Source organism: Varanus komodoensis, unplaced genomic scaffold, assembly GCF_004798865.1.
Source record: "Varanus komodoensis strain SLA01 unplaced genomic scaffold, ASM479886v1 scaffold37, whole genome shotgun sequence".
NCBI lineage: Eukaryota > Metazoa > Chordata > Lepidosauria > Squamata > Varanidae > Varanus > Varanus komodoensis.
The window spans coordinates 3,810,020-3,882,108 of record NW_025335889.1 but is presented as its reverse complement, the minus strand read 5'-3'; the positions used below and the strand labels follow the sequence as shown (position 1 = coordinate 3,882,108).

The 72,089-nt window shown below is 42.0% G+C and overlaps 2 protein-coding genes across 4 annotated transcripts; one reads left to right on the top strand and one right to left on the bottom strand.

Moving 5' to 3' along the window:
* The first annotated feature begins 24,727 nt into the window (after positions 1-24,727).
* SERINC3 (serine incorporator 3) lies at positions 24,728-41,028 on the top strand. Its single transcript, XM_044440228.1, has 10 exons — positions 24,728-24,903; positions 30,030-30,191; positions 32,164-32,324; positions 33,613-33,692; positions 34,486-34,623; positions 35,254-35,423; positions 37,283-37,373; positions 37,752-37,935; positions 38,534-38,761; positions 40,205-41,028. The coding sequence occupies exons 1-10, from the start codon at positions 24,865-24,867 to the stop codon at positions 40,341-40,343; spliced, it is 1,392 nt and encodes a 463-aa protein (XP_044296163.1). The 5' UTR covers positions 24,728-24,864; the 3' UTR covers positions 40,344-41,028.
* A 415-nt stretch (positions 41,029-41,443) lies between these two features.
* Positions 41,444-55,236, bottom strand: TTPAL (alpha tocopherol transfer protein like). Of its 3 annotated transcripts, XR_006415685.1 has the most exons (6): positions 55,049-55,118; positions 52,198-52,652; positions 51,440-51,633; positions 47,698-47,808; positions 44,261-44,858; positions 41,444-44,177 (listed from the first exon to the last, which is right to left on the bottom strand). XR_006415685.1 is itself a non-coding variant. In XM_044440230.1 (5 exons), exons 2-5 carry the CDS (start codon positions 52,634-52,636, stop codon positions 44,583-44,585), a joined length of 1,020 nt encoding a protein of 339 aa, XP_044296165.1. In that variant the 5' UTR covers positions 52,637-52,652; positions 55,169-55,236; the 3' UTR covers positions 41,444-44,582. The 3 variants fall into 3 exon arrangements, 2 of the variants coding, with proteins under 2 accessions (XP_044296165.1, XP_044296164.1); XM_044440230.1 differs by lacking the exon at positions 55,049-55,118 and adding an exon at positions 55,169-55,236 and having other exon boundaries at positions 41,444-44,858; XM_044440229.1 differs by having other exon boundaries at positions 41,444-44,858.
* Between the last annotated feature and the right edge of the window lie 16,853 nt (positions 55,237-72,089).

The window sequence follows — 72,089 nt, the reverse complement described above, 5'->3', positions numbered from 1 at the left end:
TCTGCCACACACTTGTAGCCCCTTCTCCACAAAGGCATACTTGGTGCATCAGGCACGATGTGCAGGCACATATTTCCCCCCTTGTATCTTTTAAAGTACAGAGAAGCAGCAATGTCCACTTCTATTTCGACCTGGTCATGCATATATGTTAATAGGGCATGTCATGCCAGACGGGCACATGCTTCAATTCTGGTACTCAGAACTTCCATTGTGTGCTTGGATTTTACTTTGGAGTAGCAGAAGAAGCAGTGTGCCTATGTATACCAGTTGCTGGGGAACATGGGTGGGTGAGAGCTGTTGTACTCATAGCCTGCTTGTGGGATCCTGTGGACAGTTGGTTGGCCATTGTGTGATGAGAATGCTGGACTAGATGGACCAGTGGTCTGATCCAGCAGGGCTTCGCTTGTTGGTATGCTCTTAATATGGAGCCCGTCGCGATGGGTCGGACATGACTTTGCAACTAACAACAACAAACAACAACAATATGGAGCAGTCTCTCTGTAGCACCTGCTCTTACAAGTACCAAGGCAAAGGAAGACTCTGGTTTTATAGCTCTTCTTTACAGTTCCTCGGTTTTCTGCAGTCTGTGCTCTTATTTACAAATGAAATGCATTTATATTCAAGGGAGTGAGCTGGAGAGATTAAAAGGAGCTGAAAGAGAATCTACAGGATTAGGCCACATTCTTGGCTCAGAAGGAGCAGAGTTCATCCTTCCACAGTGAAATGTAAATGACCCAAGATAGTCTCCTGAGATCCGGGATCTCAGTTATTATCTCAAGAAACCAAACCTGGAGCCATAAGGCCAGTTAAGGTTTGACTCTTTAGGGTAAAGACAAGCCTACCATTGTGCTCATCCAACCACATCCTCCTTCAGTGGTTTCTGTAGGACTGCTCTCAAGTGATGGTGGTAATGATGATGATGATCATGGACACAGCCTAAAGCAGCTTTTTCCAGTCTGAAGTCTTCCAAATGTTTGTAAAGGAACTCCCAGCTGTACTGACTATTGGCCATGTTGGCTAGGGGTCATGGGAGCCTCAAACATCTGGAGGATACCAGGGGAAGGTTGGCATAAAGAGTTGGTAGGAGAAATCTTCATGTAATTTCCCCGCACACAATACTTCTGTAGCTTGCAACACATTGCCATGGCGAATCCAACCCACCTGCCTGAGTGTGATGCTCTGCTCTGGAGATACTCTATTTTCTTCAGCCCCAAACTGCAAGAAAAGTCCCACCCAGGAGAGCGACCGCTGCTCCTTTCGAAAATTGGGATTCAAATTAAATAATAAATAAAACCAGTATTGTGTGAGCACCAGGGCTTTTTTTGTCATAGAACGCACTGGAACAGAGTTCCGGCACCTTTTTTTCCAATGGATTTCATGAAGTGATTTAGCAGGTCAGCAGCAAACATCATTAACATAGTGCCTTTGGGCTGGGCTGCTTTTGTGTCTGTGCTGATTGTGAGATAGTGAGGGTGCTGCTTGGCTTGGGATTGGTGTGTGTGGTTGCATGTTGAGTGCTCACTGCCAGCGAGTTCCTGCACCTTTTTTTTTTTTTTTACAAAAAAAGCACTGGTGAGCACAATGAGGACGTCACTTTCACCTATTGGATAGTTCCTATGACATTAATGTCATTAGTTGCTATGACATTGCTGTCTAATTACACACCTCTCTCAGCACGACTTCACCATTTTGTTTTAGCAAGCTTATTTAGAAACTTTTATCATTTTCCAATGGTATTATTTTAGTGCAAGAGCACTCCATTAACCCCTCTTAAAAAGTGTAAAACATGAGGAAGGCAATTTTCTCCACAGGCCCCAGTGTAATTCCTTTTCTTTTTTTAAACAGTTATTCTTTGAGACTTTGAAATCTATGACTTCCACACATGCCAGTTCAGAATAAGCATATCCTGGAACATTATTTTAAATCCATGAACAATGGCTATTCTTCCATGGCAGGGATGGGGAACTTCTCATCCACAGAGGTTGCTCCTCCAGCCAGCTGAGTCACCTTGGATCCACCCAAGGGGAGAAGGGAAGCTTCAGGTCCACCTCTTGGAGCAGGGGTCTCAAACTCGAGGCCCACGGGCCAATTGCTGGGACAGGCGGGGCACGGGGAGGGTCCCTGCGGCCTTCAAAGCGCTGGCAGCGCCCAGGCCGACTGCGGGATGAGCGGCCCACCACCACTGCGGTGGTGGAATACTTGATGCGGCCCAGCCTCACCCAGACTCTACTTCCAGCGGCCCCCAGGTAAGTTGAGTTTGAGACCCCTGCCCTGGAGGAACCCTGGCTTCCCTTCCAATTAGTCCCGGTCTTGGTCGTCCCTCATCACAGAGTGGAAACAATAGCAGGGAAGTGCTATGCACCTCGTGTGTCTTATACACCTTGTGCATGTAGCGTTTAGAACAATTCTATTTTTATTAATACGGAAAGTTCTTCTATCTCATACGGTAAAAATAGTGGTGCAGGAAAGTTTTCTTACTAATGCCTCCTAGATTTCTATCTGGTTTGCATCAACTGGGTGCTTTATTCTCCAAGGCTGGGGCATGAAGCTTTTGTTGCAAAGCATGCAAATAAATATGTCTCCAGCTGAGTTTTCACTTCCAGTCCTGAAAATGCCTGACTAGATTATTGAGATCAGGAAATGCACACAGTAAATCCAAGATGGGTTTAATGATTTTGGACAGCATCCGGTACTTTCAGACTTCTCTCGTATCTCCATTTTTTTTTCTTTGCCATTGTTTGCTGCTGCATATTTGTATCTGCACTGAATGTTCAGTCGATATATTTCCTTTGGTTTCTATAAACAAATGTGAGTGCATGAAGTACTGCTGACACGAAGACCTTAACCAATAAATAAACACAAGCTCTTCCACCTCCCAGGCTAGCACAGTAAAGGACTTTAGGAAAATGATAAAAGTGTAATCTCAGAAACAAGCTGAAAACAACACCTGCTGCAGATATAATAACTGTTGCATGCTTATTTGCAGCTACCTAATCAATCTGCCTTGATCTTGCTATCATAGCTAACATCCCACTTCAGCTTTTTCTGTAGGACAGATCTCTTTCAGAATCAGTTCCCAGTTTGAAAAGAAAAGCTGCTGTTCTTAAGCAAGGCTGTAGATCCAGAGTCCTGGGGGCCAAACTGAACCCTCTGGGAGTTCCTGTCTCTGGGGTTCCCCAGGAAACCCTAGCCCCTTTCCCATAACCAGGTTACTTCCTGGCCTTTGTTCAATTTCTTCTGAAAGGTTAAAAAGCCTTTTCAGAGACTTAGCTACTGGCGGCAAGAGTTTTCAACCAAAATTGGCTGGTATATTTAATTCTTAACTTTTATTCTTCAATTTTTTTTTAGCCTGCGCCTTTGACCCACCCCCTTTTCCCTTATCTCTGCGCACTAGTAGATTGTGCTCCCTAAGAACTTCCCCAAATTGGAATGTGGCCCTCAGGCTCTCCAGCCTTATTCTTAAGACTTGCAACTCTAAGCACATTTGTTTGGAAATACATGTCCATTAAATATGTGGCCCAGTTTGTATGGCAGGCTAAGTTCAGCTGTGGGTTATTTAAGCCATGCAGAACCTTAGTATTTTCCAGGTGCTGTTGTGAGTCTATGACCCCCCAGTGGGGTTGTAGGGTATTTTCTGCACCTGGTCACTGGGAGGTTATATGAAGATAAAACAACTGTGCATAACCCCTGTTTTCTTATAGGGTTCTATGAGGGCTGCCAAGAATCATGCAGTCTCTGATTCTTGGGCTTGGGTAATATGCTACACAATGCTATTAGGGGCTGCATATACAAAATGGAACCTGGTAAGCACCACAGCTCATTTTGGATTAGATAACCCATGGGGAGCCTAGAATGTCAGATGAACCAGGCCTTACTATTTCAGAGTAAATTTGGCTAGTTTCAGTCCTGTTAAAATCATTGAGCTAATAATAGAAGAAAGCACTGCTGAGAGTCTGAAATTAAAGGTGCTACCTTGATCCAAATTTTGCTCACTCTATCATATCAAGGCAACATAGTAAAGCACTGATAATGTTCTCCATCAAGGAAATTACAGTACAAACCTATTTATGATTATTCTAAAACAAAATCCCCATTGAGTTTTATGGTGTTTATATGCTATTCTTTGACTTGAGTCTTCAAAGGGGCTTATGATATCTGCAAAAAATCAGGCAGAAAAACCAAGAACTGTGTGCTCAAAACACAAAACTGAGCAACACACCTGGTTTCACTTGAGCAGGAGCCATCTTCTCATATCCCTTTGCACAAGGTGGTGGGTATAGAGCTGGTAATCCAACTGGAAGAGGCCTTGATGTTCTCTTTGCCCACTCCAGTCTCCCTCACTTCCTCCCCTCCTCACAGGAAGGAACCTATTCCAGGGTAAGTCTGTATAGCAGCATTTCCCAATCTGGTATCCTTCAGGTGCTTGGCATTACAGCTCCCATCATTCCTGACTATACTGACTGGAACCAATTGGAATTATTATAGTTAAACCTCACCTTTCTTCCTTTTACAAAGAACCTGGGTGGCATAAGGTTCCCCTCCTCTCCATTTTATCCAAAACCCACCCTGAGGGTAGGCTAGCCTGAGAGTCAGTAACTGGCCTGAAGTCACCCAATAAGCTTCATGGCTGAGTAAGATCTAGAATCCAGATCTCCTGAATCCCAGTCCAACTCTTTATTCACAATGCTTCAACATGCCTTATTAGTCTTGAGTGACCAGGCCCTGAATCTCTTTGAAGTCAAGCTGCTGTTGTATTTCTAGTCCATTACCCTTATTTTGCAAAGTGAAACAAGTAATATTGGTTTAGGGTTCTGAAGTTTTCCTCATGCTGCCAAAAGAGGCAAAAGTTTCAAGCAAGCTTTGCTTAACACAGTGGCTGGGTTCACATGGCATGACAAGCTACAATAGGTTTTGTTTTGTTTTGCCATGGTTTGTCTGTTGCACCATGCAGACTTTGCCATAGTATCTCAGCACTGTGTATTTAGAAACATAGAAACAGAGTGAGTCAGAAGGGGTCTCCAAGGCCATCTAAACTGACCCCAGCTCCAGCCGGCTCCACTCATGACACACCTCCCATGTCCAGCCTATTCTTAAACACCCTCACCGATGGGGCTTCACCCATTTGATCTTTAGAGAGCTCCTACAGGCTGCTCTCTGTTCCCATCCCCCTCGGGCTTCTCTGCTTCCCTCCAGATGTCCACTTATCGTTTGCCAGCAGCGGAGAAGTGCACTGTGCAGCCGGGAACAGTGACCTTGGAGTCAGCCATGCTATGCATCTCCTAATCTGCCTGCTGCAGTTCTCACAGATGCCACTCTCTCAGCTGCCCTGCCTTTTGTTTCCAGGCAAAAGCATTTCTCCCGTCTTTAATTTCCCTTCCTCAAATGTGGAGAGCATGGACAACACGCTGAGCACTCAGGCAGGGAAGCATCCCCTGGAAGAATGCTGTTCTCCCCTCGGCCTTCATTACAACTCTCCACTTGTATCTTGTCTACAACTTGCTTGGGACTGACCCAGGCCCCACTGTCACCTTCCTCTCCCCACCAAATCTGTAGCACAAACACTATCCCAAAAGGGAGCCTATCAATATCCCCAGGGAGCTGCAGAGAGGGACTGTCTCTGGAAAGCTATTCCCAGCAGGATACCCTTTGCTCCATGCCTAACACGAATGCCTACATTCATAGGCAGAATGGACACTGACATTAAATCCCCAACACCCAGCTTCTTCTCCCAAAGCACAGCGGCCTCCCAGGGACCTTCTCAGCAGTTCTCCCTGCAGAAAACCCTGCCTGCTACTAGAGATGGGACATATTCATCCCTCCACGTATTCATGGGCTTCCTCTTCTGCTTGACCCAAAAGACAGCTGAGCTGAGAGGACGTCTGCAAACTCTTGGTGAGCCCAATTGTGCAAGGAGGAACCTTCTGCATCAGCAGCAGAAACCCCAAACCCAAAAGGTTGGTATGGAAGAGAGATGCTGCTTGTGTGTGTGTGGGGGGGGGGGGGGCTGCTTTCCTGGAGGGCACACAGGCCTAATCCTGAGAGCTTTTTTATGTAAAATATTATGATTCTTACAATCCAGAAAGCATATCTTGACATATTGATACATTTTTATTGACATACAACACCCCTTCCTAATACTAATCTTTCGGAACAAGTGTCAAGAACTTTTGATCTTCCAGATGTTGCTAGACTAAAATTCCATCCTGTCTGATGATTAGCCATGATGTCTGGGGCTAATGGGGTCCTTCCATCCCTGATTTAGAGTAACAACAAAGTTGTTCTCAAAGTGTGATAAGTAAGTTTTAGAAAAACAGGTCCTATTAGGCACAGGTTATAAACAGGTACCAAGCACCTATGCACAGAAATGAAGACTTAAAAAAAAAAACCAAAACCTGAATTTCTGCTATTACCCAATGACCTCAGTACAGATGTTTCCATAATGCAGCTGCTTAACAAATGCTGTGTAGACTGACTTGTTATTCCAGAGAGGAAATCCTTTGAAACCACAAGCCTGATGGTCATATTTCAAGGTCACCTTCACATCTTTTGCTTCATTGAATAAACCATGGAATAGACATAAGTTGCTGCAAAAGTGCAGACACAGCCATTTCATTCATTACCCCTTTCCCCATATAGTACGCAATGGAGGAAAAAAACATATTCACGCCATAAATTTGTTTAGTAGCCAAGCCCTGTCCCTCCAAACTTTGGGAGACAGTATTGAGACTCTGACAGAGAATCCTCAGCCCCCTCAAGAAACTACAACTTCCAGTATTCTTAGGAAGAAGACACAACTCTTCATGTGGAATGGAGCCAATATAAGTTTATCATCTGGTTATGCTAAAGAATACTAAAGCCATCCTGAAGAGAGTAGCTGTGGAATAGTCTGAAGGCCAAATCATGACCCCCCCCACAAAAAAATATCCATTATCTAATTGCAGTTGCCAATCTGCTTTTCAAACTCTCACTAAAGATGGAGAGACTCTGATATGATGTTCCAAGGTCACTTTCACAATCTTCAGCAGCCGATACATTCTCGAAGCAACAAAACAACCTAGGCTACCAGGTCACTGACCTATAGTCGATGGTGTCCTATCACAGAGGATGGGTTTAGTGCCTTTCTGATCAGGGTATTTATTGGACTACTTATTTTTCCTGCAAACTTTAAGTGCCACGCAGTGAAGCAAAGAGAAAACAGCTGAAAGCACAACCCCCTGAAGTCCTTGTAGTGACCACTGACACAATGCTCCGAACCAGGAAATGCATCACCAGAAAAGAATAGCAACAAGGATGCAGATTTGAATCAAATTTTCATATGCTAATTTATGTATAATTGTGTATGAAAAATGCACTTTTCTACCTAATTACTATAATCTATATAGATAGAAATTGAGTATTTCCCACCATCATGGAGAAGATTCTGACCAGGACAGAATCTACATGGGAGCCCCTTTCATTTCTGAGGTGGGGCTTTGCTTTTCACACAGACAATTGCAGCCCTGTGGTCAAGCATTACAAATGCCCCACAGTCTCTGCTGTGTTTATAAAGCCATCAAGCGCCACAACTTTCTACCTGCAAACCCTCTCAACTGGGGTCAAAGGAGAAGGTTGGGAAAATGTTGCAAACAACAGCTTTAAAGCCACTCCCATTGGTAAGAGTTATAGCATCGTTTGACGAGAACACACATAACTCAATAGTGCATGACATTTCTAATCACCTTTCAAGAAATGTCATTACAGTGCTCTGGAAAAAAATGGAATATTGTGTCCGGACAATCGTTAGGGGAAGCCATTGTGTTCAGCATGCGTGAGCCAAGCATTACAGTACTGAGATAAAATGACAGCGTAGTTTGGCTCCTGGTGGCCCGTGTGCGTACTCAGTCTGCTGTCCAGGTGCCAACAGTAGATGGGAAATTCCAAGTTCCCCATCTCCCTTCTTATTGTTCTTTAAACCGAATTTGGAGTCGACAGCCCTTCAAATACCGTGCTCTGCAAAGTGGGACACAAGGCCAATGTATTATATAGAAGCACCACCATTTGGAATAAGACCCCATATGTTTTACACAGATCATTCCAAGCTCGCTCCTTAGAAACTGAGTTAGAAGCATCCCAGGTAGCAGGGATGGAAAGGATCAGCCATCCCAGACCTTGCAGCACTGTTTTCCATCACAGCCGATGATAACTAAGCTAGAGAGATCAATGACCTAAAGATGAGGTTGCTGACATTCATACATATTTGCTAATGGGAAGCGTTGCCAACTGAGTATTTCAGCCTTGATCTCTGTTGTAACCACCACTGTCTATTTGATCTGCCACACTGCCCCACTCAGATGGTCAGCATGTTTCAAATAAAATATATTCCAAACTTTCATTTAGTGCTATACCGGCATCACGTCTAATCCAGGGTAAACATCAAGGTGGTTTGTTTATATACATGAATGGTTAATTATAGGGGGTGGGGGAGAGAGAAAGAAACAACATTTTAAAAGTTCACATTTAAAATGTTAAAAGTTTTAAAAAGTTAAGTAAGCAATCAACAGTTTTAATATTCTTGTACATGGTGCTAAATAGCTTCTTTTTCTCTATTGACTTCATTAACAAAAAATAATAAACTGTAGTGTGGTACATGCAATAATTCTAACAGTGGGTGAGATTAAATACTACAATATAGACAGAACATTAAAGTTGCTAAGAAAACTGAATGCCGGTTTTCTAAAAACTTCAATCTACTTTATTTGTCTCCAGCTGTGCGGCATATGAAGTGTCTAATTCTTTTATTTCAAAAATGGTCCTGGAATCTAATCTATGTTCAATAGTAAGAAGTTGCCATTCTTATAATCAATGGTTAAACAGTTCACAGTTAAAAAGATTCTTATATACACATAATTATTATTCAGGCAAAAGTCTTGAAAATATATTTAAAACACACTTATTCTCTGGACCCCATCCAGCCACTCCAGTCTGCTCCTGCCTGCATTAGGTTGGCCCCTCAGTGTAGCTGCGCGCTTTTGTGCCGCAAAAACCCCACTGTTTCTACAGTTGCTGCCCAGCCCTGTTCGGCATGCAAAACTATACTTACAAAAGATGGCTCCAACGGGCTCTCAGAGTAACAATAAGGGACCCCCGTCCATTAAAGCTCAAGGCTTAAATACAGCTTAATCCCACATTTTCTGAATGTGTGGCTGGAATGGCAAATAGCCAAAGTAGCCAGCTTAGTCACGCTTTCAGACTCACGGCTTCCTTGTGCTAAAAGCAGCTAAATGAAGTTGCACTTCTGCGACTTGGGAGGCGTTTCCTCACTCCCTTGCCAAGTAAGTCCCTGTTTGTTGTAATCCAATGCTTAGCCTTGGTGATGTCAAACAGCTACTTGCCTGGCTCCCACCTCACTGTACACAGGAGGGATCTGTTTCCTTCCCTTTGTTTAGCTTCACATTATAACCTCATCTCCAGGCAGCTGGACACATGGAAAAATCCTTCCTCTTATTTTCTGCTTGTCAAAAGAGGCTTCCTACTTTAATATGCCCACCTGTTATTTAGCTGCCGACAGACACCTGGAGAAGTGGCTTGCCTGAAGCCAAATGTACATGAATCGTGATACGGGGAGGCTAGAATGCAGCCCAGTTGTTGGACTGGGAGATTACTGCTTGGAGCTCTTCCACGGGCGGCGAATTCCAGCCCAATTTGCACACAGTACCTTTTGTGCCATGAAGTCCCTTGAATGATAAGGATAACAAATGTGATGGGGCTGACAATGCCATAGGAATCAGCATTTAGACCAGCCTTTTGCCACATGGCCAGAAAGCACATGGCTTCCCAAGGGCCTCTGGCATTTCTTCACATGTGCCAAATATGGATGCTCTGTCTGGTTCCAAGCTCTTCATTACATGAATATGCAAACTGGAAATGCTTTATATCCCTAGCAAACAAGCTTAAAGGCTGGCTATACTCCAACTGTGTAATTGGCTGCAACACACAACCAGGATCCGAGAGCAGTATCGCTTTACAGCTAACTGTGCTACGCTTTTTGTTCGCCAGCCGGTGTGATGCAGCTGTTAAGACTGTGAGCTGTGAATGTGGCAGGTGCTGGCTGACTTCTCCCCAAAGGTGGTGGACTCTGTGGGCAGCCTCAGGCAGGTTGCCATTTCCATCTGCGCTCCTAACAAACCTGTTGCTTCCCCTGAGGTTGAGTTTGTTATAAGGTATTTATGGTGGCAGACATGAGCATATCAGCTCTGCAATCCTTATTCATGTCACTCTGAAGTTAGGTCCACTGAGTTCCATTAGACTTATTGCCAGGAAGTATATGATTGCAGCCTAAAATTATTCTTGATTAGGGATGCTCTGGACTAAGGGCCCCAGCGCTACCAGTGAGAAAGTTCTGTGGGACTCTTCTGTCGTTTCTTTCTTAACAAATTTTCTGCCATAAGAAAGAGAATGAAAGAAGTGGTGGGACAACACATGAGGGCCATGATGTCAACCGTCATCATCTGGACTCCCTCTAAAAGTCTCTGAAAGAAGGAAGCAATAGCACAATAAAAGTTTTGTCCAAAAGCATCCTTTATCGGGAAGCCAAACAGCCTTTTATCAAAGCACCCCATCAACTAACACAATGGTTTGCTTCTTTGTTTAGAAAAGCTGGAAAAGAGCCATTGAGGGAATGCTGCTCTATATTTAGCACCCTCTGCTGTTCAAGCATTAATATGCCAGTGCTTTGTGTGAAGTGTCAAATGTTGGCTTCACTGAGCTAAGAGGCTTGACCTAGAGCCTGGCACAAGTCCAAGAAAAGCTATGTCAGAGGGGCTCCTCACCCATTGCAGCTTTCACTTTGAGCTCTATAGGAGTCATCCATCATACTGAACTCCATCCCCAAAATAGGTTCATCACCCTGAAACATCACAGATAGCTCATATAAAGAGCAAAACAAAAGCCACAATGGCTAAGGAGCCCCATTGACATAAGAAACACCAGCCATTCCTGACCCAGACACTGCTGCATTTATGTTTTGGGGGCCTGCAGGCTGAGGGCCTTTACAGGCTTTGGGTTTACACATTCCTAATGACTCATGATATGTAAAATTCAAAGCACCTCTTGACTAATGTAGCGCATATCCCTAGATTCTGTAAGAAGAACCAAGCCTGCTAAGTACAATCTGATACATGTCTGTGCAGATGTAGGTCCCAGTAAATCCAGTGGGATAGAAGATTGCATTTTCCAAATTTCAATGATAATTCATAAAACAATGAAACCCCCTTTCCTTAGCCAGCAAGTTTCTAGTCTCTGTGGCAACTAGGAATGAAAGTATGTGGACAACAGTTATTATGATGTCAGGAAGAGGTGGTGCAACCTGCTCCAATTTGGTGCCCTACTGGTGCCTTGAACTAAATCTCCCAGCATCCCTGTATACACACACACATATACACAAACTAAAATTATAAATATAAAGTATACATTTATGTAATTATTTTATTTGTTATCTCTGGAGAAAGCTGAGCTAGAGAGTGGACAGAACTAGATTTCCTTGCACTAAAGGTGCAAGGCTTTAGGCTCAGCTTAGTGAACTGATCCTCCCTGGGACAAGCAGGAGCAAAATAAATCATGCAAACAAACAAACAAAAAAAAAAGCAAATATATGTGGAGATACCTAATTTGCATCATGTGTAGGTTGTGCCAGCGCCAGCAGAATGTGTGCAACTTTGGTGCTGATCTGAACCCCATTCCAGCACATGATACAACCAGCCAGCTCTTAGCACCCTTGTACTGAGCAGAGCTGCAGCAGGAGGAAGGTTAGAGGAACTAAATACAGACCTGTGCACTGCTTCAAAAGTAGGGTCAGCACATTAAGGTCTATAGGCTAAGCTCTTGCCCCTTGCATGCTGACTGAACCTTCACCTGCCAAACTGGAGGCAAAAGCAGAAAGGAGGAACTGAGACCTGAACAACTGAACTTGTGGGCAGATACTGAGATACAAATCACCTGTCACTTTCTTTTCACAGTGGCCTCTTTGAAGGGGGAAAACCCCTAGTTGCTTATCTCCCACTGTCTGGTACAACACAAAACAAACAACACTGCAATCAATATCTAAAACTACGATAGTGCTGTCATGCTCTTCTCTGGGTTCCAAAGATGAAACATGACCAGAGTTTTGCAGTTTTGCTTCCTTTGGAAAGGATGTTCCCAGAGCAGTTCATAGGAGTCAATGGGAAGTTAAGGTGTTTTGTAATATTTGACCACCATTTAAACAAATGTACAGGCTGATCATTGATGGAGGCAAACAATTTAGGGACACACAGATACACATTTATAGACAGAAAAAGGTCCTATGACTTCCATCACGGAGGAATTGTTGTGTTGGAATATTCATAGGATTGTGCCCTAAACTGTCTAAGAGAAAGCCAAATCTGCTGGCTCACATCAGTCTCGCCAAGAGAAAGATCTCTTCAACCCCAGAAACTGTTAGTTTACAGAGTCCCAAAACACTCAGGATGCCTCTCCCCTGTACTGCAGCCTATTTCCCCAAAACAGATTGTGTTGTTTTCCAGTAACAGGTAGCCAGCCTCCTCCCATTGGCTGAGAGAGAGAACACACCTATACCTGAGAAAAAAATTACTCTGCCAGTGAATTTCAAGTAGCACTTATGACTTTGTAATCATCATCATCATCAGGACATAAGAAGGCCCATGCTGGATCAGATCAAGCTCCATCTAGTGTAGTGTTCTATTCATAACATTATCCGCCACTGCCTGCAGAAATCCACAAGCAGGAAATGAGTGCAATGGCACCTTCTCTCCCATGTTCCCCAGTAACTGGTGTACATAGGCACCATGCTTTGATCCCCAAGGCGGCATAGAGTCATCAGGACTAGTAGCCACTAATAGCCTTCTCCATTGATTTGCCCAGCGCTCATTTAAAGCCATCCGCATGCAATGCCACCCCTGCAGCTTGCAAGCCTGAATTCCACAGGTTAACTATGGACTGTGTAAAGAAGTCCTTCCTTTGATCTGTCCTGAATCTCTCTCCAATCAACTTCATGGGATGATCCCATTGGGTTCTAGTGTTTTGAAAGGAGAAAAATGTATCCCCATCCCCATCATCCACACATTCTAGCCTATCTTTTTTTCCTCTTGCAAGCATCCCAAGGTAGCTTACACGGCCCTCTTCCTCCAGTAGTATTTTCCCATCTGCATGTCCAAACTTCAGTATTAATTACATGTTATCCTTAAATCCCATTAAAGACACAGAGATAATAAACAAACCAACCAGAGTTATCACCAAAATAAACCCCAGCCTGCACTTGCAGACAAATGTGTCATCTGAAAGAGAGAAGAAAAAGGCCGGCCGGCCAGTTTCACTTAAGCCTCTATTTTGTTCTTCCACTTCACAGAAAGGAATGAGCAGAGCTAATCTAATACAGTCCTCCATTAGCAACGGAAACTATCTGCCAATGCAGGCAGGAAGAGATAAAGTTAATCAGATTAGCAAGTAGAGGAATTGCCCCCCAGATTTCCATAAGACACTTGGAAGAGAGTTTCTTTGCAGGTGTTGGATTACCTCCCTCACCAGGAATAATTTTTCTTCCTTACTGGATAGTTTAAAATTAGCAATATCAGAGATGGCCTGAGACACTTCGGTGCCTGAGCCAAATAAATCTCAGTGTCACCCTCAAGGCGGCATCAATATAAGTGAAATGCAGGATGGTGGGTTTCCTTTAATGGAACTCTCCTATTGGCCATGCGGTGCAAGGCAGCCAGCTTTGCCCTGCAGTGTGATTGACTATCAGCAGTATTATACATACATGTCTATTCAGAAATAAGTGTCATTGAATTCAATGGGACTTCCTTGTAGGAATGTGGATATAGAGTGGTGCTATTATTTATTTAAAGCATGTCTTGGTCTCTCTTCAGCCAAAATTGTCCAAGTGCCTTTCAAAGATGAAACAATAAAACACAATAAAATACCTAAGAATATAACATTTAAACTAAAAAACTGGAGGAGCAATACCATTCCATCATAGCATACATTTTATGAAAATTAGTAAGCCAAGATGTTAGCCTGAGTGAAGAAAGGGGTTTTCAGTTTGGGACTGAAAAGAAAACACAATGGTCAGTAGATTTTGAAGGGCCGAGGGATTTAATGTAAAAATATCCTTGGTGCTATGCCACTTTCACCCTGGTGCCTCTCCCACCCCTGCAAATGTTTTGAACTACACAATCCACAATTCTTGACCATGCTGACTATGGCTGATTGGAATTGTAATCCAAAATATTTTTAGGGTAGCGGGATGCCTCTGCCTCACTTAAGGTCTACTGGAATGTACTTGTGTGTGTTGGACGTGCAAACAGAAAAGATGCTCACTTTTGAAACTGTGCTAAAGAACTTCACTCTCCAAATGTTTACTCTCAAAGAACTATTTATAGTTCTACTAATCTGTGCCAAGATGACAAAGTATGTTGGGGGGCGGGGGGCAGACAAGAGAGTTGCTGGTTTCTCTGTCTCTGGGAGATTTTTATTTTACCAATGGATCCCAGATTCTTCCTTATAAAATTTGTTGTCCATCCTACTTAAGCATATTGGTTCTAAAATAAATCTTTGTCTCAGTTGTCTTCCTGATTAAAGGTGACTCTGAACACATTAAAGAGAGAAGAACCTATTCATTTTCTTTAGATTTTTTTGGGACGGGGGGTGGGGCCAAACAAACTTTCTTCCCAAATTTTACAACTTATCATCCATTTCTGAAAGTGTACAATAGTAAATGGAAGATTTGGGGTGGAAAATATTCTGTATGCATTTATAGAATAACACTTTGCAATCAAAGACCTCCTAAAGCATGAAGCCAATGGAGAGATTATAGGGCCTGAGGAATCATTGTCTGTATCTAAGCAATGAGGCTCTGCTTTATTAGTGCAGGAGTACTAATGACAGCAACCTTAAAAACTGATGCAAATCTTCAGCCCTGTCAAATCCCAAAAGCATGGGCCCTCCATGCTGGCTAAGACTGATGGGAATTGTAGTCCAACTTATCTGAAGGTCACCAGCTTGAAGAAGGCTTAAAATATAGAAATCCCCTGTGGAATTGTTTGGACATTGAACATATCAAAGCCCATGCTAGGTGAGGTGATTACTTAGTAAACTGCCACCATGGGGAGTAGAATGCAGACTGGGACTGTGATAATGGATGAGGAAGGACTTAACCCTTCATCCCCACTGGGGTGGCCAATTTGGATCATGGAGTCCTGCTGCTGCTATTTACTAAACAAACAAACAGCAGTCATGCCACTGCACATTGTGTGATTAAGTTCAGTATAGTGTGGCTGCAGCTTAACCAGGCCCCTGTGCCATAGGGGGCACAGAAAAACCCTTGGGGACACACCGCAGCAACAGGCAGGATCAAAGGCAAACAGGATGGGGTCCAAATATCAATATATTTCCATGCAAAGCTCTTCCTCTCAGTTACTAATGTTTGAGAGTGTACCCTAAAGGTTTGAATTCAAGAGTGAATCAAATTCAGGCATTGCATGTAGCTATGAGATTGGCCTGAGATTTCCTCTAATGCTGTCTACCACCCAAAGCCTTGGAAAGCTCAAAACACGACTTATTTGTACAGCAAAGCCCACTCTTTAGGTCCAAAGAGGGGGACAGAAGAATGCATTACAAACTCCCGGAAGTGTGGATAAAATCACACTTGCCTTCCTAAAATGTTTGTAAAACAAGGAGACTCCTGGACCCAGCACTGCTTATCGATTCTCAGAAAAAAAAGACTCTTAAGGAAGCCTAGAAATACATTACAAGTACCTGCATGCCTCCATGGTCAGAGGAGAGCCAGTTCGGATCAAGCAAAGACAATCCTGATGGACTCATGAGTGGACCGTACTAGAACTGAAGTGATGAAACATTTTATCCAGGAGCCTTAGTGGTGAAATTTGTATGCTTTGAACCCAGTGCAGGGTGGGGTGTTGTCATGGTTAGCAAACCACCCATAAACTGGAAACAGTGTAGCTTTCAAAATCCCTTTTCCTAAGAAATGGTAAAGGTAGGGGGAGTGCACTTTTGTACTTTCCGAGCACCGATTGGTTTGGGGAAAAGTGAAAAATATACCCCAGCAGGTGGACTACCTGGAGGAGGAGAAGGGAGGAGACGAGAATCTTGTCATGGAGGGGGTGTAAAATAAATCACACTGCCCACTTTTTGTGAGCAAATAAAATTTCTTCCTTAGGTTTCTCAGACAGCTCAACTTTTGACAGAAAACGAAACCAAAGGGGGAATATACAGTTTGGAGCTTTTTCTAGACCATTTTATTCTATTACGTGAGACCAGTCTTTTAGTGTCATTTTGGCGGGTCCTTCGTACAGTCCAGAGAGCTAGATTAGATGCCTTTTTGATAAACTTTCTTGACCTATATAAATGGCACTACTTCACTTTGCAGACATGTAGTATCTCCTTTGACCCAGGAGATTATCAGGAATTGTTTGAGACCATGAACTGTGCATTGAAAATAAACAGAACTTCTCGGCGGAGGTTGACATGGTATCATGTGACCCTTGCTAAAAGATACAGAGCTTCTGTGAGCTGCATTCACTTTTAACCAACTCTTTAATCACACCACTCACCCTCACACTTAGTGGAAGTTTTTGCCTTCATCATATCAGGTGTATAAATCAATTACTAAGACCATTCTCTTCCAAATGTAACTGACAAAGCAATGAATGGAACAATTTGGGTAAAGATTTAAAAAATGTGCAGTATTTGTAAGCCCTATTCCACATCATAAAAACTCTCACTAGCCTATTGAGTTTAAAGCATCTTAAGCCAGCTTAAATTATCTGGCCATCCTTGATTGCATGACATTTTAGCCTCTGCACAGACTGACAAAGCAATGGAAAAACCCAGTGGAGGAAAGTGGAGTGGCTTTTTTTCTGCGCCTTTCCATTGCCGTGTAAGCACATTCTATCCTCAAGGGTGCTAAAGATTCACCATGCCAGATGCTACTCTGCTTCTTATCATACTATTGCTGTTATCAACAAGGACTGAGACTGTCTGCTCCAGTTAGCAAAGGCCACCATGACCCACAAGCAGCTTCTCTGCCTTCCTCACAGGGGGTACAGAGCATGGACTTTTCCACTGCTGTCAACCATTTTAGTCCATCATGACTACTCTAGGATTTTCAGAATCCACTAATTCCTTGGGTTTGGTAGGGACTGATCAACACTCATTTATGGCATGAAACTATCCAAGTTAAACAAAGAAAAGTACTACAACTCCCAGCATTCCCCAGCAAGCACTGGTGATTGTGCTCTTTGGCAAGCATCTTCGAATCACTAGTATTCTTCAATTGAAAATTTTAAATATTGTCAAGACAAAAATGTTTGAACTACTTACCTCGTCAGGTGCTACAACACAACAGCATTCTGTCACAATTTACAATGACATTTGTGTGCTAAAGCTGTGAGGCTATCTCAGGACTTCCCACAAGAATACATCTCCATTCTCTTTGTACCAGAGGCATAGATGGCTAGGTTACACTTAAAAGTTGCACTGTATTCTACAGGGCTGGGCAATTTTGGAGGGCCAAGGGACCAATCCATCCTTTCCAGACCCCTCCAATATCCATCCCTCCTGCTACTGTAATCATTGCTGCAAAATCTGGTAGCGGTTCAAAGGTAGCAAAAAGCTGCATTTATACTTTAAAGCAAGGTGCATGGGAATTGTCAGGAAATCTCAGAGCTCAGGACCAGGAGAATGTAAGCTCATGGAAGACATTACACTCAGTCTCAGCAGTTTATTGGGAAACAGCTAGGTACCCTTCTGACAGAGAAAACATTAGCACTGATGTCAGTATACAGAAACGACTATGAGTATTCCAGAGCATATACAGAGTTTTTATAAGTTGTGGGTCATGTGCACAGTTTCAGGGCAGTGATGAGATATAAATAAGAACATTTACAGAAGACAATATGAAAACCAGTAGAAGACTGCAAACGTAACATCAGAAAAGATGGTGTACATGTTACAGCGATGGAGAATGTTTCGGCAGATAAAACAGTCAAGTGCTGTGAATGGCGACAGGTCCCAAGCGCAGCTTTTCACGTTCAGAAGAAGGAGATTACATTGGGACAAAGAGAATCTTTTCAGCAGCGTTTCGTGTAACATGAGAGCCTGCAGGAAGCTTGTTCCACTCTTTCCCTGCACACTAGCAAAGGAATGTCGCAATTTACTTAACCAGCTAGCGCAGCAGCGTTCCTGAGTGGATGCCTCATCATCACCTATTGATGTCTTGTAACTCGGAGCCTCCGGCCCGGCCCGGGCGCAAGCTGCTCCGCGAGAGAATGAACAAACAGTCCCCCCACCCGCCCCCGCTCCCCGCCCTTCCGCGGCGCTGCCTGCTTTCCCAGGCAGAGGGAGCTGGGCGGGAAAGAATATCATACAGAAGGATATCTTTTCGTGGAAGGCTTTATTTGGACTTTCTCAACAGAATCGAACCTCTGGAACTTTGTATTAAAACAAGGAGCACCCTCCCTGCACACTATGTTTAAAGTAAAAAAAAAATGTGTGTGGAGGAGAGGGGGGGAGGGTCGCTGATGCGATGCTGCTGAAATTTGGTGAGGGTAACTTGGGGGGGGGGGCGTTATGAACTGCAAAAAAACTGGAGCCTTCAGGGCATGTGTTGTCCACCTATGATATAATGTATATGTGCCCTATTATGAGAGCTGGTATTGAGTTTTCTACAGTGTTATTTCATTCAAGATATTTGTTTCTGGGATATGGCTTACTCTCTGTGGATTCTGGGACTGGTCAGGTCCAAATGTGTCTGTTACCTCAGTCATCACATACCCATAGCAAACTGTATAAAATATACTGATGTACTAGTGCATATATATTGTTGCTGCTGTATTGCATTTATATCCCACTTTTCTCTCTTGCAAGGAACCCAAGACAGCTTACAAGGCTCTCCTCCTCTCTGTTTTATCCTCACAACAACAGCCATGTTAGGTAAATAGTTTCTTTAAGGGGAAATCATATGCAAGCTCAGAAAGCAAAAAGTTAAGACAACCCCCACCAGGCCCCAGCCATTTAGGCTTTTTTCCTGTCTAAACTTGCATAAGATGCCCCCTTACTAGTTGGTTGTCCATATTTAATCCCTCTAGTTGGCAGGGGGAAATAGTTTATGATTTGAGTATGGGTAAATAAGATGTTTTGGCTCCAGTGATATGAGATCTCTCCTGCCTTCTCACCTGAAATCTCAGAAGACCTTTAGTGCAGAGGTATACTTAGATAATGCTTCTAAGCTCAGAAGATTATACTTACAACAGTCCAGGAAAGAGGCAGCAGTTGTAAAAATTTGAAGCAGGAATGATCTGTCATGTGCCAAAGAGACACATGCTTAAAGTAGTAATAATACTTACCTTCTGCATAGTACTTCTGAGTGTTCAAAACACTCATCCTGTCACCCTTACAGCAGCCTTCCAATTAAGTATTAGGAGCTTCCTGTTGCTGATGTAAGTCAAGGCAAAACTAAATGTGGCTCACTCATGCATTAAGTATTTTTTTTAGAAATTTTAAATAGCTGCACTGGGAGCTAATCTGAACTAGGCCTTTGCTGTGGGAAGGAACTTTAACTCTTTGTCCCTCGCAGTGGTCTTGGACCAGATCAGGACACCCCCCCCCCCCCATACATACCTTCCTCTGTCCTAGAAACCAAGCTCCTCTTTGCATAGACTGAAGTTTTCCTTTCTGAAGGGTTGGAGCTCAATGACAGGGCCACATGGCTTGCATGGCAAAGATCTCATTCATTCCTTGGTAATTCCAGCACCATTCCCCTGTTAAATTCCCCACCATGTCTGCTCAAATCATTATTTGCCCTTCAAGAGAAAACAGGAAATTGCTGTGGCTTCTCAGATGGCATTTATTATTGAGTAGGAGTGGACAGACTTTCAAACACAATAAAAACACAAGAGCCCTGCTGTATCCGATCAAGGGTCCATCAGTCCAGCATTCTTTAATTTTATATTTTATATTGTTATTTTTGTATTGTACTTTATTGTGTTGTAAGCCGCCCCGAGGCTTCGGCAAGGGGCGGCATAGAAATGTTCTAATAATAATAATAATAATTCTGTTCTTATAGTGGCCAAGCAACTGCCCACAAGAAACCCCACACAGGACGACAGCACAACAGTACCCTCCGGCCCAAGTTTCTGAGCTACTGGTAAGCACAGGTATACTGCCTCTGCTACTGGAGGATTAGTAGCCATTGCTAGCATTCCCACCCTTAAAAACAAAAAACTTGGTCATCCTCACCCAACAGGGCACTTTGATGAATTATGTAGGAGGCTCATTTGTTTAGTGCAAGATATTAACAAGATACTCGGTTTATATTTCACTTTTTCTCGAAGATACTCAAGATGACACTTGTTTTATCCTTGGAAAATCCAGGTCAGGAGGGTGAGGCTAAATGACTAAGAAGACCTAGTGCACTTCATGACTGAGTGGGGATTCAAACCTGGATTTCCCCAGCCTTGGGGCCAAGCAGGGCTGTCAAGGGGAGGACATTCTGGAGGGTAGTTATTCAAAGGGTCACCATAAATTGGAGCTGACTTGATAGCACAACAACAAAATGTCCACATGTTAACCACTGCACCAAAATGCAAAATGAGATAACTACAGTGGCATTCATGAGCTGAAACGCAGACATGAGCCACTGTTCTGAAACTTTTTGAGACCACTTTTGTAAACTCAGAAATATTTCTGGAACGTGTGTCTTGAGACCAAGCTAGCTTTGAATGAATAAACAAACTCCAGAGAGAATAGCTCATGTTATATTATGGTCCAGAATGTTTGGCGGCTACTCATTCCAAAGGAAACTTAGAGGTTTATATTTTAATTTCCTGAAGTTTTTTTTAATAAAAAGGAATGAGATTAATCAATGTAGTTAACTGAAATGATCTGTGTTCTGACAAATTTCACCCTATTAGCAAGTAAAAAGATGTGGGAAGAGATTCATCATATGGAAGAGATTGTGTGAAACTATTTCTGAAAGGAAATGGGTAACTTCTCTTTGCTTGAGGGACTTACTTGCAAAACTGCCGAAACAACAGAACAAATTGCAGCATGATGTTTCCTGGCATTTCTATAAAAACCTGGAATCTAAAACATCAACTATGATTCCAGGAAGAATGCATATAGATTCCTTAGATGGGAAACTTGACTATTCTGATGCTGAATTTATAGCTGGGCAGTGGATGCAGGAAAAATATACACAGTTTTCAAAGCTGGGAAGTAAATAAAGGAGAAATTTGTGTTTTATTTCCTCTCCATGTACTTTCCAGTCATGAAATTTGCATGGTTCTCTCTCCAAATAAATGGTGCAAATTTCCCAGAGAGGGTTTTTTTCCCCTTAGAGGTGGCAGTATGGATGAAAATGGGGCGCATGCCTCAGTGTGGCCCCATTCATTCTGCCCCATTCAGCTGCCTTCTTAGCCAGGGGTGAGGGGAGGCGGGGAGGTTGACAGCTTCCGGGGAGCTGTAGTAATGGCTTTGGAAAGGAGCTGTGAAATAGGGGTGGGCTGTCTGGGCTAGCAGGAGACATTGGGAACTGTGTAAAAGGTGGAGGACAAAGGTATCAGGTGTCAGGCAAGAATGCATTTTATCTCCCAAAGATGATACAGGTCCTGGAAAGTGTTATGAGAGGCTTAAAGAACTGGGCTTGTTCAGCCTTGAGAAAAGAAGACTATGAGGTGACATGATAGCACTCTACAGCTTCCTCCAAGGCTGTCACAAAGAAGGAAAGACCTCCTCTCATGCATCGCAGAGTGTAGCACACAGAACAATGATCTTAAACTGCAGTACACCAGGGTGGCTGAGAGGAAAATGAGACTGAGAGAGCTAACCCCGACAAGACAAGGAGCTCCTAGGTAAGAAAAAGCCTCTGGTAAAAAGAGTTAACTGCTTGGGGGAAGACCCGGTTCAAAAAGAAAAGGGCCTCCGGTTAGAGTCCGGTGCTGGTCAGAGGTCAGCAAGTTGCCCATCCCTGTCTGACGGCCGGTGACTCCCAAGTAGAGTTGAAAAGGGCCTCCGGTTAGAGTCCGGTGCTGCTTAGAGGCTGGCAAGTTGCCCATCCCTGTCTGACGGCCGGTGACTCCCGAGTAGAGTTGAAAAGGGCCTCCGGTTAGAGTCCGGTGCTGCTTAGAGGCTGGCAAGTTGCCCATCCCTGTCTGACGGCCGGTGACTCCCGAGTAGAGTTGAACTCTATGGGAATAGGCGAGTTCGAGTAGAATCAGGGGGAGCTCCTTGGGTGGAAGGGGGGAGTTTTGGAAACTCTTTTTGGTATATTACCCTGGTTTGAGTCCGGGGTGAGCGGATCCCGCATAAGTGCATGAGCACTGTTGACCAGGGACGCCTGGCAGAATTGACAGAAGGAAAATCAAAGAGGTCTGCAAATCCTTCTAAAGGTCTTCTGGGGAACGCTCAGCGCGCATCATGGGACAGGGTAAGTCAACCCAAACAAGTACACCCTTGAGTTGCATTCTAGATAACTGGGAGCGGTCTAAAGGTGATTATATTTCAAAGAGGAAATTACAGGAATATTGCACTTCTGTTTGGCCCCAGTGTAAATTGGATGGGGGAGTAAGGTGGCCACCGGATCGGTCGGTTGATTTCCAAATCATTTTGCAGCTGCAGCTTTTCTTCCAACGAGCCGGCAGGTGGACCGAGCATGCTCATGCGCAAGCGTTTGTAACCCTTAGAAACAGCCCAGATTTGCTGGAAAAATATGGGCTGACGGCTACTGGAATCCCTGTCCCTAACCCACTAACTGCCCCTCCCGCACCAGGTGAATATTATCGGCCAAATCCTTCTGCCCCTGTATTGGACACGGGCGTTAAAGCAAACGGGAGGGATGTCCCCTCCACCCTTCCAAGAGCCAGCGAGGGGGGACCGTGCCAGAATAAAAATGCAGCAGAGCAGGATAAGGGATTGCAGTCGCCAAATCATGACAGCTGCGAACAGCCTCTGGGTTGTCTTTTGGGAAATGGGAAAAAGTTCAAAAGAGATTCCATCTCAAAGAAAAAGAAACTAAATGCCTACTGTAATTCTATTTGGCCCCAGCATCAATTGGACAGTGGGGCAAAGTGGTCACCTGAAGGGTCTATCGATTTTCAGACTCTTTTCAGAGCAGTTGCAACTTTACTACCAGCATACTGGTTAACAGCTCGAGCTCCTGTGCAAGCGTTTGTTACTTTGACAGTCTGAACTTGCTGGAAAAGTGCAGACTGGTCCCCACTAGGGAGGACAGAAAAGAGAAGGAGAGTAGAACTCACTCTCTCCCCTTCAAAAGCCGGCAGCACAGCGTGGGTATGGGCTTTGGGGAGGGGGGAGCTCTGGGGATTCTGCCACCATGACTGGGTGCAGTGGTAGCTTTCATGGCCAGGAGGGCATGAATGGGTGGTTGAATCCTAGCCAAATGGCTGCAGTTTGGAATCACCAGCCCTTCAGTCCTTCAAACTGGCTACCTTTAGGATCCAGAAAAAGAAGAAAAAAAGGAGGGGTTTCTCAAGCTAGCAAGTTGCTCCCTCACTCTGAGAGACAGCTCAGCTTGCCATGAGGACTCTGTCCATCTGTGCTTCGGTTAGCTACTCTTGAGGAAGCCATAGACCAGCCACCCTCATTGCTTGAGGCCAGGGGTGGTCGAAGGGCTTGGGATTTGGTGTTTAAACTCTCAGTCTATAATCAGCACTGCTATCTGCTTTCCTCTTCCTCTTTGTATGTGTGCTTGTCTGTGCATGTGGTCTTTTAAAATCCCTCCACTTCTTTCTGTTTGTTTTGTTCAATCAAGTTTTGTTCCCCAACCAGGAACCAAAGAAGGCCATTGAGTCTACCTCCTGCTGGTGCAGGATGCCAATTGCACCATCCTGCTCAGATAACTATTTTCTTTTTAAATGCCTTTAGTGTGGAAGAGTGCACAACCTCTCTTGGCAGCTGGTTGCATTGTCATATTGCTCTCACCGTTAGAAAATTTATGTATCTATTTTAAAGCTTTTCTATCCCATCCTATTACAAAAAGTCTGAGGACGGTCCTTCCTTGTGTCTAGCTTGCAGGGGTGTGCTGTAGTTTAAGTTCATTAGAGAGGTCTTCTCGTTCTTCTTTGTGACAGCCTTTGAGGTACCTGTGCAGTGCTATCAATAAACAATAATAGATTGTAAATATGTTATTACCATTTATTTACAATTATGAATCGTGTTAATGTCATTTACACTTGTAAATAAAGATTGCAAATATGCATTTCAAACACCAAAGTTGTGAAACACGCATATTTACAATGCGCTGCAGCAGTGAGCTAAGCTCTGGTGCCAGGCTCTGAACTCACACCCAAGTCTCTTGTCCCGTGGGCCCGTTGCTACGGCAACAGCTCAAGCCCAGCACTGCTGCTTATTGCTTAGAAGACTGGCGGAACAGCTTCTTCCTTCTGTCCGCGGCTGTCAAAACAACCCAGCTCTTCAATAGGCCAGATGCTGACAAAAGCATCCGTCTTTCAAACAAAGCTCTACCCAATCACCATCTTCCGACGTTATTGCGTCACCACAACCATTCCGCCGTACCTCCGAGCGAAACAAGCCCTTTCCTCCTTCTGGCTTCGCGACGGGCTCAACTGAGCTCCCTTCTATTGGTTCGGGTCGTTAGGTCCCGCCTTTCCCCCCCCCATGACCAGTCTTGGTAGGCCGCAGCACGCGGCCAATCAGCGCGACCCTGAAGGGCGGTGATAACAATAACGCAGGCTGGAATCGCCGCGGCGGCGGGTGGTCGAGGTTGGAGGGAGTCGACCGGAGGGAGACGGAAGTGGCCTGGGGGAAAGCGGAGGGTGAAGTTGTGAGCTCGCCATGGGGGCCGTGTTGGGTGTCTGTTCTCTGGCCAGCTGGGTGAGTACCGAGGTTGAGTAGGCCCGATCGAGGCTGAGGCTTACGGGTTCAGAGGTACGCCGATGGTCGCATTCAGTGGGCCCGACATTTTTACGGTGGAGGAACCCGAAGGGATGTTCCGGAGCCGTTGCTGGGCATCTCCGAAGCAGCCGACCCGCAGCCAGATCATGACTGTTTCCCATGGAGGGTGGTCCTATTGGCAGTCATGGTAGCTAGGCCAGTGAAACCTCCAGGTCCAGGGACAGTCTATCTCTGAATACGAGATTCCGGAGATAAACTAAATGGAAGGGTTGCTGTCATTACGTCCTGTTTTTAGGCTTATGAACATCTGCCTAATCAATAAATGATTGAACTAAGGCTGTAATCCTGTCCCCACTAACCTGTGAATTAAGCCCAATGAATTTAGTGATTGTTATTTCCAAGTAGACACATATGATATGTAGTAAAAAAAAAAAAAAAAAGCTTTCAGTTGTATGACATACAGTATAGGTATGAATTATGTTAAATAATGGCAGATTAATATCACAACAAACAGCATTTAGGTCAGTCTTCCTCCACATGTGTAGAACTACAACTCCCAGTCCACCAGCCTGGTCCTACATATCTGGACAGTATCAGGTTGGCAAAGGTTGATTAAGAATTCTGATTCTCACCTTTATTATCTATTACCACCTTATCAAAATGTTATTCAAACTGCATCTTTCTGCCCTCACTTATCTATTCCCAATCACCTTTTTCTGTATGCGATTATGTTTGGAACAGTAAACAGAACATCTGTGGCATTTGATTTTTGCCAGTATTTAGTTTGTAGCAAAGAAGTGGAGGCTGTGGTGCTCTTCTTTCCAGGGTCTGTCATTTTATCTTGAGGAATGAAGTTGGTCCCTCAGCCAGGAAGTGGTTGCTGAGTCATGGCCTTCTGTGTTTCATGTATGCAAGTATTGCAAATGTTAGGTAAAAGCCTTTTTGTCTCCCACTTGGTGTAATTCCATTGGGTTACTCTATCCTTGTTAAGACTTTTTTCCAACTTGGGGTGCCTACAAGCAGTATAGAACAGGAGAATGTTCTGAAATACAGTACACCTATTCATCTTAAGTGGCTGTGAGGCATTTAAGACAAGCAAGTTTAATTCAGATCAAGAGGTGGTAAATAGGCAGTTTGTCTTTAAATATGAGAACTGGCATAGTTAAATGAACAAAGGGTGCTTTCATATTTCTGCTCTTCAGAGTGGGAGTAGAGGTTCATGTTAACACTTAATAACATGGTGTTGGAGGCCTATTAATGTATGTCTGTGAATGTTTGCTAATAGCTTGTGGTTATTTCTGAGCTGAAGAAAAATGCTCCCAAAATACATCTGAGGATTGCCTTGTATGAAGAAAGACTATTGAATTGCTGGTTGTAAATATTTTATACGCAATTAAAATTGCTGCATCTATGTATTACACTAAGGGCCTGGTCCAGCCAAGACACCTCAGTTTAGATTTGAGGATAATAAAGAAAAGAGTCCTTACATGAAAGAAGATACAGAGTTTATTGGATGCAAATTTGGAATATGGATGCCGAGTATCAATAAGTAAGAAAATAAATTTGAAAAGTGTACACACCTCTCTAGTTGCATGGCTTCCTAATACAGCAGATTTTGCTTCTGGTTTGAGAAGGTTGCATGCTGTGGATTGTGTAGAAGCCGCTCTGAATTCTAGAAGCTGCCAAAAGCTGCTAGTGAGGAGAGGGAGAGGGGGAACTCAGCAGTACCAATTATGCATTTGATGGGTGCATAAGCCTCATTTTCTCAGGACTGAGGTAAGGTGTACCTGGTGAATGGTACTTGGTGATCTTGTTTCTTCACTGAGGTTTCTGCTGTCCTACAGATATCTCAACAATTAAACTTATCTGTTACTTTTTGGCTGTACTAAAAGGCTGCACTTATTACAATGTGTTCTGGGTTTTGACCTTTGTCAGATTACAAAGCAGGTTCCTGTATGTTGCATGAACATACTCTTAAGAGTGATTCACTGTTGACATTCACATCCATTCTTGAATTTGCATCCTCCTAGAATATTTTAAAAACAATGATGTGGGTGGAAAGCATTCCACAGACAATTTTCTGCTGCTGTAACCCTAAAATAAGGTATAATGACCCCTTCTTGTGCACACTGTAGTTGGCATCCGGCTGGCTCTGGACCAGGCTTATGCATGGTGTGCTTGCCCTCAATTGCTAACATTGTTCAACAACAAACTGAAGGAAAAGTGAAAGTGAAACCAAGATTGTGAAACCAAGAGATGTGCTGGAACAGACTAAGGGGTTCATCCAGCCAGTTGCCCACAAAATCCTACAAGCAGAATATGAGAGACAGCAGCCTGCTGCCCAGTTTTCATGACCTGTGCCCAGAGACTCACGCACACCCTTTAATGAAATAGAATGGTCAACTAGTTCTGGATCAGATTTTGCTTAACTAGAACTGGAACCAATAAGCAGCCCAGAATGACTGAGGTGAAAGCTATCAGCTACAGCTATCCCAAGAAAAGAAAATTAAACTGCTGATATAATATAAATCATATATCTCCTTTAGAACATATACCTAAAACAGCATGTTCTTTTAGGTGTAGTCATTTTTGTTAAAACAGAAATAAATCATAAAGTATATTCTATTTTTTAGAGTATTCCAAATATTCTGAAAGAACAACTGTATATAAAGCTTTGAATATGTTTGAATATAACATTTAATGAGTGGATAATGTAATTTCTCCCTAAGCAAATATTTCAGTTCAAATATTTTGTAGCTTATGAGAAAATTCCTGGTATATCTATAGCGTGCATAAAATTGAGATGGACCACATTTTTAGTTCTGTTCACTAAAAATGAAATGTTACATGCTCACAGAGGGACCATATGTATTGGGGAGTAAAAATGAGCCAAACAAATATGTTAAATAAGATAAGATTATATAGAGTATTGAACGTTTTTCCAGAAAAATCTTCCAGTTCTATTTTTTCCTGGAAAACCCACATCACTGTTTTAAAATGGTCATAATTTTCTCTCAAGTTGATTGGCACTATTTTGTGGTAGTTTAGTGTAAGTCGCTATGTAGTTTGTATATACAATGAATTGCACTCCTTTGGTATCCCAGCGTTGATACATGGAGTGCATATACAGCAGTCATTTTGTGTGTACATGTATGTACATTGTGTGCAAAAGCTTGATGCATGAGTTGAGAACATGTATATTTGCTTGAAATAAGCTGTTAGCTTATTACTGCATTCCTTATAGGGTCTACTGCAGGGATTCCCAATCTGGCTTCTATTATGCACTAATATTCTATAAGAAAACTCTTACAGAATTAAGTCTCAAGAAATAAGTTTATCTGTACATGGAATTTATGTGTGTTCAGACATAATAGTTCTACAACTCCCAGCATGCCCCAAGCATAGATCGGGAAGGCTGGAAGTTGCAAGATTTTTAATTTAAGGTGGTTGCCTACTTGACATCTGCATGGTTGACTCATCTGACCTTGGCTATTTTAATTAGCTTCAGAAAACACTGATAAGGGGTATTTCTGCCATAGCTTTTCAGCCAAATTGCTGTTTTTATGCTGTAGGGTAGTACACTTCAGTTCAGATATAAATAAACTGTTGCTACTTCTATTGTCCCACATCCAGTAAGGTTGGTAGACATTGGCTGCTGTTTTTCCAGGCTACTAGAGTTTTTGATACTTAACTGTAGATAAATCTGTATTGTTTTTCTGATATGCTTGTTCTTACTATATATCGCTATGTACTTAATTAATGAAAGCTTATATTGTAATGAACTTGTTAGACTTTAAGATGCTGCAAGACTGCTTTTATACAGGCCTGTGTCTCCTTGCAGATTATAGATCAGTTCAAAAGAAATGGGGAAACCATGGATTTTCCATTACATGTGTAAACTACAGGCATGAGCAAATAACACTTACTTTTCAAACATGGTGATTTTTTTTTTTTTGGTTAAAACCTGCTGGACCCAAACTTTAGTTTATTATTCTGGTTTGTTTACTGGTTAGAATGTAAACAAATCATAATTCCCTAAACTCAGACATTTAGCAGAACTGTGTTGAGTTTAAAACTGGAATTTGCTGTTTCTAATCTCCTCCTCTCACATATTGTGTGTGAGTGAGTGTGTACACACATGTGCAAGCTCAGTTAATGCAGTTCTTGTAACTTTTCAACATTTCTTAAAGTTAAGGTTAGTGATTGATTGACAGACAAATGACATAGTCTGGAAACTCCATTGCCCAGTAAGGAACGTTCTGTACAGTCTTTCAAAAAGACAGCCATGCTAGATCAGACCAATGACCTATCCAGTCCAGCACTCTGTTCACATGGTGGCAAAGCAGCTGCCCACAGGATCTCTCAAGCAGGATGGGTGCAAGACATCTGCCTGCCCAAGCTCCGCAGCAACTGGTGTATGCAGTTAAGCTGCCTCTGCAAACGGAGGTAGCAAATTGCCACCAAGGCTAGTAGCCATTGACAAGTTCCTCCTCCATGAATTTGTCCAGGCCCTTTTTAAAGCTACCCATATTGGTGTCCTCCACTACTTCCTGTGTCAGCAAATTCCATGGCTTAATTATGCACTGTGAGAAGAATTACTGCCTTTTAACTGTTCTGAATCTCCCACCAGTCACCATTATGGGATAAACCTACATTCTAGTATTATGGGAGGAGAAAAATGTCCCCTTCTCTGCTTTCTCTGCACCATTAAAACCCCAGTTTAAAACAGTACTATCTTATCTCCCTTTAACTCACCTTTTTTCTGAGCTAAGCAATTCCAGTTGCTCCAACTCTTTGATCATTTAATTGCCCCTTTTCTATACCTTTTCCATAATGTCCTTTTTGGGTGCGGTGACCAGAACTATACACAATGTTCTAAGCGTTGTTGCACCACGGATTTCTCTATTGGAAAACACAGTCTTACCAGTTTTATTTTCAGTTCCCATTATGCCTAACATAGAATATGTCTTTTCCACAGCAGCTGCACTCTGGGATGACACTTGTTTTGATGAATGGCTGCATGGGTCTTCATGTATAAAATGCAGATTGTATGTAAGAGTTGACATATAAGAAATAGCACCCTCATTTCTATCTCTGATTTGTAGATTCCCTGCCTCTGCAGTGGTGCATCATGTCTGCTGTGCCGATGTTGTCCCAACAGCAAGAATTCCACAGTGACGCGGCTTATTTATGCCTTCCTGCTTCTCCTCAGTACTCTTATTTCATGCATAATGCTGGCACCAGGAATGGAAAGGCAGCTGCAAAAGGTAGTGAGGCGTTATATACTTCTGCTTTTAATGGAAGTCACCCTTGCATTCCAGTATCTGGAGGGCCACAATTCCTGATCTAGGCTAATATCAGAGGCCGTTGTTTAAAATGTAAACCAAATACAGTGGTACCTTGGCTTACAAACGCCTCAGTTCACGACCAAATAGGGTTGTGTCCAGAAATTTCTGAAAAATTTTGCCTGGGGTCGCAAATTCCGCATCAGGTGATGATCGTGATCGCAACTGCCTCCCCCCAGCACACCCGCGATTGCACCTGCCCCCCCGCCCAGCGTGCCCGCTTCAAATTTTTGTGATTAAAAAAAAATAGTATAGAACAGATTAACCTTATTTACATTGAACCTTATGGGGAAATTTAACTTGGCTCATGACCAGTTTGGATCACGACTAGAGTCCCGGATGGATTAAGTTCGTGAGCCAAGGTACCACTGTACATATAGTAGTAATTTTGCCCAATATGTCAGATTCTTATGTAGCCTGTCTTCAGAAGCCTTGCTGCAATAGAAATCACTCCCATTAGATATGGCTGAGTTCTTTTAGTGAGTCCTTGCAACAATGGTAGCCTGGGGCCTTCATTTACAGTTTCCTTTCTGTATTTAAATATGCACCACTGTTCGACAACTATGTCACTGCATCATGAAACCTCCGATCTTTTGTAGTTAGGGTGAGTCATGGACAGCTTATAGGTTTCATGCAGCTGCAAATGCTGTAAAGTAGGTGACATGCGTATAAGCACAAAGAAATTGGCCCACTTCTCATGATCCGCTGGACTCATCACGAGTTGTTGCACTCCTGATGTGCTGTGCTGGGTGCCATTTCAAATATGCAGCTTACCATGTTAAATGTGTGCCCTACAGTTAGACAATTCTACTCTATTGGGCCTGCAGATTCGCTGCCTCTCTCAGAGCAGATATGTGGTTCTCTTATCTCTTATTCATGTGTCTGTTGTATGTATGTTTCTAGAGGTCTGCTTCTGAGACTGAGAGGCACAAAATCAAGGATGAGCTGAATCCTCCCCAGCTTTTTTCCCTGTACCCTTCCTTCAGGCTTCCTTGTTTGGGCTCAGAATCAAGAAAAGAATCATACAGAATATATTTTGTCTTCACCTGCACACTTCCCTTGGTGATAAAAACAAGCACCCAGCTTCCACCCTCTGGCTCAGATTTTTTTGGAATTTCAAGGAAAGTGAAAGGGTTGGCTTTGCCTACAAGAAGATTTTATTGCGTGAACTCACAATGCCAGCATGTTCCCAATCAGTAATTACTCACTGATGCTCTCATTAGGTGGAGTGGACAAACAGTGAAACCTGCTGGTCCAAGAGTCTGAACAAAGAGGGGCTGGGCTAGAGTCCAGCTTCTGTACTTTTTAACTACTACTAGCAAGATGATAGGTTACATCTGAGTTGCATCTATAATGCTGCGAAAGCTAACTACTGACTCACAGGTTACAAGTTCATGGCTTTCTCATCAAGCTTGTAGCATGGCTGATACACAGAGTCTATGAAATGTAGCATGACATATGCCTAGAATGCAAACATGTTAGCAAGCCATCTGATAAGCACCTGCTTATTATTTATCATGGGACTGTGTGCCTGTTCTTTGTCCATCTTGCCTGCCAAGAGGCTTAAACCAGGCCAGGCAATATGGAAGACACTGCTGGCATTTGTACAGATAGATGAATCAACAAATGTGATTCACTCTTATGCTTACTTCAGCCCATACATTGGCCCTTTGTCTGAACTTGGCTTTGAAGCAGTTAACCTTGGAAGGTGCTAGTCCTAAATAAATCCTTAACATGCTTAATCCGGTGCGCTTCTGTCTTGGATTGAATTGTATAAAAGAAAAGTGTGTGCTGTGGCTCTTTAGCTTGTAACTATGGACTTGGAAAATATGCTGATAGTGTGGCATCCATGTTTGTGACTAAGATCTTTGGCTATATTGGTCTCTTCTTTCAGATCCCTAGATTTTGTGAAGGCTTTGTGGACTGTGATGCTTTGGTTGGATACAGAGCAGTCTACCGAATCAGTTTTGCCATGGCGGTGTTTTTCTGTCTCTTTGCACTGCTTATGATACAAGTGAAATCAAGTAAAGATCCAAGGGCTGCTGTGCATAATGGGTACGTTGGACATAAGAATGGGTTTCTTCTTTTCTCACAGCAGAAATGTAAACAACTGAATTTATCTTTTCATTTTTACTGAATGTCTAGGTGGGAGATACAGATGTCTTTTTTCAGTGAGATTTAATGGCTGTATGGTACACCCTCCATGAGGCAAAATATAAATATAGCAACTAACTTGACTTCTACTGATGCATTTATATAGGCCAGCTTCCTCCCCTGTATTGCTGTTGTCCATGTTGCCTGGGACTGATAGAAGTTGTAATCCAATATATCTGGAGCTCATCAGTTTGGGAAAGGCTGATACAGACATTAATGATAGAAGAAATATATTTACTTCCAAACCTTTACTTAAACTTCTGTAATTAGTGAATATACCTTACTTGTTCCAGTTCTTGAAGTAATTGAGGATGCTTCCTCTTGAAACCAGATGAGACAACACAGAGACTTCATGGGACAGGGAAAGACAGTTTTTTCTGTTAAGGACTAAACGTGCTATCCAGAAATCCCTTGAAGACTTGCCTTTGTCTTTCAGTACCAGTTTTGGCTGGGAAAATCTCTAAAGTACAGTTACTGTCCACCCAGTCAAAATCCTTACCTGTATCCTGATCATTCTTTTCCCAGTCTCCAACCAGAATTGAACTGGTTTATATTTTTATAAATATGAAGCATTTGTTATTACATTATATTTATATCCTGTCTTTCTTCCTCTTGAAAGGATTCCAAAGCAACTTAATAGGTTCTCCTCTCAATTTTACCCTCACAACAACATTCCTGGGAGGTAGGATAGGCAGAGAGTATGACTGGCCCAAAATCACTAGTGGGCTTCATGAATGGGAACTAGAACCCAGATCTCCTGACTCCCAGTTGAGCTTCTTAACCATTATACCACACTGGCTTCTGTCCAACATACCGCCCATTTTTGAGCTCCAGTTTTTTAAGAACTTTACTTGTCCATTCTCCCATTAAACACTGACTTGGACTTTGCTGAGATCCATTGTAACTCTCTTATTGCAGTTTGATGATATGCACAGTTTCTAAGGACTGGTGACTATATTCAGATGTAGTACCCTGGCTTGTTACTAGGAGCACAGGCAACCTCAGGCTTGTGTGCTTATTTCCAGGTAGGTGGAAATAGAATTGCAGCCCAGGAAAGATGCTTGTATACAGGTATTCAAATACAATAATTATTTGATACTCTTCTTAAAAGTCCTGAGCAATTTTTGGCTTAAGATGATTTATTGTAGGCAAATATCTCTTAGTCTTCTTGTTTGTCCGTTTAAAACAGGTTTTGGTTTTTCAAGATAGCTGCAATTGTTGGCATCATGGTTGGAGCATTTTACATTCCAGAAGGGCCTTTCACGACAGGTAAACACATGGGTGACAAAGGAGGTTAATAATTTCTTGAACTGTAATAGTATGCATTGGCTTTTAAAAAAAAGAAGGCATGTGGATATTCATGTAATAAGCATTTCATAAAAGTAGATTCGGATCTGCATGTGTTGCACAGTGATGGCCTCACAGAGTAGCCACAGCAATGGTGATTGCTGACTATCTGTAGGGTCCAGCCTGATGCTGAGGCCATTGAATTGCATTTTAATGAGCCTGTGGGAGAAAGAGGCATGGGGATGAAACCTGGGCCCTCAGTATGGCTGGATATACCAGAGATGGCCATCCCTCATCTCCCGCCTTCCCACCAGGTGAGTTTATTCTATAGCTACAAAGTGAAAATTATCCATCTTGAGAGACACTGTGTGGTGCAATTAGTGTCAGACTAGGTTGGCCCATATTCAAATCCCCACCTGGCCCTGAAGCTGAGTGGACGACCTTGGGCTAGTTGCCATCTCAGCCTAACTTTGCTCTCAGATAAGGGTGAGGTGGGTGGTGGGAGTGATACACAATGTGGCAAGGATGGGGACTGTGGTGTGGTTATTCAGATGTTGTTGGACTCATCTCCCAGCGCCCCTTGCCCTTGGTTATGCTAGCTAGGATTTACTGGGGACCACAGCAAGAGTAATGTGGCTTGTATTCAAGGCCATGCGGGGGTGGGCTGTACTGTCTGTGCTGCTCCATGGCTTTCCAACTGCATTCTGATACATTCATCCACAGACTGCCGGATGCTAGAGGCTGATGATAACCTTTTATTCTTTCCCCACTCTAGCATTATTTGCTATTGGTGTTGCTGGTGCCTTCTGCTTCATACTCATCCAGCTGGTGCTGCTTATAGATTTTGCTCATTCCTGGAATGAATCTTGGGTTGAACGAATGGAAGAAGGGAACTCCAGATGCTGGTATGCTGGTAAGTGATACTTAGCTGTTGAATAACAGAAATGAGCAAGAGGCAAGAAACAGATTAGATGTCAAGTGTATTGGCCAGCTAACTCATCAGCAGTGTAGACAAAACCAATTTGTATATAATAAAAGAAATGGGACCACACAACATTACTAGATGATGCTGCTGAAGTACCATAACTACGGCAAGAAATGCTTTAAGTGCAACATAGGAAGTTGCAACAATCTGAGTGATTTTGAATCCTGGTTTTGCAAGTGGCAGGCATTGCTGAGCAAAGCAGTAGTCACTGTTCTTTAATCTCATGTTGTTACTGGGATAATATTGAAGATGTCTATGTGTGTGTTAAAGCAAAAAGACAATTCTGAAAATTAAATATGAAAGATTATTGAAAAATTGCAGAGGCAGCCATTTAAACTAAGAATATGTTTTGTAATTTGTTTGTGCCATATATTTTTAATGCAAAGTAAGTGAGATAGCATTTTCCATGGGGAAAAGGTCTAATATCTTTCTACATGCAAATAGTCAGAATATTAATGTAGGTACTGAAAATCTTAGTAAACCTCCCCTGTACTTTGAGTCATTTAATTGCATACATGATTACATGTTGTAATTGGAATCGCTGTGGTTTTTTTCCAGCTCTACTGTCATGCACAGGTTTCAACTATATCCTATCATTCGTTGCCATTGTGCTCTTCTATGTCTTCTACACAAAGCCTGATGGTTGCATTGAGAACAAATTTTTTATCAGCTTCAATATGCTTGTGTGCATTGCTGTGTCTATCATGTCAGTACTTCCCAAAGTCCAGGTAGGATGCTTTTTCCACAGGGCTGTTGTGTGGGACAAATGGACAGGCTTGGCTGAATTAATTGGGCTTATGCATTGCTAGATAACTGATCTCCTTAGATCACTCTTTCCCAACCTGGTGCTTTCCAGAAGTTTTGGATTCCCATCATCCCCAGCCACCTTGGCCAGTGGATAAGAATGCTGTGAGTTGTAGCCCAAAACATAGCCAGGTTGGGGAAGCGTGCTTTAGTTAGTTACTATATATTTAAATTAGTGTCCATGCATGGTAATTGACTGGATGAGGACCAGTACATTGAAGCTCAGTCCAGATAAGATTGAGGTGTTGTTGGTAGACAGATTGTTTGTCTGGATGAGGAATATGCAACCTGCCCTGGATGGGGTCACCTTCCCCCTAAAGGGCAAGGTTTATAGTTTCGGGTGTTCCTTGATCGAGTTCTCTTTGGAGGCCCAAGTTGACACTGTGGCATGGAGCACCTTCTTTTAGCATGGCTGATATATCAACTGTGTCCCTACCTGGACAGGCAGAGCCCACAGAGCAACAGTGACCCATACTCTGGTAACCTCTCATTTGAACTACTGTAACACTCTCTGTGTGGGCTGCCCTTGAAAATGGTTCGGAGACTTGGTTCAGTGTTGGTTCAAAATAGAGTAGCGAGGCTGCTAACAGGGACTGGGAGGCAAGAACATACTGCCCCAGTGCTGTACCATTTGCATTGGTTACCAGTAAGTCTGAGCCTGATTCAGGATGCTAACATATAAAGCCTCTAAATGGTTTGGGACCAGAATATCTGAAGGAATGCCTCCTTACATATAGGTCTGCCCACGCACTAAGATCATCTTCAGAAGTCCTCCTCCAATAGCCCCCTCTAAAGGATGTGAGGAGGGTGGGAACAAGGGAAAGATCCTTTGCAGCTATGGTGCCCCATTTATGGAATCAGCTCCTCAAAGAGGTGCTCCTGGTACCAACTCTTTTTGGTGCCAGGCAAAAACCATTTTATTTTCCCAACGTAAAAAGAATTAGGTTTTAGGTCTCTGTTGTATCTTACATAGTTTTAATTCTGGTTTTCTGTTGCCCCTGGGCTTGTCTGTTACGCATATAATGTGTGTAGACAAGGTTTATATGTCAGGCCTAAAGAGTCTACTGGTATTACTATTTATTTGGGTATTTATGTAAATGTTTTAGCTATGGGTGTTCTGCAGATATTTAATTCTTTGTGAACCATTTTGGAGAGCCGCTGGCTATTGAATGGGGTATAAATATTTTAAATAATAAATATTTTTCCCGCCAACACTTAACAGTAGGTGGATTTATGTTCTGTAAAGCTGCTTAATTTATAATAGTTCTTAATATTGTTGGAGGGTATGATGGTCATGTAACGCACTGCTTCGATGCCAGAATTACGAGTAATTGAGCTTTAGTATAACTTTTAGTAAAACAGATGATGTATGGTCACCTTTGGTAAGATGCTATTTTGTGCTTGCAAGGGAGGATCTGTCTGGCTATATAGCAGCATTTCTGGACCATTGTGAGGGTTGTGAATGACTAGATGAAAGGAAAATAGATTTGGGAAACTTGAAAGAACCATTTGGAGGTTGTGCTAAAATGTATCCAGTCAATATGTGTGAGTTGAGGGGAAGCATGGCTAGAGTGACTCTTGCCTGGGGAGGTTGAAATATCGCCCATCAATCCACCAAATAGTGCTTGTGTCTCTGTTCAGCCTCAGTAGTGTCCCTTTTACACAGATTTAGCTAGCAGAATTGAAATATTCCAGTCAAGGCTTTTAATGTTAGACCAACAAGCTACCTGCCTCGTTTAGATTAAATTCATTCATTTTACTAAAAATTGCTTGTCTCAAACAGGAACATCAGCCTCGTTCTGGCCTTCTCCAGTCATCTGTCATTACTCTCTATACCATGTATCTCACTTGGTCAGCCATGTCTAATGAGCCAGGTAAGTGTGTATAAGTGCAGATCATCACTGCAAATAATAATGGTTGGGGAAGTAACGTCTAAAGAAAAAAATATACTGAATCTTTAAAGTGTATTGGGAATTGGGGCAATACAGGCTTCAAAGAGGATGTACAGTTTGTACAAAGGTAGCACAGTCCATTGGATTGTCTTCTCCACTTTTGTACTTTCCTCAGAAATCACAAACTCCTGTCTTAATAGTATAAGGGGATTTTAAACAAATACTTTGGCCTCTTTTTTGAGGGTCTTCAGAATGACAAATATCTGGTACTATCTTCAGAATCTCAACAGCAAGCTTTCCTGACAGTTATTGAAACGGACAGTTTTTGTGTGTGTTTGAACTTTAAAACTCATTTTCCAGATCGTAGCTGCAACCCGAGCCTTCTGAACATCATCACCCAAATAGCTTCACCTACTGCTATCTCAGTCAATGCAACTGATGTCCCTCTTCTTCCTACTCCTACACCACAAAAATCCCCACAGTGGTGGGATGCTCAGAGCATTGTTGGGCTTATTATCTTTGTACTTTGTCTCTTGTACTCCAGGTAAGATGTCAGATTCATGACAAAGCCCTTTTGACTTGGCAAAATAGTCTCTTGCATTTAGCATAATGAATATGTTATGTTTTCTCTGTTTTTAAATCAAGGAAAATGTAAGTTTTTTAAGTGAATGTAAGGTTACTTATATACATTTGAAGAATTGCTGAAACAAAAAAGTGCTAACTGCATTGATATGTTTGACCTATTCTTAAAATTGTAAGTGAACTCCATGCATATTGAACCCTTCCAAGGCTAGTGATTCATTGTTATGCAAAGGGCTAGTTTTCCAGCCACAACTGATTTTAGCTGATAAAGCAATATTACTAGCTTGATTATAATTTGCAGCGATTGTAAAAAGGAAATATTCATTCTGAGCATGTTAAATGTAACCAATTTTCAAAGCTCAGGTATAGCTTCCTGGAGTATTACTAACAAGCAGCTTGCATGGCATTGTTGGCTTAACATTGGCACTAGAATTACTGTGTGTGCTCTCAGGTCCAAATGGAGACTGAAGGAATTATTGAACATCTATAATAAGACTACAGAACTCTCTGATTAGTGGCAACTTGCAGTTATTTTGACATTTTAAAACACTCTTTTGCAGCATCCGTTCTTCGAACTACAGCCAAGTGAACAAACTGACTCTGTCTGCAAGTGACAGTGTCATTCTGGATGATGCTTCTGGTGCTGCTGCTGGTGATGCAGAGGATGGGGAACCCAGGCGGGTCTTGGACAATGAGAAGGATGGTGTCCAGTATAGCTATACTTTCTTCCACTTCATGTTATTTCTTGCCTCCCTTTATATCATGATGACTCTAACCAACTGGTACAGGTGAGAATACTCTAGTGGAGATTTGAGTCACCAATTCTTACATTGTCACTATTGCTCAAGTGGTGGAAATGTTTATGGATGCTAAGTAGTGCTGTATTTTTACTTAACTAAAAAATTAGGAACAGGGGAAGCTGCCTTAGACAGACCAGATTCTGTATATCTGAATAGTTCTTGTGATGACACCCAGTGGCTTTCCAGGGTTCCAGAGAGGAGCCCTTCCAGAGATGCAAAGGAAATTTTTGATTATTATTGTTAGATTACTTTTTGTAAGCTCTCAAAGTACTCCACATACATTATTATCCTCCTAATGGTTAGGGCCAATCCTTTCTACCTGTCTTAGTGCAGGGAGGTTTTCTAAAGTCACTTGGTGACTGTGTGGCTAATAATGCATGCTCTTCTATGCTGCCACCATTTGAAAATCAGAACCCCCCCTTTTTTTGCTTTAGTAGTATGAAAGAGACTCTGTAAAAGAAGAATATGTGTATCAGCCTTATATTTGTCCAGAGCTAAAGATAACCCTTAGTGGGGAGGTGTGTGTAGTGGTACATTTATCAAGATTTACCTCCCAGCTTTGTAGGATTGTTGGAGTTAAAAGGAAATTATGTTTGGAATCTCTGAGAGTAGAATATTCTCACACTAGCCCCTTACAAGCGTTACAGCCAAATAGTGTATGCCTATGACCAGTGGTTACACTGTCTTTCCCAAACGAAGGCCTTTGAGATAGTGGCTAATTGAGTACCTCCTGTCAACAGTCTCTCTCCCTATCCTCAGCCTTCCCCAAAAAGAGGACTGGCATGGAGCCTGCTGGATTGGGCTGAGGCTGATAACAGAGTGCATGAGGTAGCACTGTGAACTGGCTGCAGCTGTTACTCATTAAAGCCTGGGCAGGGAGCCTAGAGGGAGACAAATCCTCCCTTCTAGTTCCTGTGGGCTAGTGGCCTTGTAGTAAAAAGATCTCCATCCAGATTTTTTTTAAAGAATGTTGATACTGAGCACAAAAACTTCCATACTGATGTGTCTGAACCATGGCTTCCCTTCCAGAAGGTGGCTATCACACCTACCAATTTCCCCAAAATAATAAAGCTGTAGGCCAGAGGCTTTCAAACATGTGCCCCTCCAGATATTTCAGTTCACTTTCCATCATTGTTCACCATTGGTTATATTGGCTAGAGCTGATGGGAATTGTAGCCCACCAACATCTTGAGGGTCCAAGCTTCCCCACTTTCCTGCAAGGCATTTGTTTCTGTTTTGCATGCAGTGGAGAAGCCAGGTACAGCTATGGGAAATAAGGAAAACTTCCACATCATGTTAGATAGCAGCGTCAGTCCAAGTCAAGGGGGCAGGTTTCTAGGAAAATCCTGTCTTTCCTGTGCTTAGTCTTAACACTCTGAAACTTTCCAGTTCTGGTAGGGTTCACTTATCACTTTTTATTCACTTGTACAGTCCTGATGCTGAAACCAAAACACTGACAAGCAAGTGGCCAGCTGTTTGGGTGAAGATCTCCTCAAGCTGGGTCTGTCTCCTCCTTTACGTCTGGACTTTAGTGGCACCTCTTATCCTTACCAATCGGGACTTCAGTTAAATGATAACTTCCCTGAAAGCATGAAAATATGACGTTGTGCTCTGTTGAAAGCCAAATGTTCTGTATTGCTTCTTGGAGTCAAGGCTCCAGCCATCTCTCCTGTAACATACAGATGAATAGAAAGCTAACTTGTATAATGCTTGATGCAAGATCTACAGTATGTACATTTTGATCCATTTAATTCAAAGCTAGCTTTACTATTAATCTACTACAGCTGTGCTGTTGAAAGTTTTGTTAAAAGCCTGTTGTGTAAACACCACACACTTAGAAGAAAGCTTAATTAAGCTGAAAGTAATATATTTTAAAGTTCTGATGCTTCAGTATATGGAAATGAAAGCCATACTACAAGTCTGCATTCCACATCTGGAAAATCTATCCAGTGGCACTTTTTTAATGGATAAAATTTGCTTTTCTCAGTAGAGAACAGCATGTTAAATGTAGTGCATTAAATGAAAATTAGTAGCTTTTAGATCACTGCACAAGGCAAATTTTATACAAAATACTGTTGCAAACATTAGCATTTGCTAATTAATTTCTTAGTGTTTAAATATGCTTTAAGCAAGTTCTTGAAATTAAGTACTGAAGTGCTGTTTTCTAGTATGACCAATGCTTGTAAAAGCCAGTACATCACTTTCTCCATCCTGGCATTTAATATTTGCACTATAAAAACATTTTATTAAAAGTCTTCTGTGTCATTTTCCATTTCATTTCTAGGAACAGAAATACTACAGACAGTCTTACATTTAACAGCTGTTCAGAAAAATCAGTCCACGTCAGGAATGAAAATCTTAGGGCCCAGCTAGAAAGGTATGATTGGGTTTTTTGTAAAATGCCCCATATTAGTGCCAATAAGGTTTGCAGCTAATGGAAGGAGGGAATATAATCTTTTTGCTCTTCTCAATGCTATCCTTATGAAGCAGGAGTTTCTATCAAAAATTAAACATGAAATACAATCACATATTTAGTTAGGCTCTTACTAGGATTCCTTGTATCACCTTCCAAAAGCACAGTGGAAAAAGTTTTAAATTGGGCTTACTAACACTCTTGGAATATACATCAGAAAGGAGCATCAAATGTTTTCTTCAAAAGAACAGAGGCTGTTTTAAAGTAGGATTGTTTAATATCTGCTCATGCATAAAGTTACACTTAAACAATTCATTTTATAAAGTGCAATATAAAAATAAACCCCCAAAGGTGTATACTTTAACCAAACACCTGAATTCTACATACAGTAAAAGGCAAAACAAATTCATATGAAACAATTAGTGACAAATGCCAAAACAGCTTGAACAGTAGCAACAAAGCACTTCACCCATCCTCTGAAAAAAGCTCAGACTTTACAGATGCTTGTTCAGCCCACAGTATAAATTCAAGTATTTATGGTAACCATTTTCCTGCTTCCTATGATGTTGAAAAAGGCAATTTGAAAATTGTGGTAAGTTACCAATGTGTCTTGCTCAAGGCCAGGTACTCCTCTGCTTGGAATGATTCTTTTTAGAAGTATCAATACTGCCAAAGAATCTTCATGGGTAAAGACTCAGCATACGCTATCATAAATTTCCCTCTCCACTTCTAACATTTAAATTTTTATGCTATCCTACTTCCTTGCCCATTTGTCCCAACACCTCTGAAGCAAACTAACAAACTTAGTTTTTTGTAAAGTCTTCACTATGTCAGAGGTGCCACTGTGGGATGTGAGAGGGGTCAGTTTAGAGTATGCTTCTTTTAGGAGGAAATACTATCTCTACAAGCATTACGAATTTGGTTATTCCAATTACATGGAATAATATGAAGAATGCAAGGAAAGAGAAAACATAAACCAGAACTGGACCAGAATAAAATTTGTGGGAAGTCCCAACATATTTCCATATATAAGCCTTAACAGAGGTCAAGTGTTTTATTTTTTGAACTTCTGCATAAGAGATTTTTGAGGAATGATGTCAAGTTCCATCACCATGGAAGAGGTAATATAAAATGTTTTTGGCTTATAACTTTTTCTGCAAAATAACAAATGTTGGCATTCAGTAGTATCTGAAGTCTGCTACTCAAAGAAAACAATACCTAAGGTCTGTTCAAAATAGTTTCTGCATAAAGTCCCACATTTAGGTGGGAAGTTGCAGGATAAAACCATCATGATTTCTAGGCTATCACGTAAACCTCATATGTTAGTTCAGTTATAGCCTCCATACTCAAGTCCACTTTTTAATAAATGGATATCGCTTCCAGTAGAAGAAAAGATATATATCATTCCACATATTTTTTGCTTTCATGTAATTAACAAGTCTACTTCCTTGTATGCACAGGTCGGCAGACCTGTGTACCTGGCCCCGCTGACTCGCATAAGAAAAAGCAATTTGCATTACATATCAATGTAGGAGAAGTCTGAATATAAGGGAACTCTAAGAGATAAAATCTGCTGTACTTCACAGCAAAACAAATTCCATGGCCTGGTTTGGCATTTAACATACCACATATATATACTCAAAAGGAGAATTCTAGGTTAAGCAAAGCAGCACTGACAAAATTGCCTCAGCTTTTGGTAATACAGAGGCAAGTGGTTATATGGTTTAGAAAAATACAAGTTTGGCACCAACAATACAATGGTCTACCTATTGAAGACCCTATTCCATATTTACAATAAGCACCAGTGTCTGGTCTTAGTTGGCACTAAGTAAGAACTTCCACAAAAGTGCTATTAGATGAGGTGATAGTAAGTTGACCTGCTGCCCCATACACACTGAACATCTAGCAGGGGTCCAGACCCATTTCATCCTGTAGTAAAATGTGAAGAATGGTTTAAGGTTTTTAACTCAAGATGATAAAATAACAGCTTACTATGTAACTAAGAGAGAGAACACACTTCTTATGAAAGTTAAGCTACCAGTTAAGGAAGACCTAAGCACTTCTATTAAAAAGGGTGACACTACAGACAAGACTGAAAGTGACCTTTGCATAGCAAGCCAAGGTCAAAACAGCACTGCGGTCCAAGTGACCAAACACCACACCGAACGGGGAATTTTTTAAAACATTTACAAACCAGATATTGTGCTTGTAAAATACCCTGTCTACATTTGGTTTATGGAAACAATTCAAAAACTCTACTTCCCAAAAATAAAGATACCTCAACAAGCATCTTTCCTTTACTTAACAGACATCTACAGCTAGCTGATTTCTGTATTCCCCTACACCAGACCTGTTTTAAATAAAGCAAGGTATTAACCAACAACTGAATTATACAAAATTATGTATGTCCATTTTTTTTTAGTCCTCTCTGGCGAACAAGTTCAAGTATGGTGTAAAAGAGATTCAGAGACTTTTGATACTCTGGGAGGCAGAATGAGCATGGGCTTTCACTGACCTTTAATGACAAACTACTACTGCACTAGCCACCTCCTGCAAATTTCAAGTCAAAGGTTTTCTACATCAGTAGTAACACTTTCTACAGAAGACAAAATTCTGTATGTGAGGGTAGCGGAAATTAATGTTAAGGATAGCAATAACCAATATATAAAAGAATCAAGATTACAACCAAAAAGGTATCTCTTGGACTAGAAGCTTATCTGCCATAAAATAGTCTTACTATTCTTTATCTCACAGTTCATGACATTTGTTCCTTTTTCCACAGAAAAGGACAGCATGATCCACTATTATATTTTGCACTGTCAAGTTTATAATCCAGTTTGGCCTCTTCCTGCCTGAGAGAATCAAAGGAAACCTTCCCCTACCTGGTGCCATCCAGATGAAGTAGACAGACTTCTACTCCCATCAGTTGCAAGGAGCATGTCCTGTAGTTAGGATGCCTGGGAGGAAGAGGCCAAAATTTCTGGAGGGCACCTGGTTGGGAAAGACTCATTTAGTACTCTCATCCTAAACTTGTTTATTTGAAAGCAAATCTCATTAATTTTAATGCAACTTACTTTCAAGTAACTATGCTTAGGAGTTTGGTGTTGGCAATGTTCCTTTATTCCCATTCAAGTGTGACATTTAATCTCAGAGGGATGCTGCTTTTGTAAAGGGTTAATAAACCACAAAATATTCAAGCTGTTCCCAAGTGCACCCATCTGATAGATTCTCACACAACTTCACCTATCTCCATGGCTTCTACTTTCAATTTACTTTGGTTCCAATGTAAAGTGCCTCAGATGTCTCTCCACGTAGTCTACAGCCCTGGGAACAAGGCAGAGTTCCTAATCTCTTTGCGAACAAGAAGGTGACCTTTCAGAAGCTTTCACTGGCATTCTAATAACAAGAGTAAAGCTGTGTTTTCAAACTTCGCAAAGAGTCATCACATTGCTTCTCATCAATCTCTGCACTCATCAGTGGGTCATGAGGTGAACAGTCATTGGAAAGAGCCAGATGAGAGACATCATACAGAAAGTCATCCTCTGAGGCCAGCAATAACTCATTCCATGTAGAAATATCTAGCTTCCCTGCAGTGCCTCCATATTCTTCAGGGAGGATCCTCGGTGGAAGATTCTGATGAAGAGAACTCAGATCTGAGCCATGAAGGAAAAACTGAAGAAGAAAAATTCAGACAGTTCAACCATACAGATAATTCAATTCAAATCAATATTTTTATAACAAGCAAACAATGTCTTAGTTTCAGAAGGTTTTTGTCCACAAGTCCAAGTGACAGTAGCAACTTTACAGGCCAGGCTGATATATTTCTCCTTGGGACTTAAAGGACTGATTGTAACCAGTTCCACAGTTTCCAGACTTAAAACCCTTATTGCATATTTAAAGGCATGACTTATTTCAACTACCATAAGAAGCCTTATAGCAGTTATGTTGTCTATTCCTGAGCAAGCCCATGTATGTATAAATAGACGGATGACTTCTATGGGATGATGGCTGGGCAAGCAGCTCAGGGCTTGATCAATCCACAAGCTGAATATGGTAAATCAAAGGCAGTGGTGGCGAACCTATGGCACATGTGCCACAGCGGGCACACAGAGCCCTCTGTCGGCACGTGAGCCAAGTTGCCCCAGCAGCCGGGCATCGGATGACAGCGCACATAGGGGCCATGCACATCCTTGGAGTAGCAGTGCCAGGCGATGATGTCACAAGCCACGGCTCTTTAGCCGCGATTCGTCCGAGCTTTCACATGGCCAGTCAGTGCGCTGCCAAAGATATATATATTTGCTTGGACTGGCTGTGAGTTGTTTTTTTCTAAATTAAAACCTCAGTTTTCAGGTTTTATTGCAGTGTTGGCACTTTGCAATAAATAAGTGGGTTTCTGTTGCAGTTTAGGCACTCAGTCTCTAAAAGGTTCACCATCACTGGGTTAGGGTTAGAAAAATGAGGTATGCTGGTATAATTTTGATGGTTGGAACGTGTTTAGAATGGGCAAAAATGTTGAGCTGTGCAGAAAAAGCTGCTCAAAGAAGGCTTTTTCAAAATTGCACTTTTTTCAATGGAAATATAGCCCTATACTAGGGTTAGGAGTGTGCACCAGGGAAGGGTTAGGGTTAGAAAAATGAGGTCTCCTGGCATGATTTTGATGGTTGGAATGTGGAATGGGCAGAAATGATGAGCAGTGTAGAAAAGGCTACTCAAGGAAGGCTTTTTCAAAATCGCACTCTTTTCAATGAAACTTTTGCCCTATATTAGGGTTAGGGGAGTGCTTCAGGGTAGGGTTAGGGCAGTGGTGGTGAACCTATGTCATGCATGCCGCAGCAGGAACACAGAGCCCTCTCTGTTGGCACACAAGCCAAGTCATGCCAGCATCGCCCCAGGAGCCGAGCATCAGATAACAGCACACACAGGGGCCATGCGCATGCTTGGAAAGGAGTTACGGCGCCAGGCAATGACGTCACAAGCCATGACTCATTAGCCATGACTCGTCTGAGTTTTCCCATGGCTGGACAATGCGCTGCCAAGTATATATATACACACACACACACACATTTGCTTGGACTGGCTGTGAGTTGTTTTTTCTAAAAAACCTCAGTTTTCAGGTGTTATTGTAGTGTCGACACTTAGCGATAAATAAGTGGGTTTTGGGCACTCGGTCTCTCAAATAAGTGGGTTTGCAGTTTGGGCACTCGGTCTCTCAAAGTTTCACCATCACTGATCTAAGGAGATGGGGAGGAATATAAAATTTCCAAAACATTCAGATTTGCCAGCATTATGCTACAAAAGAGAAAGGGGGGGAGCAGACAGAGAAAAGAAGCTGAAAAGTAGAGAGGTGATATGGCTCTCTACTTATAAGAAAGGACAAAAAGACACTAATATGGTGAAAGGTATAGAGAAGCAAAGATGACTGATATTCATCTTTGTTGTTGGCTTCTTACAGCAGTTGCACCCCCTGGTGGCTAGCTTCATGGTGGAAAGGGAACCAAAGCTAAGCAAAACAGCATTGCCGTGTTACCTAAACAAATATCTAAGTAGCCGGTGGATAAAATGGGGTGAGGAGTTCTGAAGGGGGAAGAAGTCTTGAATAACTTGGGATGAAGTGAACCCCAAGCGGGTCATCACAAAAACCATTGAACAAATTCTGTATTTAGCTGACAATTATTGCAGAAGAGCTATAAGCGGACTCCTTTTTCTTCAACTAACTTTAAAGGTGACAGATGATCTGAAGCAATATTGCATACTACACTATAATCCTAAATATACTTTATTGGGCGCTAGAATTCATAATTTCCAAAAGAACTTGCTTCCCTGTAGCCACCAAACTCATACTATGACCACAGAAAGCTGCAAAAGCGTGATTACCCCATGTTGTCAAGCAAGTGGAAAGAACAGAGAGAAAGAGTTCCTTCCAGCTTTTTGTGTAGCACTCTATGGCAGATACTTATCCTCTCAAAAAGAAATAGCTCACAGTTCATCAGTCAAGGTATGAGACTGCTTACTTTTACAAAGTGAAAACTGATCCATAAGACCGAACAGCAGTCTATTTGCAATCTTGACCACACTGCCCTGAATAATATAAGCAATGGCACCCATGACTAAGGAAATAACTTAAAAACAAAACTAGATGCACAGTCAATAATCTGTGTTCCCAAAGTTTCCAAAAACATCTGAAGCTATCCAGTGTTAAAGCTGTAAGTTACTCTTCTCTGGCAGTGTTTAAAGTGGAAGCAAGGTCCAAATCTTAGTAATTCAGAGTACCATGCAAACCATGCATAGTCCCTCAAGTTGAGTTTAGTTAGCAAAGTGCTTATTACTTCCCCAAAAGCATCACTTAAGGATATGAGAACACTGGGCTGGATCAAAGAACTCAAAGAACTAATTAGTCCAACAACCTCTTACCTACACTAGCCAACCAGATGCAACCCAAGCATTTGGAAAAAAGAAGCCTTCCAACAAGTCACTAGTATAGTTCTATTATGGCTACATAACGACTACTCACCCGATTTGCTATTTTCTCTTTCAGAAAAGGTTTAATGATGGCAAAAATGCCCTTGAATATGCGAGGTTCATTGATGATATTGACAGCTTTTATTCTAATAGGAAAACCATCCTAAACACAAAAAAGAATGCCAATAAGGATTATGCAGTTCAAATATATAACTATCAGTTTTCAAAAGAAAACTAATTTCAGTGGGAGAAGGGTAATTTCTTCTGAAATATAAAGTCCTAGTTGGGCAGAAACAGTTTGTTACAAAAAGAAGTGTAGGCAGGTGTGTATTCCTGAGGAGTATCAAGAGATTTTTAGTAAACCCATCATGTCCAAAGAATGCATTCCTCCTTTAATGGAAAGGAAACCACAAGGTAAACTTTGGAAGCTTTAAACACACACACTGATGTTTCTGAAACAAATTGAATCTGATAAATCAGGTACTGGCCATAACCTGATCAGTAAACTGTAGGGAGCACCATGCGAACGTGGAACTTAAGGATGCAATCCTGTGAATGCTTAAATAAAGAAAAGGCCTACCACTCCCAGCATGCCCCAGCCAACCATGCTGGGGGATGGTAGGAATTGTAGCTCCTTTCAATGCCAAAGCAAGCATAGGATTGTATACTTAAGTAGAATGAATACTGTAAGAGAAGATGTATCTCTTAAAATGTAAAAAAAACAACAACCCTTCCATTTTAAATTGAACAATTTAAAAACAATTCTAAAGATAAACCACACATATTAAGCCAGATTTTGACCCTCTGTTTTCAGAACAGTACCTATGTTAGCCTGTTGCAGAAATAACAAAAAGGTATTATGTGGTACTTTAAAGACTAGCATATTTATAATGACATAAACTTTCTTAGACTACAGTTCATTTCAACAGATACATCAGTGTTATCCTGAGTTGGCAGGTATATAAACACACTGCTGCTACTTATCCTAGTCTGTGAACTACTGTGGCATCCATAGTGGATTTCAGGATTAGGATGATAAAAGCAGTATTTAATGGCTAGCTACATTGACAAGTGCCAATTAATTTAGCATTAAACTATTACTGTGTTCTGGCCATGGTGCCCTGGTCCAGCCAATGCACCCTACTTTAGTATTCTTAAGAATACTTAGACACAAAACCACAGATATCAAAGATGATATGGAGTGTATTAAATACAATGATGAACGATGATGCAGATGATTAACAAACAAAAGAAATGTTACACTCTTCTTTGCGGCCTACTGGTTCCCTGAATACACTAAGGGCACTCTGCAGGCCTCCAAAGATGTCTGGGTGGGCCATGCATCAATTCATCCTCACAGCCAAGAATGAGAGACAATGCTTTTTAAAGTGGATTTTATACAGGTTTCTTTTGCACTATTGCACAGCCTGTTAGGATGCATCTGGGCTCCCTACCCATTCCTGGGAATGAAGCAGATTTGGTATACTGAACAACTCATTCTCACTGCAAAGACAGTCCTCTACAGAATTAACAGGAAAGGCAGCTTCAAGGCCAGTATCTCTGGAGCTCTTTTAACAAGCAGAAGTTCATGAGACTTTGGCAAGCTTTCAAAAAATCATATTGGCTTTTTGAAACTGGCAAAGTTCACTACACTACCTGATGAACTTTTGTAAGTGCCTTGCCATTCTCATAGTAAAACCTGAACAATGCATGAAGTAAAATACACAATAACTGGCCAGAATGTCTGCCGCATGTACCTGTACTTACTAATAACAGTTTTACCATCCAATAACCACAGTGTTCTATACATGCAATTCATTGGACCCATACTTAAAGCAGGCCCACTGATATCAATGAGATTTACATTAGTCACAACTGTCTTTTGTCCCATTGATTTCTATGGGCCTACTGTAAGTATTTAAGGTGGTTCTTGGCTGCCTTTCTGAACATGGTTGTCCCACTTCTCAGCAGCAGCATCCCCAAGGAAGTGTACAATAACATTTGCAAGTGTGCAATAATAATTGTATTATTATTACAATAATAAAAACTGATGCTGTAATAAAAACAACAAACATTACAAATAATGACAGGCAAACCTTCAACATATGATTCTACTTGGAATCCAGTAAGATATAATTCATGGGCCGTTGCAGAAAAGTCCTCTTCTCATTTCCCCTCCCGCCACTAACTGTCTCTGGAACTCGGGCAAATGAGAACAACCTCCCCTGTTGATCTTAAAAGTGCCAAAAGGTTAGTTTGAGAAAAGGCAGTTTTCCATGTGATTCGGTACTAACTCATTTAAGGCTTTGATTGAAACCACATTTTAAATTGGGCTTGGAAACATGCTAGCAGATTAATATAAATATGCATGTGTGGCAGGGTGGGTGGCTTTTAACCAGTCAAATTAGAGAAAATTGAAATGCAGGAAGTCAGCAGCTTTATAGATGGAAGAATAACTTGTCAACATCTGCTGGCAAATGATGCTATGCTTGCATTCTGCCAGACAAAAGTTCAGTCATAGCCAATATGAAGCAACTTGCTTATAAATTTATTGGACATTCTGTTTCTACTACCTGAGCCAACAGTAACATACATCTTTCATTTCAGCATAAGGCTTTTCTCCTTAAGGCTTTATTTCCTTCGGTTAAACAGACCATATTGCTTTAAACCCATTACCAAAATTATCAAATCTTTCTCAGAGCTTTCAATAATGTATGGGTGTTGTTATGTTTCACACTTTGCTCAGAAAAAGGTAAATTCCTGAATTTAATCTTGTCTTGACTTATCTTACTGTATTTAACAGGAGTGGTTCTCTGATCAGGATCCCTATCTAGAGCTTCTCCATTTTCTATGTAATACTGAACTAGAAACTTGAATACTTTTTTTAAAAAATGAGAAAAATAGTAGAAATCCTCCACATCATTAATGAATTTACAACTGATGCTATATGCTTTAACCGCTTGTTCAGATGAAGCCATGCATATTTCTATAGTTCTTTGCTTTACATTATAAATGCAAACAAACTTGATTAAGTAAGACATTATTTTAGATACAAAATAACTGTTTCACCCTGTTTAGTTTTTCATCCAGTACATGAATTATTAGATTACTAACTGCATGCTGACTCATCTACGGAACAATCATAGAGAGAATGCAATTAAAGTCTGCATCAGTTTAAAACAAATCATCTTATAGTGAAAAAATGCTTAACTTTTTAAAAATCAACATATTCCCCATTCAGTATAAAAACCAAAAGTCAGCTATGCGGGATCAGTATGCTATCTAGTACAGCATTCTGTTCCTACCTTGTCCAGATTTCCATGGGAATGTTCCCGAGTAACTGGTGTGCAGAGACAGAGTGACTGTTATACTAGAGGTAATAGCTTCTAGTCATGACTGGTATATAGTAGCAGGTTTATCCTCTAATCAATCAAGTTTTCGGATAAGATCACTCCTTACATATCACGATTTTGTCTCTTTCATCTAAGTTTCAAGCAGTCCCTTCCTATCTTCATCAGCTCCTCTAAGAAAATCTTCAGTACCCCTTCTTTATTTTGTCACCATTTGTGCAGCTTCTCCATTTCCTTTATTGGACATTTATTCAAGTTGCACTTAGTTTTCCTGAACTAAGGATACGATGCTGCATCTACTTAAGTGGGGTGAACCCCAATGAATTCAATGGTACTCACTTCCAAGTACACCCAAACATCAGGACCACTGAGAGGCAACAATTAGGAAGAAGCAGTAGTTTACATTGTACAATTATTTTCTCCTTCTACCAAGTCAGATCTTACCTGAAGAATTCCAATCACTTTTTTGGCTATAAAAGGACCAAAATGAGACGCCTTAGATAAGCTGACTCCTTTGTAGTCTGCAAGGATTACAATTCCATTCACCTGGGTCTCCTCAGACTGAATGAGCTTTTCTAATGTTAAGTATATGGCACGAATATTTTCAGTAATCGGGTAGTTACTTGGTGTCCATCTGTCTATGGTTATAAGACAGAGATGGTAAGTTACAAAGCTGAACAGAAAACCAACAATATATTCCCAAGTATGAATGTTATTTGCCTTATAATTATTAGCCATCCTTTAACACTTTGTCCTAATCTACATTAGTTTCTACTTAAGAAAAATGTATATTCCTTCATGAAGGATAGGCCATTGTTTATATAAGATGTTTTCAAACATCATATTCTTGAATCTCTGATGCCAAACAGAGGGCATATGTTCTGAGAAGGAGAAGGCAAGCTTACAGCCTTATAAATATGTATTGGTTTATTATTTAAGGAAGGGGAGGGAAGCAAGGGGAGGATTGTATTAATCCAATGTGTTTTAACATATAAGTTTCCAGGGGCATTTTAAAGCCAAACTGTCTTCTCTAACCAAATTTAGTTAAGAGAGCAGGCTAGAGAAGTTGTAATATTGATTAGCAGAACCAGAGCAAAATATACCTGCATGAAATAAACAATCTATATGAACTCTAACTGTACAGGTAGGCAATACAAGGTACAAAAAAGACAATCAATTCCATCCTGGACAGTTAATCATACCTGGACGAATGCAGACAACATGGCGTCCTTCAGTGTCTAAATGAGACAGCACAGTGACAAAACCAGATTCCAAGACATCTTGTATGGCAGATGGTTTCAGGTTGGTAAAGACCTCAGGCCAGCTCCTCCTACAGCAGTGGTAGTTCACAAGAAGCTGAAGTGCCCTATCATAATCGAATTTCCTGGCTCGAAGAAACCGAAGTAAGAAAGCATCATCTAGACATGTGCCCAGGTTAGGATAGTCTTTGCACACCATGTCTCTGAGGGCCTGAACATCTCGAAGCCGCCATTCAGGTTTTTCCTGCAGCTCTTCACGTGCCTTGGCAACAAGCTCAGCAGAAAGTGTGCACACATACTTTGGCTGATCTGGAAGAACCTCAATTCCCGAGAGCGATCCCTCAGAGGGACTTCTAATGGTGCCATCACTATCTCCTGACATTGGTTAGTAGCAAAATCTGTAAGGAAAGGGGAAAAATTAAATGCTATGAACATAGTATGTATGAGAACATGGTGTTCTGAAGCATCCACCAAGTCTTGAGAGTTCTGAAACAGAACACAATGTCACACCAGGTTAAATATATGGTGCATATTTCTTCAAAAATTTAATTTTTCTTTAAATATCTAGGAACTGCCTAGACTGCCTTCCACACACAATGTCTGGGTTTGCATGATCAAAGAAGAAGCCACAGTGGCTTCCTTTCCCCATCCTGCACAAGATATCTCATTTCCATAATTCGCAATGCTGGTTGCAAATTGCTGTGCCACCCAAACCTGGCAAGGGTGGGCAGTGGAGGTGGATTCCAAACACCCCCAAACAAGGCAAGGTTTGCAGTCTCATTTGGGAGTCCTCTCCAATGTGCATCTCATTGGGTTGGATGACAGGAACCTACACACAGACTTGAAAATCTAAAAAGTGCAAACTCCTCTATGGAGGTATGGTGGATGACAATACTTAGTTCCAAAACTAATTTAGTCCTAGAAACACACTATTGTCCTCCAGATCAGAATGCTCAGAGTAATCTTGAGATGTAAAAACCTCAAAAACAAACACAGAAACATTGCAATAATGAGGGACTTCAATTATCCCTGCATCAACTGGATAAATGCACATTTTGCTTCTGATTAAATTTCTCAGACCTAAATGACTGTGCCCTGGCAACCCTGGATTTAATCCTAGATGAGGTTGTTCATGACCTAGTATGAATTGTAAATGTTATTGATTTGTAACACTAACCTCAGCACTGTCAGATCTAATTGACATTTCACTGAGGTCAAATTTGCCAAAGAGGTCCAACATAGTAACATTTGACTTCAAAAAATGAAAAAACTGGTAAAAAGGAAACTGGAAGAGGAGTCAAGATAGTTAAAGAACTTCAAAATGCTTGGCTATTATACAAAACCACCACAACAGACGCTCAGATAGTATACTATAATTCTAAATAAATAAATACTATATACCTCAAGTTAAAAAAATAGCAAAAGTCCAAGAAGTTAATGAGCAATACTGCAAGTATTAGAGACAAGAAGTCTTCCTTCAAAAAATGAAAGTCTTACCCAAATGAAGAAAACAAAAGGGAGCACAAACTCACACAAAATGCAAGAGGACAAGAGGCAAAAATCATTTTGAGGAGTATGTCACTAAGAACATCAAAGCCATCAACAAAGAATTATTTGAATATATAAAAAGCGGGAAACCAGCTAGAAAGTACAGACACTGGCTGATAATGGAGTTAAGGGAGCACTAAAGGAGGATAAGGAGATTGCAGAGAAGTTGAATGAATTATTTTAATCTGTCTTCACTGCAGAAAGTACAGGACAGATGTCTGTGCCTAAGCTGATGTTTTCAGGAGAATTAATACAGATAGTGGTGACAAAAGATGACATGTTCAGTCTTGCTGGCAAATAGAAAGTTAATAAATCACTGAGCCCAGATGATATCCATCCTAGAATTCTTAAATGAAAATGCTGACCTTCTCTCAAAAATATGTACCATATTCCTACGATCAGCCTTGGAACTAGATGTGTCAGGATACTTTCTCCTACCCCACGCTCCAACTCTGGTGTGGGAGAAGGACAAAATGCCTCCCCACTTTCTTACAGAGCCAGTCCAAGATACTAGGATGCCTAAGGCAAAAGAAGAAATGGTACACACCCATCTCACAGGTCAATGGGCACTGTAGGCTGGCCAAGTCATTTTGCCACCTGAGTGGGGAAAAATACCACAGGTATCTCTCCCTAAGAGTAAACATGCAATTATAATAAATTAAAACTTGTTTATTGCATTTTAATACCATCCAAAGCCAATAATTTTTGGGTGGTTCAGTCACTGAAGCCATAAAATCCACCAATGATAAAAAACAATTTAACAAAATTAAAAATATAGTATAAAATAAAAACCCCAATAAAATGTAACAGTGGCACAAGGATTCAAAATACAATTACAGGTTAAAAAGCAAAAACAAAACAGAAACTGAAAGACTGCAATTTTATACACACTTACCTACAGGTAAATCCTATTAAAGTTAATGGGACTTCTTTCTTAATAACCATGTATAGACTATAAAAAGTATCCAAGAGTGCAATATTATGCATGTTTAGACAGAAAAAAATCTTAGGACTCCTAGCATTCCCCAGCCACCATAGTATAACTTAAGGCACCGCTGCCCTTACTTGTCAACCAAGATTAGCCTCAAACTGTCGGGCCACAGGGCGGCCCTGCTGTGCTCTTTCTCGCTGCATCAACCACCTGTCTCATTATCCTTCATTCTCCGACGAGCGCGCACACACAAACCTGCACACCACACGCTCAGACAGACAGACAAGACGGCGATACAGAGACAGATACACACACCCCGAGCATTTGCCAAGAAAGCTGCCCCTCAGTCGTTATGCTCAGCGGCGAACGGAAGCATCCAAGTCCTTAGAAGCACAGCAACCTTACCGCAACCTCAGCCCCCTCCCCGAGACTCACCCCGGCTCCGGCGATGCTGAAACGGAAGAGACCGTTTCCAGGAAGCAAACCCGTCTGTGACCCGGATGTATTCTTGTGATGTCAGACAGAACCTGTCCCGCGGGGTGGGCGGAGGGAACAAGGCGCGAGTGGGCATGCGCGGAAGTCTCCGCGAGGGCGTGACGGGGAGCAGGGTGTTCAGTCTCTGCAACTGCGAAGCGATAATTCCGGTTCGCCGACTTGAGCGCTTAGAAGCCTCCCTGGGCGAGACAGGGGTTGGAGGAGGAGGGTGGAGGAACAGCGAAGCTCACGCAACCTCCGGCAGAGGCAGAGGCACCCTTTGCGATTGCGGGGCATAATCGTGCCTTCTGCTTTGAGAGGTGCGGAAGAGTTTAGCTAAGGATGGCATTTAACCCGCTTGCACTGTTTGGTATTAAACAATACAATGCTGTATACATTTTCCTGGGAGCCAGCCCCATTAATTCAATAAGGTTTACTTCTGAGTAATAGAAAGATGCCGTTTTGTGCACGCCTAGGCAGGAAAAAATAAAGCCTGCAACTGCCATGCCCAAGCCAGACATGCAGGACTTTTTATTGTAGGACTTCCGGAATGAAATGGACTTTCAATGAAATGTTGGAAGTGGGAGATCCTAAGCAGCCTTAATGGAGAAGTTTGCTCATTACCTGGAGTAGGTTCCATTTAATTCAGTCGTGCTTCTGAATGCAGACATTCACCTTGTAAAGAATACATTGAGCTTTGGGGAAATATTTTCAACCAGCTTATATACAACTTTTAGATTTAATTATAAATGCTGAGAGTCTTGCAAAGAACTGGAATGAAGTTGCTGGAATGAAGCAGGAATTAGAATGCTAGAAAAAGAAGTCTCCAGCCAATGCTTAATTATTTTCTCCATTCTCTGACATCCTGTATGCTAATCTGTTGCAGACATAGGTGGCATGTGAACTTTCTGATGAAGAATGCATTATATATGTTATAGATTTTCAGCTATGTGGAGATTTCAGAGTAGAATATTCCAGAAGACAGAGATCAAGATTGCAAATACCATTAAACGCCCCTGAAAATAAGTGCCATTGGATTCAGTGGAGCTTGCTTCTGGGTACAAATGTGCAGAACTGCTCTTTAGCTGTACTTGTTCATTTACTGTACAAAATACCTATCCCACCAATAGATATTAGTTCTATCCAATTAATCATATTCCTGATCACTATGTGTGGGTGTGAAAGCTGAACAGTGTAGAAAGCTGACAGGAAGAAAATGGAAGATGTGTTCAAAACAGGGTTCTGGAGGGGAGCTTTTTTAATACCCTGAATTGGCAGACAAACAAGTGGGTTCTAGATTAAATTAGGCCAGGGCTTTCCTTAGAAGCAAAAATGACAAAACTGAGGCTTCCATACTTTGGGCACATCATGAGAAGACAAAACTCCCTGGAGCAGACAAACATGCTAGTGAAAGTTGAAGGCAAAAGAAGAAAAGGAAGATCCAATACGAGATGCATTTACTCCATAAAGGAAGCCAGAGCCCTGAATTTACAAGAGCTGAGCATGGCTGTCTTAGATAGAGCATTTTGGGGGGCTTAGGGTTGCCATAAGTTGGAAACAGTTTGATGGCACGTAACAACAGCAAGAGCATCCAAATGGGACAGTTCCACTAGTGATTCCCTGCAACCTCCTACTTGTCCCCCACCTAAAATCCGCTCTGAGGAGCTGAGGAAATGCTTAGCGTAGATTTGAGGAGATTGTGCAATGCTCAGCAAGTGAGGAAGGGAAGGTCCTCTTGCATGAGTGGAATTGGATTTTGCCTCATCAGAAATATTACAGACATAATTTCTGGCAGATCTGTTTTAACTGCAATGATCATATATATATAGATAGATAGATGGATAGATGGATAGTTAGTTTAAAAACAGGGATTAGTTACTGTTAGATTAAGGATGGGTGCTGATTTCTTTGTCCCATAATGCATTCTCTTCTAAAAGAGCAGTTAAATGTTTAATCAGCAGAGGGAGCCAAATACACTTCAGAAACTGAAGCACTTTAGGAACTGCTCTTCCCTAAAAAGCTGCCGCAGGGAGCTGGGGAACCCCCAGATCAAGCACAGGCTGAGATTCTTCTGCAACTGGACGGACTTCCCTTGGATAATCAACATTTTCATTCTTGCTGGCACTAACATGGTGGTGACAGAGATTCACTTTGGAATTTCTAAAGCCCATATCAATATAAAAGCTTTATCAGGTCAACCAAAAGATCACCAGTAGTGTGTAAGATTTGAGATCTCTCTGTTTTCATCAGAAATAGTGGGCTAAAAAGCAGGTATTGGCAGTGAAGGGTAGATCAGGATCTGCGTGTTCATAGCTCCCAGTGCAATAATGCAAGACTGGTGCATTCAAATTAGACTCAGGTCGTGCGATGGCTACTATCAGCAGCTACACTTGGGGCTGGCACTGACTTGAATATCCAGTCAGATCCCCTCCCCTTCCATTAGTTGTCCACCCCCTTTCTGCTTCTTATAGCATCTTACTTGATAAAAAGACCTCAAAAGCTTGCATGCTTGAGGCGACCTTTTGGTTGGCCTAATGGGAGTATTTCATTAATACGGATTTTGGAAGTTTACTTACAGGCTGCATATTTTTTTCTGGACGTTGTCCAGAATTAGTAGAGATCAGGACATATAAAAGAAAGTATTTCTTTACACTGCACACAGGCAAATGATGGAATTCACTGTCTCAAAATGTAGAGGTGACCTCCAATTTGGATGGCTTTAAAGTGGCATTGGATGGCTATTCATGGAGAGGAGGCTATCAGTGGCTGCTGGATGCTGGATGCTTCCTCCAGTGACAAAGCCATGCACTTACATGCACCGCTTGCTGGGGAACTAGGGGGCAGGTGGGTGCTGCTGCTGCGCTCTTGCCCTGCCTGTGGGCAGCTGGTTGGTCACTGTGAACAGAATTCTGGATTAGATGGATGCTGGTTTGATCTAGCAGGACTCTGATTATTCCCCTGCTTCCCGGTGGAGTGAACTGGTCTGTTGCTGACGTGCTAATCTTGTGAGGCAGCAGAAGCAGAAGCAACCCTGTCTGGTTACGTGAGGTGCACAGTGTCCTTTTGGCCAGTGATGCTCCCCTGGAAACCAGACAGGGCTGCCAGAACATGACACCAGTAAGTAACAGTTGGAGACTCATTCATTGCCCGCAAAAAGTAATCCTAAGCAGCAGGGTAGAACCAAGGTCCTGGCTCTGGAGCTGCCATGGCACTGCCTATTAAATAAATAGGCTCTTTAATAGGTTTTGGCTGAGTTGCCTTGAACAAACTCAGACAGATGCTTTGGACTTCCTTGGAGGGTGACATTTCATTGCCAAGCTCAGCTCTTCTTTTTTTCAAAAGAAAACACCATAATTTCCCAAAATACCTTTGTAAATACATTCTAATGCTCTTCTGTGACCTGTGCAGCAATCACAGTTTGTATCCCATCAATAAAGACCTTTAAAAACATTTTAAAGTAATTTAATGTGTTTTTTCCCTCTCTCTTTGCTGTCTCCAAGATAAATTCAGGAGTCTGAACCCCAGCCAGAAGAAGTTCAGTCAGTGTGCTGCCAGTTGAAGTCAATGAGGCTAGAAAGCCCCGTGTACTTTCTCTGGGGGAGTACGCAGATGGTCGGTGTCCAGCGTGGCAGTCTGCATACCCGCCAGTTACTACATGTTCAAACTAAGTAGCCGGATCTGTGTAGGTTGCATAATCCAAATCGGGGACTGTAGCGTTTAGTTCGCAAGCCACTCAACTACTATCTTAGAGCAGAGAGTCTGAAAGATTTTGGGCTGCAACCTTTACATATATTTAATTAATTTCTATCACCAAAAAACACTCGTCAGCTAACAGTGAAATCTGTATTTTTTAACGTTTGATGAAAAGCCTATCAAAAAAGCAATTGAAACACAATAAGGGCTCAATCCTATGCATGTCGAGATGGGGGAAAGCCCTACGATAGTCAGGATTTGCAAACTAGCCATGCTGGCTGAGGATTGCTGGGAATTTTAGGGTGTTTTCCATTTAAATTTACATTTTTTATTTATTTATTTAAAACATTTCTATGCTGCCCCATTGCAACAAAGCCTCGGGGCGGCTCACAACACATAAATACAGAAGTAATAAAATAAGTACTAAATTATACAATAAATAACACCCCCCCCCCAGTGCATTCTCGGCTTAAAAAAAAAAAAGATGCAGTCATTAAGGTTTTAAGAGTATAATTACAAGGTTGTTTTCCCTATTCTTGCAGTACATAGGATTGTACCTTCAAAGAAATAAGCAGCACCAGCCCATTTAAACTCCAACTACAGATAAAGGCCTGTCCGACTTTGCCTGTTGGTGGAATGAATAGTATTCCATTGATTCATCAGGCTCGGACGTGTGAAGCTGTATTAGTCTGCATTCTTGCCAGATATGTATTACACCTGCACATAACCTGAGACCTATGCATAAAAAGTACATCTTACACTTAGCAGATTGGTTCCAGGGATACACATGGACGTTTTGTTTCTAAAAAGGGTGTTTATGGGTGATGCAGAAATAAAAATGTCACACTGATCACTTCGGGAATTAGCTGGTGTACTGGAAGCATTTCAGCACAAAGTATGAATATCAGTGGGGAACTAACTCCTGTAACCAACAATCCTATGCCTGCTAAAGTTACGATGACCATGGAGTGATTTTGCAATCCCATGCACTGGATCCAGTGGCAGACCAGTTAGCTTAAAATGTATCTAGAGGGCGTAAGGTTGAGAAAAATAGGCCACAGCCGCATCTGTCTGGGCTGGTTCTGGAGCCTGTCAGGGCTGGAGCGAAGTCAAACAGTTCTAAGGCTTCTTGGACAGACAAAGAGAGGGAGGGATTGGAGGACGATCAATATTTTGAAATCATGAAAGGAAAAGAGTTTTGCAGTGGTTTAAGATGTGCATAGCTGAGCAATCAGCCCATATGTTGGGCTTCAGTAGCCCAAAGGGATGGAGAGAGCTATAAAGGAAGTGAATTTTACACACCTGCACAGGTCTTGGTATCTTGTATGCCTGTTCCTAGTCATCTTTCTTTTGTTCGGAATTTTCATTATGAATCACTTCTACCTACTAAAACCGTTTGATAAAAAGAAGAGATCAGTTGAACTGAAAGAAAAGAAAGGAGGAAAGAAGAGCATATCTCTCAATGTATTTGCAAAGTCATGCAATAGGAAATCAGGAAAGGACCTCTGGAAGATAGGACAACATTTGAAACCTCCCCAGATCTCCATCGAGATTGTCCTGAAGAGGAAGCCGGGTGGTGGGCAGGGCAGGAGCCATGAGCTGAGCTGCTGCAGGCCAAGCTTCCTCCTTCAACAGAAGCAGGGCTGAGGCTACTGGGACAGAGCGGGCGAGGCTCTCTGGGCATGTTCCGTGTTCTCTCCTCTAAGAACAGGAGAAAGGCTATACTGGAACAGACCAATGGTCCATCTAGTCCAGCACTCTGTTCGCATGGTGACAAACCAGCTGCCCACAGGATCCCCCAAACAGAATGGGTTCAGAAGTTCCACTACCAACGCTCCTCAGCAACCGGTATAAACAGGCGTGCTGCCTCTGAAATTGAAAGTAGTACATAACCAACAAAGCTAGAAGCCATTAATAGCCTTCTGCTTCATGAATTGTCCAGACTCCTTTTTAAAGCCATCCAAATTGGTGGCCATCACGACTTCCTGTGGCAGTGAATCCCATAGTTTAACTATGCTTTGTGTGAAGAAGTACTTCTTTTTATGGGCTCTGAAACTCTTACCAGTCATCTTCATGGGATGACCCTGGGCTTTAATATCATGGGAGAGGGAGAAAACTGTCTTCCTCTCAGCTTTCTCCACTCCATGCATAATTTTAAATACCTCTATTATATCTCACCTTACATTTTTCTAAGCTAAACAATCCAAGTTTACTCAAATACCGATTGCAAGAAATAAATTAGAAGACTGAGACTAGGAAAGGCAGCAGTGAAGGAACAAGAAAAGATCATCAAGTGTTGAGATTTTTTGCTGGAGACCAAGGCCAAGATCATCCATACTATTGAATTCACAATCACTATGTATGGTTTTGAAAGCTTGGCAGTGAAGAAACCTGGCAGGAATTAAAATGATGCATTTGCAACATGGTTCTGGAGGACAGTTTTGTGAATATTCTAGACGGACAGAAAGACAAACAAGTGGATTCCAGATCAGTTCAAGCCAGGAATTGCACCGGAAGCTAAAATGATGAAATCAAGGCTGTTGCTTCTTGGGCACATCATAAGAAGGCAAGACTCACTGGAGAAGACAATAATGTAAGGGAAAGTCCAAGGCAGAAGAAGAAAAGGAAGGCCAACCATGAGATGGTTCAGTTCCATAATGAAAGCCTCAATCTTGAGTTTAGAAGAGCTGGGCAGGATTGTCAAGGAAAGGACATGTTGAGGGGCATTCACATTCATTTGAAATTAATGAAAGGTGAACATGACTGCATGCATTTATTCCATCAGTGATAGCAGTGACTGAAGTGGCTCTTTATTTTTATTGCTAAAATAACACACTTAGTACTGATGCTCCATCTGAACAAAATTCCAGACCTACTAATTTCAAAATGATGCAATTTCTGAAGAAAGATGCTTGTGTCCTCAGTGACATTATTTATATGACACTAAATATCAGAGGTCAGGAGACAGTTACTGAAATCAGTGTCTACATTTTGGCCAATTGCTTCTGAGAAATGACATTCAGGAGAAAGATGTGTTGATTTTGCTGAGAATATGCTCCAAAGACATTGATTTGAGTTAGCTTATTCGAATTTAAAAACTTTTAAAACCAATAACAATCATTCTAGGAAAGTTTGCAAACATGTATTATATAAATAATCCCTCTGCACATCACTGCAGAAGAAATGTCATTAGTTCAGAAGTACATATTCCAGATGTGTTTTGATAGGAGCAGCTTTTGCCAAGTGCAAAAGAATATGCTCTCTCTGGGAGCAGAAGCCAAACAACAAGACAACATTGTAAAAACAGAGGTTGGCAGCAAAATTTGCAATAGATTAGGTTTGTCTTTGGAGTCCCTTTGGCTGCAGAACTGTGAGCAACTGTCTGCAATTATGGCATGTGTCACAAGATGTTTATGTATTTCTCTGCATTTTGGACTCTGATTCTACAGCAGAAGACCATAAAGTTTAAGATAAATAAAACAGGCTCTTCCTGCCAAACAGCTTGTGGGTTGGTTTTGTTTAAGGTTCCTGGGCAAAACTATGATCCTGCAAGGGATGGGCAACCTCACTGCATGGCTGAATCCTGCCAGTGTCCTGCACCTATCTTTCTGCAGCCAGGTCAATGGATACAAAAAGACTGAAAGGCAGGACTAGTAGAACTACACATTGGACTGCAGTGGTGAGATGCCATTTTTTAATCCCTCGAGCATTAATTCAAACAAACACTCTCACTGCAAGTTAAAGCAAACAGCTACATCAAGAAGAAAGAGTCTTGTGTAATTGACTGCTCCCTGCTTTTCGTTAATTAAAATGGATGTCTGTTTCTAGACTCTCTTCCCACTGCATTATGCAACATGTGTGGACCGGGAGTGCTGACAGCAGGGCAAGCAAGATAGGTACTGCCTGTGCAAGGAACGGTACGAACTGCGAAAAACACCTGCTGATTTATCAGCTGAAACAGTGGCCTAACTCCTGCAATAATGGATGTGACTCCTGGAGGTGTACCTTCTAAATCTTCCCTGCTCCTATTTACTTGTCAGGTCTTGAACGAAGTATAGTTTGCTGTGCTGAGCTATGCATCAGCCCTGGGTTATATAGACAAATTCTGTTGTAGATGAAAGCAGTTGGAACTGGTTTATGTTTAATGGGTTCCACTGAATGATCTTCTTATTTATGTCAGGCGCTCAGCCAGAGAAAATCAAGGGCCTTCCTGACAGACAGACAGACAGACAGACAGACAGACAGACAGACTACCTACCTACCAACCAGCTTTTTCATAGCATTACAGCTTTTTGCAAACAGCTGTTGTTGGAATAGTACCCCAAATGAGGCAAAATGTCAAACAGCTCTGGAAATAGAGACTACTGAGATAGATATTTAGGACCTCTCTAGATGAGACATATCACCTGACACTTTACCGAGGCTACTGCTTCCACTTTCTTTGCAGGAGGATTTGAGCATTCATGCGGTTTTTTCCTGGCAATTTTCTGCTGTGCCTTTCTGTATATTCCATTACACAAGACAAGGTGGGGCTGTTGCATAGTCCAGAATTGCAAAAATATGCAAGGCTTCTGGTGAAACATGGTAGCATCTAGGAAAATACTAGAATTTCCTCACTCTAGAAAAAGCAGTAAAAACACTTGGAAAACTCAGGAGAGGGTGTGGAAGAATCTGGCATCATGTAAAGCCCCCAAAACATCTGTGACCGAGCAATCATGAGTACAGTAAATGCCTCCCATAGAGAAGCCCAATATCAAATAGTGCAATTCTATATGGGTCTACCCAGAAATAAATCCCCTTTGAGTTCAGTGGGACTTATTCATAGGGCTGCATAGAGTATTGGATGCTAGCCTATGCACATTATAACTCTAACTTCTGAGTAAACATGCGTAGGATTGTACAGTATAGTGTCCTAGACGAACATACTTTTTAGATAGTTGGGCTTGCTGGTCCAGCTATTCACATTTTATATTCATTTCTATGATCCACAAGATTGTCATGCAGCGCAATCCTATGCATGTTTACTCAGAAGTAAGAGCTACTGAGACTAGTGGGACTTACTACCAGGTAAGCAAGCATAGGACTACAACCTTAGCAAGCAGAATGACTGATAAAATCAATTTATATTGTAGAAATGACATGATATCTGTAGTTGGGTCAAGCAAGTGCAGAAATTGTGAGTTCACAATACTCTTTAACAAACAGAATGGGAAAATATCCAGTTCTTAGTTCAATAAAAGGCGCCTTGATTGTTATCGAAAGATATGTCTACACAGCAAATGTAAATTAGTTTAAAAACAGTTTAACTGCTGTGGTTTATCTGAACCTTGGGAATTGTAATTGTGTGATGAGGCTATAAATCTGTATTAGATTGTTCTTAGTTCTTGCCATAGAAATCTGCAGCTCCTTTGCACGGATCCTTGGAAAAGAAGCTGTTGTAGTTAAACTGGGCTTGGAATCTGCTTAACATTTTAATTTTAAGGCTTGTCTTCATTGTAAGAACATGACTTTCCTGGTGGTAGGGAAATATATATTCTCAAGTTGTTTCCAGAATTCATTATCTGGGGTAGGGCCGCCAGTGCTGAAATCACAGGTAGCAGACCAACGAATGAAACCCACAATTCCTGCCCAGTTCTGCCTAGTTTTAGGCAGATCAGGCCCTCTGCTGTCCTCAAAATAGTAGCTAAGCAAGCAGAAGTAGAATGAGCCATTGTTAAACTATGCCTTGTCATTCTAGCACTGATACAGGCAACTGTTTTGAAGTGGCTTGTTCTCTGCTTTGCTGTGTCGTGCTCCTTGAGTCTTCTTCAATAATGCTGGCCGGGAATGATGGAAATGGAAGTCTAACACATCTGGAAGACTTTAAGCCTCTCTCCTCTTTCATTTATGAGTAGCTATGATACCATGTGATTCTATAGTGTTGATAAAACATGTCTTCTTCTCCAGAATGGCACTGCAGTGCTCAGGTGCAGTCATATGTTGTGGCGGGTTGGGAGGAAGACAAGGAATGGTATGATTTGTAAAATCCAGCCATTTAGGGTGCAATCTTCTGTACATTTAGGCAGAAAAAGGGCCTACAGCTCCCATCATGTGCTAGCCAGCAGCTGCATCCAGGGAGTTTTAGGCTTTTAAAAATCTATTTAAGCTTGCAAAGAATTATGCCTTTCCTTGGAATTCTTCATGACCTCCTTGCCTGTTACTTTAAAATGCATCACTTGTAGCAATGTTGGATCTTGCTTTGCTTTGCTGATTTTAAAAAAACACACCCCAAAACTTAAGTGTGGGGGTTCAGTTATTTATTGGGAGCAGAACATGCAGGGGACTGCAGATTTAAAGCCTTCCCTTCAGTGCTTCTATGATGGAGGACATGGATTCATTTAGAAATAATGACAGCAATCCTTAGAATGACCATTTGTTTCAATAGAAATATTGAACATCTCATGATCTTGCAGAAGGCAGTGACCATGTGATTTAGGTACTTGCTGCCCTGTTAAAATACTTCCAGGTCCCACTGATGGAACTTCATCTTTGCACCAGACAGTCCTTGCCTTTAAATAACCTAATTTTCTTTCTTGCTGTTACTTTGTTATTGATTGATTGATTGATTCTTATAATGGTAATATTGTTTCAATGGATTGCAATATTGTTTCATATTGTTTTCACTATTGTTTACTACTGTTATTGTTTAGATGATCTGAAGGGGCCAAATAAATAAACTTAGTAGTACAACTGCCAGTACTGTACATTAAGGAGCATCTGTGCTTACCTGCTTATAAGACAAAGTAGCCTTGTGGTGTCAGTTGAGTTAAGGAAACTGAGTATTTAGCCAGTAGGAGGTGCTGTGCCATGAGAAATGGTGGCTTTTTGTTCCTACAAGCAGAACTGACAACAAAAAATTGCAGTCTGGAGTTCTTGCTTTCTGGGTCTAAGTCAGCCATTCTTCTACACATGACTGCTGCTTCTTGCACACTCCTTTCCATCCGCATCCACACACCCCTCAATTTTCTCTTCCCAACCAGCCATCCCCACTGTGTTTTTCTTCTGTGGATATTGAGGTTCCCCTAAAGATGCAGGCATCTCCCTCGTGATTCTCAGCGGCTTTGCCCTGGCTACATGCTGCCTGCAACACTCAGAGGGACTGATACGGCCAGTGGTGGTGGGGGAAATCTAGAAGGCTGTATAGTCAGTTTCGGGCATAAGAAAAGGAGAACGGGAAATAGGGGAGAATAGGAAACTAGATAGCTATGTGAAGGAGTAATAATTCTTAAATAGGTACCCTTGAAGGCTAATCGTTGGAGTAATGCACTTTTTCTTGATAGCCTGCCTGTGATCAGCTACTCAGATTTAAATGCATGTTCAGTTCCAATCTGAAAACCAAAGTAGATAGAATTATAGCTTTGTGAATACTCTAACCTGGCAGAAAGACAAACAAATGGGTTCTAGATCAAAGCAAGCCAGAGCTTTCCCTAGAAGCAAAAATTACAAAACTGAGGCTGTCATGCTTTGTGCACATCGTTAGAAGGCAGAGCTCCCTGGAGAAGACATTTGTGCTAGGGAAAGTCAAAGGCAGAAGGAGAAAAGGAAGATCCAATCAGAGATGTATTTACTCCAAAAAGGAAGCCACAGTCCTGAATTTACAAGAGTTCAGCAGGGATGTCATGGATAGGAAGTTCTGAAGAGCTTTCATGAACAAAAGTTCATGCACAGAAGTTTCATGCACAGAAGTTATAAGTTGGCACATAGCAACAACATAATCCCTTCGAAGTAAATCTCCTTGAATGCAGTCTTAATTCCAAGTAATCATACATAGAATTGAGTTAATTTTTTCTTGATTTTGTTCATCTCACAACATGATGACCCTTCATGGCTAGAAAGTCATGCAAACTTGGAGCTACTCTGCCAATCCATGGCTTGCTGGGGTGGTTTTACTCACAGTAGGTTGTCATGTCATTTGAATCCAGGCTACCAAATTGTGGTACTGGACAGTGACAAGTAAACCTCTTGACAAGAGCAGCAAAACTCTTGAAAAACTTGCCCAGACCACCGCAAGTGGCCAAGCTGCACTGTGCACTATCGGGGTGTTTCCTGTAGGTCCTGCCCTGGGATACCCATGAGAAGACTATGAGGGAAGATCTGAGTCAGCCCAGCCTGTTGGAGGAATATGGGAGATGTAACACTAGGACTGTCCCTTAGAAGGATTCTGAGAAAGAAAATTTAACCAATAAACAGCAGAACGGTGTTTGGGCAACACCTTCATTAGGGCAACCTTTATATTTGCAATCCTCTTTCTCTATTATTCCACCTTTTCTTTTGCTTTTACTTGAGCACTTGGTCATACCCTTCTATACTATTACCACTCAATCTCAGTAGTTTTTTTTAATCTTTTAAAGCAGGAGGGAGGGTGAATAAAGCATCTAAAGGCACAATTCTAAGCAAGTTGTGACAGAAATCCTATGCATAGGTTGTGGGGGGTTGAGACTACAATGTGCGTAATTTAAAAAAAAATAGTATTTTTTTAGCCAAACTTGTAGAGGTTTGCAGTAAAAGTTGGAAGACTTGGCTCAGCAATGTCCTGGGGCATCCCTACTGTCAAAATACTGTTGAAAGCAACCCTGGAAATTGACCCAGTGAGCTCCAAATAGGTTTTTTTGTTGTTGTTTACTCTTGATAGCTGTCAAAAAGTGAGCTGTCAAGGGAAAGCAGAGGTGTGAGGAATCTTTCCTTGCAGAAAGAGAGTGTTGAGATTTAAGCCCCCCTCTCAGCAAGTTCCTCCTCTTTTTGCTTGCTTGCTTTCTTGCTTGCTTTTTCCTCCTAGCTGTTCTCAGGGTGCTTGGCACTTTTGGCCAAGACTTTCATACTTTTTCATAGGAGGGAAAACTGTTTGTTGCGAACGCTTCCTTAAGTTACTGCTACTTTATGAACATAATAGTGCCATGAAGAACTTTAACTGCCGCAGCAGCTTCCAGATAATCTTGTGGATTACAGTTTGTTGATGCGTTGTTACAGCTCTCTAGCCCCTCCCCAGCTAAACCACGATTTTCAGGGAACTCTAGGAAGAAGGAATGTTACTTAAATCAGTATAACAGAAGTAAACATAAATGGGACTCATTTATGCTGAACAGTTTATGGACTACACAACAAAGCTGAGAATCTTGCTCTGTTGATTTTATTGACCTGGTTGTGATTTGCCTCTGTAAACCCAGTGATTACTGTTGAATGTGTCACACCTTCCCATAAAAGTTAGATTTGGGCAGGAGCGTGGAAATCTTAGGAGCAGGACTTGACTTCTGACCATGGCTGCCTGAGATGAAGGAAAGAAGGCTTCTTTTCCATAAGGCAACCCTGTGTCACAAAATGAACTGTGCAGAAATGATTGGCACTCAGTCTTGAAGGAACGAAACAGGCTGGAGCATGGAAATGCCTATCTCAGCACTGCCACGTCTCCAGGCTGTCCCCAAAGCCTCTCAGTTTTATGGTTATCAGGCCTTGGAAGAGGTGTGGGTTTTTATAGCAGTAATAGCTGCTTTTCTCAAGCATAATATATGGGGCTATAAAACTTATGCACCAATCGTGTTTAGCACTGAAAAGATATGAAAGATCATGGAAAAAGGGATGGGTGGGGAGTTCTAAAGCCTTTTTGGCCAACTCAGGGGCACATTAAAAAAAAAAAAACAATAACAAAGGTCTATTCATTACAAAGAAGTATTAATACTGTGGGCACCATCTAGTCACAATTAAGCATGTTTAAGATTCATTCATTTCAACTGGAATGAGTTATGCATGTGCTTAAATGCCTATTTAAATGAATAGGTATTCAGAGTGTTTAAGTACATTGGAATTGTGTGTCACTTTCTCAAAAAAGTGAAGGAAAATTGAAAGAACCCAAGAGGCAAATAAGAGGCCATGTGCAAATATATATGCTCCTTTCCGAAAAGGAAATATTCTTGGAATGGGTGACCAGGGGTGGAGAATCAGCAGGAACTGCTGGCATGCTTAAAACAGATTTGAAAGTTTCAGGAGCAAAAACCACCTTGGGAAACCATTTGGAGCTGGGAAGTAAATGTGGAAGCAGGGTGCAGAGTTAAGCACTGCCTCCTTGCCTTCTGTTCTTCCATTCCTGATTACCTTTCCCAGCTTTTCTTCTTCAAAAAGGCGTATCAGGCTACAGTTGCATAATTTTTTGTGTAACATGTAGTTTGCCCTCCAGCAACTAAAACAAAAAAGAACTCTGTGACAGTCAAGGACAAGCAAATGTATTGTGGGAGCAAGAGCATTCGTGGAAAAGGCCCCATTTCATCAAATGCATCAAAAAGAGCTAAAAAGCAAGTCCAGAAAGCTTTCCAGTGTGTACACTCAGAATATAAGAATTGCCCTTGCAGAATCAGACCAAAATCTGTCTAACCTGGTATGTGTTTCCAAGAGCGATCCAACAGTTGCCTCCAAACAGGTACTTACAAGGGGGGCATGAAGGTGTTAGCCTAATTCTGTTACCTTTGCTCCCCACATGCACAGAGGTATCGTGCTAGAATTCATCAGGAGTTCTGTTTTGATGCAATGACCAGCTTCTTGATAGAAGCTGGTCCTTCATAGTCTGTCCAGTTCCACTCCCCCAACCTGGTGCCTTCCAGATGTTATGGACTTCCACTCCGATCTGCCATCATGACCAATGGTTAGGAATGCTGGGAGTGGCAATTCAGACTTCTGGAGGGCGCCAAATTTTGGGTAAATGTGTTACCCAATCTCTTTAAAAGAGCCAATTAGTGTTCTGTAGGAATGAATTCCTTTGATCCAGGGGTGTGTAACCAAACTGGGAGAAGCCCTTAACCTCTGTGGGCTGAATGACATCAAAGGGCGTAGCAACAGCCACTACCATCAAAGAGGTGCCTCCCCAACACCATTTGGTCCTTAGTGAGAGTGTCAGGAGGATAATCTGCCTGGTGTGTCTGTGCAGAGGCTTTCCTTCTCCATTGGGAAGAGAATGCAGAGCAGGCAATGTTGCCAAGCCTGCCTCCACCTGTTCTTCACCTTTGCCAGGTGGGGAAGTTGAAGGACAAGTGAAGCCCACTCATCTGGCGCTTGCAGGTGCTCCTGTAAGCGCCAGCTGAGTATGCTGCCATAGCAGCCCAGGAGAAATGGGCTTCGCTTGTCCTTCGCTTCTACTGATCACAGATTGAAAACTAAAAGGGATTCCTTTGCACGCCCTCTTACAACGCCCTGTGGTGGTGAGTCAACAGGCAGATCTTAGTGCCAGGGTTTGGGGAGAACAGTGTGTGGAACCTGTGAAGGAAGCCCAAGCATCCGGGGTCCAGATGGGTGATGGCTCATGAAGGTTGCCCACCTTTCTTTTATCAGTGCCAAACCTACTGCCATTCAACTTTACTGCATATCCAGGCCTTTGACTGAAAGAAAAGAGAGAAAATTCTTCCCTCTCACCATCTAATTCTTGGTTGTACAACTCCCCACCGAGTCTCCTGCAGTGGAATGGGCTCCCGGAAGAATTTGAGAAGGTGCGCACATATTTATTTATTTATTGTTCGATTTATATCCTGCCTTCTTCCTACAAAGGGCTCAAGGCAGCTGACATCTCCTCCTCCATCTTCTCCCCACAACAACCACCCTGTGAGGTAGGTGGGGCTGAGAGTCTGTGACTGGCCCAAAGTCACCCAGTTGGCTCCATGGCTGAGGGGGGACTAGAACCCAGGTCGTCTGAGTCCCAGTCCCGCGCTCTTAACCGCTACACCACACTACACCATAGTTGAGCAACTGCAAGAGTTCTTACAAGCAGAATCAAGGTGGACACAGCCTGTTGTGAGTAGGACTTTCTCCAGCTTGATTCTGCTCATACCTGCTCCCTTCAGTCAGTGTCTCTAATGTCATCATCTCTGCCCACACCTTCTTTCTCATGGCCAGGAAAGGCTACCTGTGAGAAGACTGTCGCAGGCGTTTCTGTAGGATAGGGTGGGGTTTCTTTCTCTATTGACCCTTTGAAAAAAATCAGTTGTGGCTTGTAGCCAACCGTGCTTAGAACCAGTGCCAACTGTGGGTGGGGCCAGAGCAGCATTTCAGGATTCTGTTGCTCTGCTGAGTGGAAGGAGTGTATGACTGATCATCTTCGTTCATAGGTAAAAAAGGAAGAACATTGATTGACTGTGTTGCTATACAGAAGGGCATAGTGTGAAAGAAGGTTAAATAACTTATTTACTGAGAGAGGGAGGGAGGGAGGGAGAGGTCATTTCCCTGCCATAAGATGAATTACCATCACCACCACCATTTTACATTTATAGCCTGCCTTTTTTCTTACATAGTCCTCTTCTATTTGAGTTTCTTTTCACAACAACATCCCTGTGAGGTAGGATAGGCTGCAAGTCTGTGACTGGTCCAGAGTCATTCCATGAGCATTATGGTCAAGGAGGGACTAGAACCTGGATCTCCCCGGTCCCAAGTCTAGCACTGTTAACCACCATACCACTTCAGCTCTCGTCAGCCCATGTTTGCTCCTTTGCTTTGGGCTTTTCCCTTTCCCAGCATGTAATTCCTTGTGGGCCCTTCCAGACCTCACCTTGTAGCATCCTCTACCTACATACACATTACCAAAGCAGAGATTGTTGGTGGGGCTTGCCCTTCAGCATCAACCTGTTGCACAACCCACAACTTCAGGACAGTCCAGAGTGGACTGGACAATGCCACTGATCAAGTGAACCTAAGCTTCAGCATACAATTGGTCCCAAGGCCATAGGTTTTTCGTACTAACTATAGACATAAAGTGTCTTATTTCATGGCGAGGACTGGGAGCTGACTTGAAGTCTCAGAAAACATGATAGGAAACTAACACACCCCACATCATTTCCTGTTGAAGAAGCCTGAGGATTCCCAGGCATGGAAAAGGCTGCTAAGCTCTTCTAGGATGATTGAGAAGATGACATTTCCTCATCTCCACCCATTCCACTTCCTTTCAGATGGAGCTGAAGACATCTTTCACCTTCCGACCTTTTGAACCTGCTTCAAAGACAACCCACTTCCTTTTTAGCTCCCAGTTTGCTTTCACCGACCACACGTGTCTTGTTTAATGCTGTTTCACAGAAAAGTTCCCTTTTCTCTCTAGGCCTGGGGTAAGGAACCTATTTGTGGTCATAGCTGCACTTCCTAGGGTTCAATCTGTCAGGCTCCTCATGTTGGGAGACGGAAGGGC

Coding starts and splice junctions, on each gene's coding strand:
- SERINC3 (XM_044440228.1), top strand. CDS start 24,865: ATGGGGGCCGTGTTGGGTGTCTGTTCTCTGGCCAGCTGG. Junction 37,936..38,533: donor CTTTGTCTCTTGTACTCCAG/GTAAGATGTCAG, acceptor ACTCTTTTGCAG/CATCCGTTCTTCGAACTACA. Junction 38,762..40,204: donor ACTCTAACCAACTGGTACAG/GTGAGAATACTC, acceptor TCACTTGTACAG/TCCTGATGCTGAAACCAAAA.
- TTPAL (XM_044440230.1), bottom strand. CDS start 52,636: ATGTCAGGAGATAGTGATGGCACCATTAGAAGTCCCTCTGAGGGATCG. Junction 51,634..52,197: donor TGTTGTCTGCATTCGTCCAG/GTATGATTAACT, acceptor TTATAACCATAG/ACAGATGGACACCAAGTAAC. Junction 44,859..47,697: donor AAGAGAAAATAGCAAATCGG/GTGAGTAGTCGT, acceptor TTTCTTCTTCAG/TTTTTCCTTCATGGCTCAGA.